A 71,035-nucleotide genomic window follows, 5' to 3' on the forward strand; every position below is an offset into this window, starting at 1 on the left:
CTATACATTCTGATCAACAAGAAGTGAAAAATGCTGATTGAAAAGAGAAAGAAGATAGTAACAAAAAGCCAGATTTCAAAACATTTTATAGAGTGACGAGTGAATAAATCAAGTGCATACATGGAATGGTGTTGAGCTCATCAAGTTTGTTCAAAGCCTGAAGTTAAGGAAATGCTTTGCTTTCGGAGCCCAAAAATGAAACGAATGAGAGCGAGAGCATGTGGCTCTGGATTTGACTTCAATGATTTTTTTGCATTTGCAACAAGTTGAGATTTTGATACTTACTTGCAACTAGCTTCCAATGTAGTTAAAAGGGTCAGACATGTTTAATATGAGATCTTTTAATTAGACTATTTAATATGAGATAAATCGTATTGAGATTCACCTCTTAACTAGTTTTGACCATTTAATCGTAATGAAATATGCCTTGTGTTCTAAAATAATTTTTTTTTTAATTTTTAATTTTTTTTTTTTTATACTGGTTTTGAGAGAGAGAGAGAGAGAGAGAGAGAGAGAGAGAGAGAGAGAGAGAGCATGTGGCTCTAATTTGACTTATCTGATATTTAGCATTTGCAAGCAAGTTGAGATTTTGATAGTTACTTCCAATTTAATTAAAGGCTCAGGGCATGCAAGTGATATAAGTCTCACGGAGAGGTGTAATACTACCAATGAAACATAGTCGATATTTAATGTTATTTTAAGTTAATCATATTAGTATTAAATTAATTTTAATAACATTATGTATTAAAATTGTGTAAAAATATAAAATTAAGTCATGTTGAATTAAAGAGTGGTTTTATGTACAAGATCTATAAGTCAAATTAAGACGATGTTTGAAACTAACTCTGAGCTGATACGCATCCTGCAACACTTTTGCATGAATTATGCTTTGAGTTGTTCTTTTAGAGCATTTGCACTAGCCCCTCTGAATTTTAACCTCTTCAAAAATGTCACTTTGCCTTTGCAAAAGTCACGTAAACAATTTCAAGAGCCACGTCAGCAACTTTCGCTCTCTAAAAAAACAGGCAATTCATCAGACTCTTTGAATTTTCGCTCTCCAACAAAATAATAATAATAAATTAATTTTTTTTTGGACAAACAGTGCCTTAACGGCAAAATACACTATTTGTGGCAGACATTTAAAATTTAAAGCATTTTTTTTAAAAAAAAAAGGTTTTTTAATTTATTTTTGACCCAAAATTTTTTTTTTGAACAAACAATGCCTAAAAAATATATTTTTATTTAATGAATTTTTATTTATTTATTTTTTAAAAAAAAAAAATGAGCTCAAAATAACCTATTTTTTGGTTTTTCCAAAAAAAAAAAAACCATTCTGCATAAGGCACCGTTCGGCACTATTCCTGACCGTTTAAAAAAAAAAAGCTTTACCAAAACGTCACCGTTTTGGTCAAGGAAAAAAATATATATATATATTACCACAATCGGGCTAGGGCTCGCGGTATCCTGCGAGCTGCTGTGGGCCTCGTCCAGTTCCACAAGGTTGATGGAGTGACTTTGGCCCATTTGGCTCAGGGAAAAAGGCATCCCCGAGCCTGCTGCAGATGGCCTAATTCTCTGTTGTATATTTAAATTGATAATGCAATAATATTATTTTGACACTACAAAGAGCAGGGTTTGAAATCTTTATTTGAGGCATTCATAATATGTAAATTTTTTTTTTTTTTTTTAAATGTACTAAAGTAATAATATAAAATTAAACTTGTTATATAAAAAAAGTGTACAAATTTTGGGATCGGAGCATAACTTTATGAGATGAGAAAAAAAAAATTTGAGAGAAGATTATTATAATTGTCGAGCGTTCATTTTTATATTTTATTATTATTATTGGTCATTTTGAAAGGAGATAAAAATAAAAATAAAATAATAATAATAATAATAATCAGAATTTGAGAGACGATTAACTAATTGTCGAGTGTTCATTTATATATATTATTATTATTATTGGTCATTTTGAAAGGAGATGAAATACCACTAGACAACCAATCTTAAATCATAACAAAATATATATATATATATATATATATATATATATACCAAAATGTTGTAGCAATGATTATAACACTTCTTTTTTTTTTTTTTTTATTAGAAGGGAATTTTTAAAAGCAATACTAAAGATTTTGAGGGGGTCATGTGTAATTTCCTTTGCAAACCACCTTTAATTACCATACATAGGTAAACTATAAATGAAATTTTTTTAAACACTTGGAAGGCCAACTTTAATTTTCTTATACACAAAATCACCATTCGTAAATATAAATAATTACGATTAATAGAGTTTTGAAAAAAAAAAAATTAGAGTTCAAACATTAATTTTTCTGTACAAAATTTTCATTAAGAACTATAAATTATTACCATTAATAAAGTTTTGAGAATAATTTGGAAGAGGCATCAGCCTCTCTCCCAAAAAAAAAAAAAAATGTACTCTCTTCATTTCAAGTTATATTGTGAGTCACAGTTTTCAAAATGGAATTTTAATTTCAGATGGAGGGAGTAGCACATTTGTAAGGATATCAATTTAACCCATTTCACCCCATTGGAACAAATTTGAGATTATCTTAACAAGTTATGGGTGAATTTAAAAGAGAATTTAAAACCCGCAAAGATAGGTTACAAGTAAAGGGGGTTAATTGCAGTTTACTCTTAGGCTATTTTTGGTGTGAGTGAATAAAATCAAATGAAGTGGGAATGGAATGCTTCTGTTTTCATTATTTAGTTTGGTAAGTAACTTTCTTGTCTATTTTTCGAGAATGGTAATTCCCACTATTTCATTTCACTTTCCAATTAAAGGAATGACCATTCCGGCATTTCATTCCCACTTTTTTAAAAAATTAAATAAATAAATGACTAAAAAAACAATTAATGAAATGTCGGCTACACACACACATACATATATATATATATATATGTTTTACAAAAATATGATTTTTTCTATGCAACCAAACATAGGAATTCTCATTTCATTATTTGACTCGTTCTATTCTTACTTTATTTTATTCAACCACGTCAAATTAGTCCTTAGAATAATGTCAAAATTAGGCCTTAAGAGCTTCCCTTCCCTTCTCAACATTCCGCATAGGGTGAGAGCTGTACTGATGAAGCTCCAATCTTGACCGGCCTGTGTAACCTGCTAGGAACACAAATTGGTCCATTTTGAATCAGAAACGGACCCATCCATCAACCCCAATCATGTCAAACAAATAAACACCTTTGGGATCCTCAGGGTAGCCCCTTCTCTTTTCTCACTAGGCACTTACAGTACTCAAATATCAAAGGTATTTACTTTTTTGCCCTCTGAGATAATAAATAAGTTATTAGTTAATTTGCTGGTTCATAGTGATTTCAATTGGTTTGTTTTAGGTAATGGGAAGTACCATTTATTTTGAGTCTTAGTAGTTATTGCAAGTTCTACACACACACACACACACACGTGGTGTAATTGAGAATTAGAGAAGAGCATTTATTGAATCTTTCTGCATTCTGCATGCTCAAATGTCAACATTTTCTTTAAAAATACATTAATTTATAAGTATAACCATTTCCTTTAAATGTTTGATTTAATAAGTGAATTTTAATGACACTCAATTTTTCTTTGTCAGACATATCCACTTCATGCACCAAACATTTTTTCAAAAATAAAAATAAAAAATAAGAATAGGAAAGAACATATTTTTCATATATTTTATGCTTGGCCTTGACAATTTTTAGTCAGGACTTGTTATCTTTCACATCCACTTGAATTAATTTAATAATTGATCTCCAGGTAGATAAAGCAGAAATCATGCTATCTTACAGCCCTGTTAGCATTGAAGTTTTCGTCCTAAACTTGTCTAGATCCCTATGGTTGTGGAGTGTCAGCTCTGTCAATATCAATTTACTTAATATTTGCAGACTTGGTCTTTGATTTACAAAATATATAGTATTTTTTTAACCTTCCATTTCAAACTTCATAAATATATTGTGATAAGCTCAAGTCACCTCCAAATATTTTAATGCAAACCAAAAGGGATTGAATTAGTCAAATCTTTAAAACTTCCCAAGACGATGACCAGTCCTTTCACATATTCCTTTTGGGTAGTCCAATTGCTCAACAAGGGCATTGAACTCATCCAAACACATGCCATCCTTTTTCAAATACGCGTTGAATTAATTTATCAAATACAGCTTCTTCTTTTTTTAATTTTAATTTATATTTTTCTATATGTATCGATATTCGCTTGGAAACAATTGAAATTTTCATTATAACCTTTTTCTTCGATACATAATTTGAATTTAAGACTCAGACCAAATCAATGAAATGATTATGGGAAAAAGTAAAAGAAAATGTAAGCCAAAGAGGTTGGTCAATGTGAAGACAAAAATAAGTATTTTAGTCAAAAATTAAATATGCCCATGAATGTGACACCCTCCCTTTCCTGGAAAAGTGAACATTAAACAACAAACGTTGGGTTTTTCTTTTGAAGATTTAAACATGGAAATCTCAGGAAGAAGAAGTAATTGACCTCTCCTATTCTTAAAAAAAGCTTAGCAATGAAGCTTTTTTGATGGAGGACAGAAAAGCAAACATAATTGGCCTTTCATTGGTCATCGCTCTCATTGTTTTGATCATCATTGCTAAAGCTTATCTCGGACATTCCAAGGCTTTCTTTCTGATTGCCGGAGCTGACGCTGCAGCAATTCTTGCTGTCTTGGCTTTTATTTTTTTCAGACAGCGTTTCAATCGCCGAAAGAAATTGCTGGAGACTCAGCTGGTTTCAGAAGGCAGAGAGCTCCGAATTGAGTATAGTTTTCTAAGGAAAGTAGCTGGAGTCCCAACAAAGTTCCGGTACAAAGAGCTTGAGGAAGCAACAGATGATTTCCAGTCATTGTTAGGCCGAGGAGCATCTGCTTCTGTATTCAAAGGAATCCTAAGTGATGGCACTTCTGTGGCCGTGAAACGAATTGAAGGAGAGGAGCGTGGGGAGAAGGAATTCAGATCAGAAGTTGCTGCAATCGCGAGCGTGCAGCACCAAAACCTTGTCCGCCTTCTTGGTTATTGTTGTGTTCCCACAGGGCCTCGTTTCCTTGTTTATGACTTCATTTCAAATGGTTCATTGGATAATTGGATTTTCCCTCCGAGGCCAAACAGGGTCCTAAATGGTGGATGCTTGTCATGGGACTTGAGATATAGAGTTGCCATTGATGTAGCCAAGGCACTTTCTTATCTGCATCATGATTGTAGGTCAAGAATCTTACATCTTGATGTCAAGCCCGAAAATATACTTCTTGATGAAAATCATCGCGGGCTTGTTTCAGATTTTGGACTGTCAAAGCTAATGAGAAAAGATGAGAGCAGAGTAGTGACAACAATTAGGGGGACTAAAGGTTACCTGGCCCCTGAGTGGCTCTTGGAACATGGAATTTCTGAGAAGTCTGATGTTTATAGTTATGGAATGGTGCTTTTGGAGATCGTTGGAGGCCGGAGAAATGTCTGCGTGATTGAAAATGGCAATCATCGATCTAAAAGAAGATTTCAGTACTTCCCAAAGATTGTGGGTGAGAAACTGAGAGAGGGTTTACTTATGGAAGTGGTGGATCACAGGCTTGTAGAAGGTGGAGGCATTGATGAGAGGGAGGTAAAGAGATTGGTTTGTGTAGCCTTGTTGTGCATACAAGAGAGAGCTAGGCTTAGGCCAAGCATGGCTCGTGTGGTTGAAATGCTGGAAGGGCGTGTAGCCATAGAAGAGCCCCCTGAAACACAAATGATCATTGTTGACCTTCTATCAAGTGATGAAGAGACAAGCTCTGTTCACGACAGGCCAAGAATCGCTACAATGGCAACACAACAAGTAGATTGTAATCTTGCTTCCTCATCCACATACTCATATTCTTTGTCGGTCCTATCAGGCCGGTAGCTCTTGGAATCACTCTTGTTTTCTTCTTTCATTTTCTTAACCCTGATTCATTGGCAAGGTATATTCTTGTTATTTTCTTAAGACCTCTTTTGGGCAATTTTGTGGATTACAAAAAACGGAAGAGTTGGTTGTCCAAATGGCTTGTTTTCATTTCTTTTCTGTTGTTCACAAGGTGCAATGGCATTGATTAGTTTCTTGCATCAATGTGTAGTTTAGGTACTGTTAAACCGAAATCAAATGAATCTTGAATCAGTAATAAGGTTTGTCTATTTTGAATCTTGAATCAGTAATAAGGTTTGTCTATTTTGAATCAAATGAATCCAGTCTTTAAGACTCAAAACTGTACCTCTTTTGCATTATTTGATACAGTATTTCTTATCAAAATGACCTTTATTTTTTATTTTTTTTATGGGTAAAGCAACTTGAGGTTTGTTAAAAGTACATAATAAATTACATAATAAAGTTTGTTAAAAGTACATAATAAAGTTTGTCTATTTTGAATTAATGACATCATATAAAGTTTGATACATCTATCAAAGACACCCCAATGGTAATAAATTGATATTTTTACCCTTTGACTTTTATATTGACTAATAAATACTGAAATAACGCTTCTAACCTCAAACCCATAACAATTTCTTTCCTTCTCTCCTTTTCTATTTTCTCTTCCTCAGCCCCCAACACCAATACACACTGTTACACATACACACAAACATAAAAATTTAAAGTGGAGTATTTAAATATTGCTACGGCTAAATCATAACAAATGTCCTAATGCATCCAACAACCAAAATCCATATTTTGTAGATATAATTTTTCTAGTCTCACTGAATTTGACAAACACTGCAAATAGGAGGGGTTGGACATAAACATTGGAAAATTTAAAACCAAAGCCAGAAAAATTACATCTATAAAAATAATAGAAATTTCAAAACAACTTACATCATCAAATCAACCCACCAAGTTATTTGGAGAATTTAATAACCATAAAATGGCCAAAAGTTAAAACTTGGTTCTGCCCAAGGAACACATCAAAGTAATTAGATTTATTAACCGAAAAAAATATCAAGTAATTGATATATTATTTATTAAATAAGTATGAATGCATCATTTGTGTGACAGTTTGTGTGTATATGTGTGACAGTGTGTGTTGGTGTTGGGGGCTGAAGAAGAGAAAATAGAGAGGAGAGAAAGAAAGAAATTGTTATGGGTATAAGATTAGAAAGGCCATTTCAGTATTTAAATTATTCAATATAAAAGTCAAAGTGTAAAAATGTTATTTTATTATCATTGGGGTGTCTTTAGTGGATGTATCAAACTTCAGGGGGTGTCATTGTCCCAAGATATGCAAACTTTCCTCTTAATGTCTTTTTGACAAACCTCATAGACTGTTGCTGTACTTTACCCATCTTTTTTTTTTTATTGAAGTATGAGTTGATGACTTTAGCTCATTTTGTTTGAATGTAAAATAATTTTCAAAAATTTTATTTTATTATTATTTTTAATATTTGATAATTCGAAAACTAAATAAAATATTTTTTCAAAACTTAACAAAAACAACTTACCCTAATTATAGACAAATAATTTTAAGTGTCCATCCAACTGAATCTCAACTTCAAACCTCAGACCTTGCGTCCAAACACAACCCCCCCTCCGTCTCCCAAGCCGTAGCTCTAAATTTATCAAAGTTTTAATTTTATTTTTTATTTAACTTTAACTAATAACAAATGGATAAATTCTTTTTAATTATAAAATAAAAAATTAAATAATATATACTTTATTATTTTTTATTTAGTAATTAAAGATATATTCACTATCTTTAATTTAATAATTAAAGACGATATGTCAATTTATTATTGATTTACATAAGGGACAAAGATCAGAGAGGACTTGAGTTTTATTCTTAAAAGGGCTTTCCTTCCTTTTTATTTTTATTTTAAAATTTCTTTTATATAATTTTCTATAATAATTTGATATTTTATTTTATAATTTAGAAAACTGCATTTGGTAGCATAATATTCAAGTTTTGAAGAAAATATATATATATATATATTATTTTAAATCTTAAACAAATTTTTTTTTTTTTTTCCAATTCTAGTTATAAAAATCAAATTTCATGAATAAAACTATATTATTTCAACCCTTGTACGATGCTCTCCGAGAGGGGTTTATATGGATTGGATTCATTTCAACCCTTGTACGATGCTCTCCGAGGGGTTTATATGGATTGGATTCATATTTGAGTTTCTCTAATAAAAGCTTTTCTTGTGTTGAACCAAAAAAAAAAAAAAAATTCAAGGAAAATGCCATATATACTTTCTTTAGTTTAGGCTGAGCACTACTATCATGATGGTGCACTCACCGTATGCTCGCGGCCTCGATCATGCACACATCATAATCTCTGGATCGAATGGTGGAAGATATATCTTTTCCTTTTAGATCTTGCTTGTATGGAATTCTAAGTCTGAGCGTTTTAGAGTCGAGATCTTCTTTTCTGGTAATGTTTCTCGTAGAGTATGAGTGTATGTGTGTTGTATATACAACTAACAAAACGCGAGGATGAGAAAAAAATAGGGGACGCCAGCGAACTTTCTACAGAGAGAACTGAGATCTCTAGAGAGAGAGAGAGAGAGCGTACTCTCCCTTTGGAGTCTCCAACTTCCTTTGTTTCTGATCCGCCCAGGTCTGTACTGATGTTTAAAACTACAATGTCTGTGTCTTTCACTCTTTTATTTTCTTCATTCTTGCAGATCTTTTTTCGATATATATATATATATATATATATATGTTTATGTTTATGTTTTTTTGGGTGTAATTGTGGTAATGGGTTTAACCAATTTTTAATGTTTTTAATCAACTTAATGGAAATCAGGTTTCCTAGTTAAAATATGCTGCTTTTAATTTTATTTTTGTGGATGTGTTCAGCATAATGTTGATATTGATACAAATTTATGGTTTTTTATAGCACCCAAAATGGGATTTTATGGATAATGTCAATTTGGGTTTGCTTTCGTTGCAGGAACTTATAGCAATCACCATCGACCCACTTTTCGCAATGAGTTTTGGTGGTTCTTCTATGGGTTCAGGTTAGTTTGTTCCTAGTCTTGTGTGTTTCTAGATTTTCTAGTTTAATGGTTGCCAAGAATTGAATAATTGAAAAGGGGATAAAAGAAGAAGTTTTGCCTTACTGGTTCCTAGAAAAATAAGATTCTTGGTTGGTTTATTTAGGTTCTATTGAATGAAAATTATTGATGTTTTGGGTCCAAAATGATGTAATTCAATATTCAAAAGTTTTAGTTTCTTTCACTTCTCCTAAATTTTCCATCAACCAAATGGAGCATTAATTTATTGAATCATCTTCAATGTACGAAAAAAAAAATTGGATTGATTATATTTCAGTGGAGTTGGTATTATCAACTTTGTGACTTGTTTTAGGAAATGCATTTCAATTCCATTTCAGGCAGTAGAACTTTTAAAAGATCATTTGAGTTTGGAAAAACCTATGTGGTCAGGCCCAAAGGCAAACACCAGGCCACTATGGTCTGGCTACATGGCCTCGGTGATAATGGTGCAAGGTAATGTTAACATTTCCGGCCACTTGTGGTCCAGATGCAATTCAATCTTTTCTTTTATACCATTTCTACATGAAAAGACATTTTTTTTTTATTTTATATTTCGTTTGAGATTTTGAATAGCTCTTTTGTGGTTTGCTTGGGCCATGTAATAATAGAAAGTATAAAATAAATGTTCTATATCTTTCATTGTGGAACCATGTCTATGATTTTTAAACATGTTAAATTTTTATTTTTTTACTTCATTTTATTCAAGTCTTTAACAAATCTGAATGTTATCTATAAACTTTTATTTTTTTTTGTGTTTTCTGTTTTAAGTTGTGTACATGCAAAACTATATGAGAGACTCTTACTTACTATTGTGAATTTGTGTGTGATAGGTTTTGTTGAAATCATTATTATGCTCATAACTAATATTTTTGTTTGTGTTGATGTCGGACACGGCCACGGGAACCCAAGAGAAGTGTTCGTGCTTCTTAGTTTGGAAGTACCAAGACATGTATCCCTGTGTATACGAAGAGTCTTGCTCTCTATCTCGCACGCACATACACACACACCAGAACACAAGTATGCGCATGTAATGAAGCTTTAAATTGGGGTTCCTAATACTGTTTGAATGGTTTAATGTGATTGTGATTCTGCCGTCTTTCAAGTTAGTAATATTGTGTTCAGTCATGACAAGAACTAGTGATATGTTTGCGTTCACTTTTTTTTTTGTTTCAGAATGCATTTTTTATTGTTTTCCCAGCTGTGTACTCTAGTGCAATACTTGGCTGTCCATAAAATATATATATATATATAATCAGTTCATAATGTTCTTTACATTTGAGTGAGTATTTTATTTTATTTTCTTTTTTAATTTATTTTTTATTTTTACTGTTGTTTTAATTATTGTTGTACTAAAATTAAGTGTGTAATCCAAATCTGTGGTTTTGATGATTTTTGTGAACTATTAAGCTTGCACTTTATGTGTTCAGTTTTTATGTAGAATAAAGTAAATTGTTTCAATTACAGTATCATACACTTTTTACATGGATATGATGCTGACCCTCAGTTTGTTCATTGGTTTTTATTGGCAGCTGGTCCCAACTCTTGGAGACTCTTCCTCTTCCAAATGTAAGGATATCTTGAGATCGTTTCATATATAGGCAATTATATGAAGCGTTTGTCTGATTTGCAATAGAAAAGGACATCCTTTTCATTTATAGAATCACAATGTATTTTGGTTAAATATATTTGATGCAGATTAAATGGATCTGCCCAACTGCTCCTTCTCAACCAATAACATTATTTGGTGGTTTTCCCTCAACTGCTTGTAAGTTTTATTGCTTTGAGAAGCTACCATTATTTTCCTTTTGATTTGTAATGGTTGTTGCAATCCTGAGTTAGAAGTTGTACAATTTGGTACTGTAATTAAAGTAGTTGGGTTCGAATTTGAATTTTAAAGAAAGAGGGGAGAAAAATAAATAAATAAATAACTATCTTCCTTTTCATGAACTTTCCTTACAAGAGGGAAAATTGTGTTATAATCCTGAAGTAAAACTTGATGTGTTACATATATTTGGAAACAAAAATCTGCTGTTTGTCCTGCTAATAAATATTTTATGAATTCTTGTATGATTTAATTTAGGGTTTGATGTAAAGGACCTTTCGGAAAATGCTCATGATGATTTGGAGGGTTTGGATGCTTCAGCAGCACATGTTGCAAGTTTGTTATCAACGGAGCCCGCTGACAGTAGGTTCTCTCACTGCTTGCTAGTATCTTTTTCCCGACGTGCAATGATGTTCCCTTCATTTGAGAAGTTCCAGTGGTCACTCCTGTGTGCTTTTTGTGTTGAAATCTCTGAGACATAATTCTCTGCTTGACTGCTAAGAAGTCACTGGAAAGAATAAGAGAAGTGAGAATCTTATAACAGCCTCTTAAATTCAGGCTTGTTATAGATTCAAAGAATTTGGTATATTTTCTGTGTTTCCTTGATAAGCGTTGATATAACTAAGAGCAAGTATTACTTAGAAAATTATGAGATGCACAACTTTCCTGATTCTCCTTTTCATTTTATCTTCATTTTCATTTAAGTTTTTTTTTTTTTTTCCTCGTCAGTCTCACTCAGTTTTTGTTGTTATGCCATCTTAACTGATAATATAAGAATACCTTCAGTATTCATGTAATTTCTGTATCACGTACTACTGCATCAGTTTTTAGGATCAATATATATTACATTGTGTTGGTCTCCAAGTTATATGAGTTGTATTTTATATGCATGTGCATGATATTGTTACTACCTATATCTATAAGGTTGTGATTGGTATATGATAAAGACAATTGGAAATGGGAATTAGTTTTTTTCCTTTGTTTTCTTCATGGAATTTAAATTGATTCCAGTTTACATAGTATTGGAAATGAGATTTTGACATTTTGTGCACAATAAGTGTCAGGACTGAATGAAATGACGTTGAACTTATCTTTTTTGCATTTATAAATTATGATTAGCACTTTATTCTTTGTAATGAGTTTAAGGATTAATCGGTATTTTCAAGTGCCATGAGAAGCACAATGGAACCATTTCAATACCATCTGGTCCCTGAGCACCTACTCTGTGGGTATCACCTAATTTATAGTTTAATTTGGTATCATATCAATTGACTTCGTATTTCTTATATTTTTCCTGAAGATTTTATTTCTCATTTCTTTCTATTACAGTTAAGCTTGGTGTTGGAGGATTCAGTATGGGTGCAGCAACCTCCCTTTACTCTGCAACTTGCTTTGCTCTAGGAAAATATGGGAATGACAATCCATACCCTGCGAAATTAAGTGCAGTTGTGGGATTAAGCGGCTGGCTTCCATGCTCAAAGTTTGACTTTAAAAAACATTACCCTCTATTTTTTCTTGCGACTTATTCTGCTGCATTGGATTTATCTATCTACTTCCATTGTTCTCCAGGAACTTGACTAAGAAGATTGCGGAGGTAGACGAGGCTGCAAGGCGTGCTGCATCCTTGCCCATTATGCTTTGTCATGGTAAAGGTATTCACGTTTATCTCTCATATCAAAACATAGGATTTACTTAATGGGTGGCTGAAACATCTATGTCTGAAATTGAAAATTTATACTTAACTTCATGATGCACATTTGGAAATTCGTAGAGATGCTCATGAACTGAGCTCCGCTGAATAGTTAGTTGGACTCACTTATTTGCTATGCAGACTGAGCTTTGAGCCTACTAAGTTCAGAGCTTTGTTGCTCGAAGAACTTGAATTTGGCAATTTGTGACTTAAGTAGTATTTTATATTTTTTGGGCCTGAATTAAAATGAAGGGGCAAACCCAGTGCACAATTTGGAGAGGGTCAGATGTACACAGCCTTACCTACGCAAGTGGTGAGACTGTTTCCATATTTCAATTGGGCCTGAATAATTCCTAGCTTTATTTTGATCTCTTCTTCTCTTATCTCTACTTGTATAATTGTTCTTTTACTCATATAAGCTGCAGTTATAAACTGTGACTTTGGTACCAACCTGTTTCAGTTGATGATGTGGTTCCTTATAAATTTGGGGAGAAATCATCACAGGCTTTGGGTTCATCAGGATTTCAAGATGTGGTGTTCAGATCCTACACTGGGTATGTAACTTATTATTCCCCATCAATTATTATTACACTTGATTTTGGTGAAAAATTAGTAGCAACTTTGAGAAATAATGTGACTCTGCAGGCTTGGCCACTTCACAAATCCTGAAGAGATGGATGAGGTATGCAGTTGGCTAACATCAAAGTTGGGGCTTGAAGGGCATTCATAATTTGGTGCAATGCAAAATTAAAATTATATTGTGAGGTGAAGAGCAAGAAAATTTGGACAGAATTATTTATGATGTGAAAGGTATCTAAAGATGGATCTGGTTGTGAGATTGAGATATATGGTACAGTGACATTAATCTCTGCGGTCAAATTAATCCTGTGTTTGTACGTTTTCCATGTTTGGTTTGATGGCATTAGATGGAATTGTTCTTATGGATCATATGAATATTAGTGGCACTCTGAATTCTTTTATTGGGAATCCAATGCAAGTGTGTCAACTGTTAGTTTGCATCTTGGTGCATAGCACGCTGCATCTGCAGGTATCTACAGTGTTTTTTTTTTTTTTTGGGGGGCTCTTCAGACCTGTGTAAGCGTCATCGCTTGTGAGGTATGGAAATGACAAGATTATGCAACTTGTGTTCCCCATCTGGCCATCGCCATGATGTTCTAAAACACTTTCTTCTACTATCTGTATGGTTGCATGCTGCAAGTTCCAAGGTTCAATGTCATCTGTATCATGGTCCCTTAGCATTATGGTCATTTCATGCTTGGATTAATGCCAGTGACAGCCTAGCCTGTCCAACGATGTCGCCCTGATGATTGGTATTACAACACTCGGGGTACTCTTGTGATTGGTTGACATCTGTGAAATAATGAGAGATACAACAATTGAAAATAAACAAAAAAAAATACAATAAGTGGTTCAACCAATCAAAAGAGAGAAGAGTCTCTCGGGTGTTGATTGGTGGGGCGACTGTCGCTAGCATTACTCTTCATGCTTGATAACAAACAAAACATACAATAGCACGTCCAGTCATTTCATTACTGATACCAATTCAATTGGGCCACAAAGCCAACAGTAGCATGTTCATCTTTCAGCGCCATTTGCATGAGTGAAAATCCTTTCTGCACAGAAGATATTTGGGCAGAATGTGGAGTTCAATTCAAATCTTACATGCCGGGGGTGGTGGATGAGTCAGAGAGTAATAATATATCCAGGAAATTCCAAACTCAAAATTATTCACAAAATATAATCGTGGAGAAGCCATTTCCAATTCCTTACAGCCCAATGCACAAAAAATCATACAAAATCATCATTTACAATCCACTTCTTTCAACTTCCAATTTCTTCAATTCCAAAATTTTTAGAAATGAAAGACACAGAAAGTATAAGAAGTGGAAAATCAAATGGAAGGAAAACTACAACAAATCGTGCAAACACGAAAAGAATGGAAGAAAAACTACAACAAATCGCACAAACACTAGTGAATATATAAGCGCTGACAAATGATGAATGGCAGCTTTGCCCATTAACAATGGGAAGTGGGTGCTTCCCTCAAGCAACCTTTTTCTCAAAAGAAATATCACATCAAAAAGGGATTCTCTTCCAACTTCCCAAGACCCCCGACAAAGTCAGTTTCAAGAAGGCAGATTAGTTTCACATCTGGACTTCTTTTATGAAGGAAACTTCCGAAGTTCCAGCTGATGGTGGCAGAAGGCGCTTATCTTGATCTGTATCATCACTCTCCAATGGCTCAAGGGGGGTGGAAATTGAGTCGGTCCCATCTTCTTCTGGATGCAATTACAGAAACAAAAATCACAAATGTCCAAAGTCGAGCAGCAGCACAAAGACTAGTACCTAAGTAGAATAAAAACGAAGGGAATATTTATGGACCAACCACGCACCTGTACATGCGTGGTATTCAGGAAGCTGTTTAACAGCAGATACTTGTAGGCTTTCAGGTAGCAAGCAACTGCACAAAGCACCTGAAATTTGGACCAAATTGTACATTGGTTCTAGTCTATGGATCATGAAAAAGATGACATCAATGAAAAGACTTGAACAAAATTCGGGTAATCCATTTTTCTCTTTTATAAAAGAGGAATGTAAAATAAAGCAAAGCCCATCATAATCAATGGAGATGGAACTCAACCTACCACGGAATTTAAAATCCTACAACCACAATTTCATAAGCTACAGTAGTTCTCATCAAGAAACTCTTTCTGCAAGAATATATGTTTCTTTGTTAAAACAATTTCCAACGTGTAACCCAGGAACAAAAGACGTTTTAAAAGTCAAACAAACAAACTAAACCTGCTTCATAAGGAGGCTTTTGAGTGTCTCATGGAGACGAAATCATTTTGGCTGCACGGAATTGGAGCCTTGGATTGGAGAAAATTTTAGTTCAATTTTCTCGGTTGCTTTTCTCCAATTCCAATTCCAAGGATTCAATTCCATGCAGCCGAACATAGCCTAACTTCAATTGCAATTGAATATTCATATCCAGCATTGCAGACAATTGAGCCATCACCAAATATGATAAGGAAAGTGGATATGATGTCATTTGTTCAAACACTTAACACTATAATCCTACAAAAAATATTATATATATTCATTATGAACGTGATTAAGGAAAAAAAAAAACAAAAACCAACAACTGACTCTATAAATTCCATGTACATTGCAGTGGAGTAATTTCTATTTCAGAGGTTTAAACAAATGCCACAAAACAAGTAAGGTTGGATTTTAGAATGCAAAAACAATTTTTTGACATGAAGAAAACCACAACCTGCAATGATATTCAGAAAAAAACCTAAAAAAAAAACATATCCAGTATATTATAGTGGAGGTAAAACATGAAAAGAAGAGAGTGAATGAAGAAGCATTAGCAAATGAGATAAAATCAACACACCTAGCCGAGCAAGCCGATTCACCCACCCAGGGATCCGCTTCCCTGTCAATCTCATTGCGAGGTCATCTGTAAAATGGTTGCAGTTCTTGGAGATGAGGTGATAAGTATCCCCGTGATACTCAGGAGCAATGCTCTCAATAAACAACCGGAATTCAGAGAGAGGCATACTTATACGTCCCAGTGGGATGGAACATCTGAAGATAAAACCCGGGCAGCTCTTTGGTTCCACTTCGAACACTCCACTAACAGGGAAGTCATGGGCTCCAAATCCATATTCCTTGCCATAGGCTGAAACATCTTGCTAGTCATCAGATAAAAAATGAAGTAATGAAATCAACATTCTAAAATTAGATGACTTTAAAATAAAAAAATAAAAAGATTGTTAATACAACTCTCTTACTCTCAAAATGAACCTAAAACCAAAAAATATGATTCCTCTTGATTGATCCAATCTTAACTCCCCATGAACAGTGTGAAGATCAAGACAGAAACATAGGACCACAGCCCCAATATTCTAACGTCAAATTCATGAGGATCAGCAGGAGAAGATATTCTTTAAGAGAATTGAAGTTATTGAACTAAATCAGAAATGGCCAACAACATTAATGTTGTGAAGGTAAAAGATGTGATATAGGTGCTAGAATCCTATGGTTCTTAAGGCACTACACACCACGCCAGGTCTTAATTTGTAAAAGGTAGTTAACAGACAAAAAATGAAATATATATATCACTCCAAAATTCAATTCCCCATAGAATTTTTAAGCTTGAATTATAAATCAAGATATATGAATTAGTAAGGGATAATTCAAACTTCCAAAATAATATAATAAGCAGTCCGTGCGCAATATCCAACCCACTCGTGGCATTATTTTGCACAGAACTTAAAAACATTTTCAGATTGAAGCCCTAAGAGTAACATAGGGCAAAAAAAACCCATTTAACACTTTCCTCTTGTTTCATAGAAATGACACTTTTTAAAGAAAAAAATGTTTTTGAATGAAGGCAACAAAGCATTAGTGCTTTAAATGGAATAATGTGTGTATATATATATATATATATATTCACCTATGGAATGAAATATCTGTGATAACTCTGTCCATATATCTACATTGCATCAATTTTGCCAATATTTTGTACCTTTCTATTTTTTGATAAGAAACAAGAATTAATATAATATTTATGGAAACGAGGAAAGAGGAGTATAAAAAGTAATAATTTGAGAAATTCTTCAAGCTGAAAATAAAAATGAAAAGAAAAAACAAAATGCACAATAACATGAAAGAGAAAATAAAGCAGTCCTTCATGGTAGACCTATTCCACCCCAACACCATCCTTAAAAAACATTGGAGAAATGGCCCCTAATGGCTCCATCACTGACGCTTTCAAGTTGGCCATTCATCTGCTTGAAAGTTGGCATCCCTTGGGAATCCCTGACCCCCACTTATGATATATCTTGATCCCATCTTCTCTCTTTCTGATCAATAAGCCATATCCTAGAGGTATTGCCTGATAAAAGGATTCATGCTTTTGTTGAACAACACCCACCAATGGTGCTTGCACTGCCTGGGCACTCCACTGGCCTTTTGAAAACCATGTTTGGTACATCTATGCTAATTAGTTACAAGTTTGTAACTCAGCTCAAGAGAGTGTTCACAACTATTTGGCGTCAGCTACATAGACCTTATTTTTTGCCATACTGTTCCAAGACCATAACCTCGGTCAATCATATGCTATTATGATTTTACTTGCCAACTTAACTCATGTCAATTTGGCCTTTCCTCCCCCTTTGCATTACTCTTGGCTAGCATCTCTCTCATATAAATAGCCATTTATGTGATTATTTTGCCCAATCATCATACAAATCGAATCAACAATAGAAAGATACCTCTTGAGATCCAATTATTCAATCAGTTATCCCAGCCTAAATCATTGCTAACAATTTCAAATGCAGATCACTCCAATATATGCATAATTATATAAACTTTCTGTCAAAGTACATGTATGAGATGTCTCACAAATTCTATCCTCTTTAATGAGGTTTTCCCTTCCAAGCTTAATCACAATAATTTCCAATTCTAATTCTGGGATAACAAGTGGATTAAACCCGAGAAAACATTAAATCAAAGCCAAGGAAATAATATGAAACAGAACAATAAACAACTCACAGTTCCGTACTCCGTAGTAAGTTCATCTTCAAGTTCTGGAACAACTTGATCCAATATATATATTTATATATGAAAGAAACCATAAATAAATCATTAAATAAAAGGAGGCTTATACTAAATCTTTTTTCTTTTCTTTTCTTTTCTTTTTTCCCGGTGAAAGACCATATCAAATCTTGAGTTATAATTTACATTATTCTATAAAAAGCCAATGAACTTTTGAAACAATAGTCAGAACCCAATTCACATTCTCATAGGAAAACCAAAAAAAAAAAAAAGGCAAAATCTATATACCCATAAAGTTGCATAGACGCGTATATGCAAATATGTATATCGAATCAAGCTTAGAAATCAGAATTTTCTCACCTTCAATACCAGAATGAAAGATTCCGAAACCAACCCAGAAGGTGTACTGGTTGAGTGGTGAGAGATCGTACACATTCAACGCAACTTGGGTCTCGTAATAGGTATTTTCGCCGCCACCGCCAACTTCAGATGTTGAGTTCGAAGCGTTTTCTGTCCCCATTTGATATTCAATACTTCTATAAATTTTCTCAAGAATTGTCGAGAAACGATCCAAGACTAGTTACTTTCTCAGTCAATTCTCAAGAAACAAATGATGAGTCTCTGAGATATATCTCCGGCCAGAGAAGGGAAGGATAGAATTATGGGAAACAAGGAGGGGTAGAAATGGAAAAAGGGAAATTGGGTCTTGATTTTTTTTTTTTTTTTTTCGGAAGATAAATTGGGTCCCCAATCAATAGTATAATGACAATCAATACACTATTACATTATTAGTAAGTGAAAAAGTAATATTAATAAAAAAAATTAATCATTGTACCAATTTTTGGCAGCACTTACTGATATATATATATACATCTTAATCTGATATATATATATATATATATATATAATATTGGTCAGATGAATTGTTACAAAAAGAAAATGTCGCAAGTGGACTTTTATTTATTTATTTTACATAAATCCTCTAAAATCTTGTAAAAATTTGAGGCTAAACTGAGAAGCGTCGGGATGAAGAACGTTTTATATTTTTAAACTAACTAACAAGAATGTTACTAGGCAGTTGGCAATACATGCATACAAGTGTTTTTTATTTTTTTTCCTTACATGCAAACAAGAGCTTTAACAAAGAGATATACTTGCAGAGGCATGACCAATAGTAAATCTCCAAGCCACTTGCTAGCATTCATCAATCATCCTAGAGGGGCCAGGTGAGATTGTATTATGAAAATAACCAGATTTTCACAAGCTTGATTCAGGATCTCAACACCATTACTTCCAATTTGAAATAAGGCATTGAAATTAAATTTAATTACGCAGAAAACTCTTGTCAACACAATTACTTCCAGCTTATCCAGACACCTCAAGCTTACCACATATCCAGTGACATTATCATAATAATAGAGACACAATCAACTGCACTCATCTAAACTAAACAGTTTCTGCGCCCATACACACCCGCCAATAGAAGAAGAGAACAGACCCACGAGAGCAGCACAAGCATATGAAACTAATAAAAGCCCTTTTGTAGAAGGATATCACAAGATTGCCAAATGACTTAAAATTGTACTCAGATTCAAATAAACCCCCAAGCATTTTGCTATAAACATTTACCAACGGTATATACTTTTTCACTGAAAATAAATTAAATTAAATTTACAATTTGTGTTCACTTTCTCTGTTTCGTAACTATTCCGCGCTCAACAGAACAGATTCCAAAGCATTAGAAAAAGAACTAGCATTTCTTCCCTTTGTCCTACCTGAAACAACAAGAAGCAATTAAGAGTTAAGACCCCATCCACTTCATTCATAAATCAGAATTAAAATCTAAAAAAAAAAAAAATCAGCTATATTAGGCATAATTGAAGCAATACTTACAATTGAAACATCCAAAGAAAAAATATGAAGCAAATTGAAAGTTTTAAAGACACGACTCATCAGCTAGTGCTGGTCGCCACCAGATTCACTCATGGAGCCTGCGGGGAACCGACCCATCATCCGAGGACTCATTATCACCCTCTCCTAAAGCAGATTCAGCACCCCTATCATAATTCTCCCCCCAATGCCTTGTTGATCTCCTTCTAACAGTCATTCTCGAGGTACCAGACCGGCTACTGCTCCTTGAACCACTCTCAGGTCGGAAAACTCGAACAAGGAAAAACACACTCAGCCAACCTCCTTCATCAAAAGGTAAAGAGCTTTCTTCACTCCTCTCCTCTCCAATAGAAGACTGTAGTGTGCTAATCAAGTCTCCAAGATCTCTCTGCCGCTCCAACCTCCTCCAGTTTTGCTGCCTCTCTGGGTCAGCCTCTGATGGCCGCACAAAGGGGTGCACCAATCTTGCATGTTTCCTCAAATCTGTATATGTGCCGCTGAAATCACACGTCTCACAAGCACAGCTTCTTGATTTTGCATTCATGAAATGACGAGCAGACTCCTCAACAGTCCACCCATTTACCTGCCCACGACAAAGAGGACATACCAGCTTTGACTTGTCTTTGTTCTCACAAGACAAGGAGGTTGACCCTTCCTCACTTCTTTCACCATGCAAATCAGTGACTGTTGCTTCTGAAATCATTGTGTGGGTTGTGCGAGTAGTCGAGGGAGGAATTTCTCCTTGTGGAGACAGTACCACTGCTGAAGAGGTTTCTACAAATGACTTGCGAAACTGGTCAAAACAGTTTGAGTGACGGTAGCTTGTGTCACACATGTAAGGACGGCAGCCTTTCTCATGGGAGGAGCATTTGAGGAGAACAGCATTATGAGGATGTTCCATGCAGACGGGGCATCGTGCGTCCTCCCATTCTTTTACGTTCTCCTCACTTTCAGAAGGGCTCTTGGGCAACTGTCGTCTTGAGCAACCACTGGAGCTGCATGGAAAAGGAGATGCCCTAGACCTATTGAAAGACACAGAACGATCTCTTTTCTCCTTTGGCATTTTGAGATGTCAATAAAACAACACAACCACTAAGATGTCGGGTGCCTCCCACAAGGCAGCAGCAGGATAATTTGAACTGTAAAGCCTGTAAGATATTAAATAAATACAGCAGCGCTTTAAATAAGAAATTATTTCTAAAACACCTAATACTCATAATATATAGATTAAGTATGTGCGAAATTATGAATAAAATAAACCCATTACACCTTAATTTAAAAATAAAAATTAAAAATTAAAAATTAAAAAAGAAGAAGAAGAACACCTACAGATCCTAATTACTAAATAAAGAGAGCCCTCAAGTGCACCTTGTAAAAACTTCGTGCTAGGTTTACTCCATAATATAACTCAAAGTCAACAGAAAATATGACATCAGTTCATACTTTATAAAATACAAGAAAACATACACTATTACAGTAAAGAAAATATTACTCAAGTTTTGGAATAGATTAATATTAATGTGACAAATATAAACCCAGCAAATATATATATATATATATATATTATGTATGCAAAAAGCAAGGTTTCAGCAAAGAACAAAGAACAACCCTACTCTCCACAAGAAGGAAAAATTTTATTTATGCAAATTTAATGCCCAATGCAAACTTGACGTGATTGTTTCGTTTCTTGAGAGAGATGACAATATATCGGAAAACCCTACTTTCCACCAGCATGTCAGACACTCTTTCAACCGATGACAGAATTACTCTTTGACAGGATAATTGGTATCATTCATATGGTAACCTCAAGACCACATTCTTTTTCCAAAGAATGTCGATTCTCTGATCTCAATATTATTGAAGTATTAGCTACAGAAAACCATTGATCACAGGATCTTTTTTCCCCTTTTTGGTACAAAGATCACAAATAAAAGACATATTATAGCATCTGATCCCAACTTCTCCCAATCACTAGGGATCTGCACCTTCATTTTTTTTTTGCCATCCACCTCTATTTATGGACTTTCCCTCCGTTAATACACAAGGCTATTATTAACATTTCATCTACCTTGCTGCTACTCTGATCTTTTAAAATCTCATATGATCGCTTTGATATGAAAACCTTCCAAAACCAATTTATTGTTTGTTTCTTACTGGTATTTCCCCCTACTTTCCCAACTTTCAAGTGCGAGTTTCATAACTAGTCAAATCAGACAAGAGTTCCCAGCCTAAATTGTTTGATCCTTATTACCAGGAAACCAAATGGAAACAAATATGAAGAATATCTTTCTATTACAAATATATATATATATACACACACAACTAGAAATAGTTAAATGAATTGCAAGTTGCCGCCATGGTTTTAAATCACGTTAATGGGCACACAACAGTAATTGTCACAGTACAACGATACTAGTATTGGCAAGACAGTTACCATAGCCATGAAATTTTTCCTAATAACTATCAAACCACTCAAAACTTCATGACCCGCATGCTTCATGTGCATAAGTTTCTAATTGATTGTTTGTCAATGTCATGAAAATTTTAAATATTTTTAAGTAAAACTAAGGACAGAGTACGATAATTTATGAAAAATACTGCATTATCTGCTACAAGTAATAGACTAGTCGGCCACTCAGCCTCCTGGGCCAATCTGCTTCTACAGAATCCAAAATATTGCCCATTCAAAATGTGTATCTCAAAAACCTTCACATTTCATAGAGAGTCACAAATCAAAAAGCATTTCACAGAGAGAGTCACAAATCCAAAAACATTAATAAGCCCATTCTCTTCTTAAAAGCTTCATATCAAATAGAGCCTAAGAAGCACAGATACGGATATGACACAATACAGGTACGACGATACAACAAATTTTTTTTAAAAAAAAAACAAGATACGGGTACGGCAAGTTACAACAATAGAAAAATAATAAATTATATTTTTATATATAAAAAAAAATTATTATTATTATTTTTTTTTTTGATAATTAAAAATATATTAGAAAGTGTTCAAAGCGGAACGCGTCCCAAGTGCTGTACAAAAGCCATTGGAAAAAGAAAAGGGGAACGACCTATGGTTCCAAAGAACCCAAAAAGTCCACAATTTCATCTATAGATGAATAATTTCTCCCCCAACCCCAACAAAAGAGAGAGAAAATAATAGAAAACTTCAATGCCCCAATGGAAGATTCCTCCCCATCAAAAGATCTTCTATTCCACTCTTTCCAAAGGCTCCACCAAACACAAAGGAGGGTCACCCTCCAAAAGTCCCTAACATGCAACCCCATCCTTTGGCCCCTCCACATATCCATTAAATCCCTTGAGGTCCAGGGCATGACGCAAAGGACACCAAAAAGTCCCAAAATAAGACTCCAACAGTCATGGGCCACAGTACAATGTAGAAGAAGGTGATCCACGAACTCTCCATAATTCTTATAAAGACAACACTGATTAACAATGATTTGTCTTCTCTTTCTCAAATTGTCCAGAGTCAAAATCTTACCCCAAGCTACAGTTCACAAAAAAAAGGCCACCCTAAGAGGCGCCTTTGACAACCAAACCATCTTCCACGGGAAATTTGTACCTTGAAACCCAGAAAGACAGAAAAAGAAGGACCGGACCTAAAAGGTCCTCCGCACAGACGACACCCAAGTTAGGGAATCCGCACCAGGTATCCTCCCAAAACCTAACATCCCTACCATCCCGAACTCTGAATCTAATATGTTTAGAGAACTCATCCTACCCCTTCCCAAGGGATCTCCACACCCTCACGCCGGCAACAAACCTGACCGATCTAGCTGACCAACCCCTTCTCTCCTCCCCAAAACGCCATGAAATTAACTTCCTCCATAATCTGTGTCTTTCACTGTCGAATCTCCATAACCATTTGCCTAGGAGAGCACTGTTGAAAGGGGCCAATCTCCTAATCCCAAGCCCTCCCATCGGACAAGATGATACTTGAACTCCTACCCCCGACCACCCCAAAGAAAATACCGTTGAAACATCTCAAGTCTTCCAACAATAGAGGGGGGGATCAGAAAAAGCAAGAGAAAATCGGTTGGAAGACTAAACAAAGCACTCTTCACTAAAGTAACTTTACCACCCTTCGAGAGATATTGCTTTTTCCATCTAGCCAACCTTCTCTCAAACCGCTCAACCACCGGGTTCCAACTACCCACCCTCCTGGCCGAGTCACCCAGCAGCAAACCCAAGTACGAAATAGGGAAACATCTCGTCCTACACCTAAAACAACAGCAAGAGTATCCACCTCCTGAACCTCCCCCACAAGGACAAGCACGCTCTTTCCCACGTTGACTTTCAAACCAGAGACGGCTTGAAAACAAACCAGGACACATCTCAAATAACAAAACTGGGACACCTCTGCCTCACAGAAAACCAGAGTGTCATCCGCAAAAAGCAAGTGAGAAATCTCCATCTGCTGGATAGAATCAGGACCAATCTTGAAACCCCTAATGAAGCCCAAATTCACAGCCTTTCTCATCAACTGACTAAGGGCATCCATAACAATAATGAAAAGGAAAGGGGAGAAAGGATCCCCTTGCCTCAGACCGCGAGAACTGTCAAAAAAACCTGGAAGAAGACCCATTCACCAACACCGAAAATCTAATAGAGGAAACACGTGACAATCCATTTCCTCCATCTCTCTCTAAAGCCCATCCTCTCTAACCGATAAAACAAGAAATTCCAGCAAACATTATCATAAGCTTTCTCGATATCCAGTTTGCACAGAACACCAGGAACACCACTACTAAGTCGAAAATCCACACATTCACTAGCAATGAGAGCGGAATCCAAGATCTGTCTACCCCCAATGAACGCATTTTGAGACTCGGAGATGACTCCATCCAAAACCTCCCTCAATCTTAACGTAAGAACTTCAGCGATAAGCTTATAAATACACCCAATTAGACTGATCGGTCTAAAGTCCTTGACGTCAATAAAAGATGCGTTCAACGATTTTTCGAGCCTCCCACTAGAATGAAACTCATGAAAAGTGCCCACAACCTCATGTCTAACCAACCACCTCCCAGCTCTCCAACAGAAATATCGTAAAGCCATTCGGGCTTGGAGCCTTGTCACCATTACAGCTCTTCAGAGCCTTTAGAACCTCCTCCGTAAAGGGGCTCTCCAACCCATTCCTCTCCATAGCTGAAATAGAATCAAAGTGAAGGCCATCAAGCCGTGGCCTCCATCGAAGAGTCTCAGAGTAAAGCCTTTGATAGAAAGAAACAATACCGCTTCGCACCTCCTCCTCCTCCTCCTCCGTAGTCAAAACTGTTCCATCCACACACATTCGCCCAATATGGTTGCCCCTCCTATGGGCATTAGCGGTTCTATGGAAACAAACACACCCACCTCTCCTGTACCCCTCCCTCCCCCCTTATCACTACCCTTCTCCTTGTCCCCCACAAGCATCCTATCATAGTTTAAATCTGAACAAAGGTTCCTCAGCTCCCTCTCCCCTCGCCAAGAAGTAAGAATCCTCTTCTTTCTGCTGCTCCTTCTAGAGAACTGAATCATCTCCCCTTCTCTCCCCTCCACTATAGCCTGAAGGATTGCTAAGGCCTGATCCCGATTGCCCTTACAAGAGACACCCAACAACTCACTTGTGGCCCCGATATTAGCCATGACCCAATCCTTGCCAGTATCATCACATTCTTGCCTTCCCATCACACTGTCCAAGCCCTCTGGACGAACAATAGTCAAATCCACCATCCCCAAACTAGCAAGACTCCTCCTCCTCCCATAATATCATGTCAAAAGACCTGCCCTGATCAACCCTGCTCCCATCAACATCTCCTCCCTCGGCCTCCTCCATCTCATCAAAACACAACATCCAATTAACGCCACTATCCAACCCACCTTCCTTTACATAACGGTCAGGATCAACAGTGGGCAGGACACCTATGCTTCTGCAACTCCTTAATCAACAAAGAGGCAGAATCATCACTGAGGGTAATTCGGATATCCTTGCCAACACAGACTGTCAACAACTCTGGTACAGAACCCTTCGAAGGTGTCGTCGGACCAACCAAAGAAGACTCAACCCGCCTACCCATCTCCTCCCCTGACGAAGCATATTTCAAAGAAGAGGAAGACAAATTCGAGCAAGACTCAGCATGCCCGACACAAAACCCATCATAACCCCTGTCAACTAGCAAACTGACCGTCCCATCCCTTTCTGACAGCCCAAAAACCCTAAACCCAGAACCATTCGTAACCGCCACCTCATCCATAGAGTCACTTCAACCACCGACGACAACATCTAAAGCCTCCCACCCGAATCCGCCCCCACCTCGCTTCCCAACACCCCAAAAGGAGTAGAGACAGAAAAAAGAGCAGAAGGAGAGCTCCGAGAATGGGAGGAGCAGAACATACCTAAATCAGAATGAGGGGCCTTGCGGGCAACCCACTTCTATTTGTCTTTTCTGGTCCATTTCTTACTGGACTGAAGTGAAAAGCTCGAATGAAAGACCATCCTCTTTCATGGATGCGTAGCCACCATTCTCATCATCACCCAAAGACCCCGACTGAATCGAGCCAAATCTGTTCCTAGGGAGCAACTTCTGACAGCATTTACCATGCCGAAAATTCTTCAAACAAACCCCAGCACCCTTCGTCTTGAGCATACTTACCTTCGCCCAGTTCTCCTTCCTCGACCAAGATCTCAGGTCCGAACTCCTCTGTGCCTTGTCCTTAGAAGAATCGAGAACACCAAGGCTGGGAAACACATCTGAGGTTGGGCTAGGCTGCACACTAAGAATGGATATTGAAAGACACTTATTTGGGCCCCAACTCACCACCCTTTCCGTAGAAAAGCTGGCCTTTGCCTGAACAACCCAAAAGAAACGGACTTGAGTCCATCATGACCAACCCGCCAATCAACCCTCGAAGAGTGTCTAGACCCAGAAGAAACTGATGGCCCAGACAAAACCCTATCATGCCCAATCCATCCAGCACCTCTCGAACCCACGTACCCAAGCCCACGCTAAATAGGCCCAAAACCATCAGGCCCAACAGTTGCAGAATTCAAATCTCCTTTATCCTCACGTGACTCGGCACATGGTGGAGCAGCTGTCATCCACTCACAACGGTAGTCATTCTTCCACCAACCACATGTCCTAGCAGCTTCCCTCCCACTCCCACTCGCCTAGGGCGCGTTCCACGTCACGCATCCCTGACGATGAGACCGGCGGTCCTGCAAAGCCACCTTCTGAACCTCCGGCACAAATCCATCCCCAAATTCAGACCTGCGCGACGGACGTGACCCTCTATCCGACGCCACCGGTGGTCTCACATCCTCCCTTCCGGCACAGGTCCTGGACAACGGCACAATGGACGGGGTAATTTCTTCAATTAACGAAACTCTAAAGGCCCACCGCCCATCTTCCACAACGATGGACTCCGGAATCACGCCGCCATCAACCACGGTGACCACAATCCTCTCCGTGTCACTCAGTTCATAGGCCTCAACATCCCAAAACCCTCCACAAGCATCCCCAATGGCAACAAAAAGCTTCTGGCACCAAAGATGCAAGGGAAGGCCGTACAAGATGATTCTCCAAGCCTTCGATCTCAACCCAAAACATCTAACCCTATATTACCAAAGATCGATGAAAAGTTGCGCATCTCCCTATGATTTTTTTCCCCAATAAAGGACCTTCTGTTCAACAATAACCGACGGGAATCGAAAAAGCAAGAGCCCATCGCGCAGAGAAGAAACCCTAACCCCACCCGAGATCAGCCAAGTCTTCGTAGCCCATTCTTCGATTTTCTCCAAAGTCCCCACCTCTCTATCAAATCTCCCAACAAGACAAGCCCTAAGCATACATTCGCGAGAAGAGGTGTTGTGAGAGTCCACCCGAAACACATGATCATTGGAAGATGAAACACGCTCCACCTTGCCTTTCAAATCCAAACGAAGGAGACTGGCAACCTCCAAGTAAGACAACCTCTGGCCATCGAGGGCTCTCATGAAAGCAGCCAAAGAAAGACACCCACTGAAACCACAAAAACCAAACCCAACAGAAAAAAGAAACGCGAAGCAGAAAAGTAACAAAGGATTTAACCGGAGTAAATGACTCCGGTGACTGGTCGGAGTAGAAGACTCAGGCCGCATCTCTACTCATGATCATTTCAAGAGATTTATCATTCTGCAAATCTAAAGGAGTTGGTCATCGCTAATAAAATTTGAACTTTTTTCATCAATTATACTATGTTATTTTTGTTGGAAAAGTTACAGATTAATGTTCAAACTTGTTAAAAATGTGTTATGAAATATTTGAGAAGTATCGGATACGCAATTGAAGTATCTAAAAAGCATCGGATAGTATCTCAAAAGTATCATACGTGTTAGAAATTAGAAAATATATTTTAAAAGTATGGATACGTTAAGAAGTATCAGACGCGTATCCGCAAGTATCCGAGGATTCATCGCTCTCGTTGAAGTATCTGCGCTTCTTAGAATAGAGGATGATGATGTCTGAAATGCTCTCTCTATTTCTTAACTCATTAAAAATGTTCAAAGAACCTTGAAGAACACCGGAACGATATGTTCAAAAGAGGGTATAAATCAACTTCATAATAAATCAATGGGCCTTGTGATTTTTTTTCCAAACTTACGTATCACGTAATATTCAAATTGATAGCTTGGTTTTTCCTTTACGAGACAAACAGATTTTGAAAAATCACCCAGATACAACACCTCAACATGCTACTGTCCACACACTGACCACTTTAAAACAAGTCCTATAGTCAATAAGTATCAAGAGTGTTCCTTTTTCTAATGGAATCTGTTAAAAAAAAAAAAAAAAGTTCTGTTTCCAATCTATAGCACCCCACAATTTTCAATAATTGAAAATAATAATAAAAATTTAAAGTGATCGTAACAAATAGAAAAACAATAAGAATTTCATTTTAAACTGGAAATTCTGAACTTACGAACCAAAATACAACAAATCCAAACACAACTATAATTTCGCAGCCAACTAGCTCAACACCCAAAAGAAACCCTCAAAAAGATCAATTTGTTCCCATAAATTCCATACAATCGTCATCAGTCATCAACAAAAAACAAAAAATAAATGGAATTACACACAAACCCCAACAAAAATTGATCTAATTTTATAACGAATAAAATCATTTAAAAAAAAAAAAAAAAAAAAAAAAAACAGATCGGAGTGAAATTGGATCTATTTCCAAATAGATCGAAATTACGATTTACCTGAACTTCAAGAAGCCGATCTGTGAGAACTATGGTTGGATTTGGCTTCTCCGAATGAGCTACTTTCCACTGGATTGATTTGGACTTCGATGGGAAGAGAAGATAAGGGGCAGCTTTAGGGCTCCGCTTTTGGAGAGAGGAAAAAAAAAAATTGTACAGAGAGAAAAGAGAAACGTAATTTCTTTTATGGGCCACTATTTATATATAGAGAAGCTATGTGACATCTATGAGTATAATGTTCTCTCTCAAGGTCTCTATTTGAAATTTAAACTATTTAAGTCGGCGCCGTCTTGTGGAGTATCGTTCTGACGTCATCACCACGCGCTAAGGCGCGTATTGTTCCTTTTTTCCTTGATCAAATTATTGGTGCAATAAAATACATCTTCTGTTCCCCAAAATAATAATAATAATAATAAAATAATTCCCTTCTGGAAACCGAATTTTTAATAAGTCAAATTTTTAATATATATTTTTTTAATTATAGTTGTAGGTAATGAAATTACAAATATAACTTTAAGGCAATGAGAATAAATTATGAATATTGAAAAAAGGGAACTGATAGGTTTTCCGAGCTTAATTATTTACTCTTCTTTCGAATATAACGTGGTTGGAAATGAGTGTAAGAGAAAGAGATATTTACGACAATTTTTTTTAAGAGTCAATTACCGACTCCTCTTCCAAATACAGCGTGGTTGGGAATGAGTCCAAGAGAAAGAGATATTTACGGGAATTTTTTTTAAGAGTTTTAACGTGATCCAACACATTATATTCGGAGGAAGAGTCGGCAATTGAAGTCGGAAGACCTATCATTTCTGTTGAAAAAATAGTGCATTGGAAGGAGAAAGAGTATGAGTAACAAAGTTTGACACGACTCGTTAATACGACAAGAGTTAAACGGGTTTGAGTCGTAAACAGGTCGATACGATTAACTTGTTTAGTTAATCGTGTCGTATTTGGGTTAAGGTGATTAAACATGTGTAACTCGTTTATACCTATTTAACCATGCTTGTCATATATATATTTATATTTAAGTTTTAAAATAATTATCTAAACTTGTGTTTTATAATTTATTCTTTTGTAAACTAGAGACTATTTAGTAATTTGGTTGAATTGAAACTTATATATTTTTAGTATTTATTATTTGATAGAGTATTATTAACAATTAAAATAATATAATGTTTTATTTTAGAAAATAAGTCATTAAACAGGTTAGACGTGTAACCCGTTTAATAAACATGTCGGGTTGGTACTGAAGGTTCCTGATAGGAATATTAAATAGAATCGTGTTCGGGTTGAATTATTTAGTAAAATATCCTTAGGTTGACACGAAATGATTATGACTCGCAAACACGAATTGCCACCCTTGATAATGAGACAATTATTTTGGAATAATGAAAAGGTGGACATATTTTCTGGGACGAATGGAGCATATAATGAGATATTATTATATGGTCCTGGACTATTTGACATTTTTAATAGAAACTAATGTTAAAATTACATTTTCAATAGAAACTAATGTTAAAATTTCTTTGTAAAGTGAATAGATATATATGGATCGGGTGTTAGCCCTACCTAATAGTTTAAACTTTTGAATCGGATCGTGAAGCATATGTGCGTTACACTAAAAAAAATGTTTATTATATGATATGATATAATAAAATGTTTATTTTGTTTATCAGTCAACCAAAATGTTGAATAAAAATATATGATAGGTTATATTGTCACAATTGGGGGAAAAAAAATAAAATGTTGTCACAAGATTAATACATCAACCTACAAATTGAAAGTTTTACAAAAATTATTATTTTTGGATATCTCAACTTTTTCTCAATCTAAGAGGCCTTCCCCAAAATAGAGATCACTCTGGATTTTGGCTTTTTGCTTTGTGAAATTTCAAAATAAAATACTAATACCTTTGTAGAGCTAGCCAAAGTGAAATTGTCAATATTTTTAGTCCAAAATAAAAAATAATTAAATATCAAGAATTCAAAATTTAAGAAATTTGTTTTTCAAGATCTTTTCCACATGTTTAATATCAGACATAAATATGTAACATACACTGTTACCTTGGTTGATTTGCAAAACTTCTTAGTTTTGTTTTTATTTTTTAAAGTTTTGATCTTAATACTGTTATTAAAGCTAAGACAAAACTGAATTATCAAATAAATATACTAGAAGTCTAAGTTGAGGTGGAAATAGATACTCGTTTTAGATATGGTTTCTAATCCTGGTTCCAATTGAACTTCGAAACCTCAATTTATCTTTTAACTGTTCCCTTGTACAATTAATACGAAACAATCGATATCTTTATAATAAGGCTTGTCTTAAAAAAAAAGTTGCATATAAAACATTAATATAATTTTTTCAGTAAATATTATCCTAATAACATTATACAGTTTTTAGGATCGTGCTCCCAAGATCCAAATATTAGTTACCTAAACACTGTAGTGTTGGTAAGCCAAAGTAAGAATTGATCCACCAAACCTCTCAAAACTAGGAGTCCATTGTTTTCCACTTGTAGTAGATAAGAAATGAAATCAAGTTTCTACATTCTTATGGTTACACACCATCATCACGCATGTACCTGAATTATTGAAATTATTAGTAAAGTACTATTATATATCTGGTGCAACATATGAAAAAAATGTATGAATTAATTTTTTTCTTTCTATTAATGGATCTCATTAATCAAATGAAAAGCATATCGAATATTTGAGAGATAAATGGTCTTTTTGGAACATATAAACCCGTGTGTCTATATATACATATAGAGAGAGAGACAGAGAGAGAGAAGTTGAGAGACTGCAGAAATCATCAACAAATATCGATTAGCAATATTGTCTATGTACAACAGTGCTTGACCATTTGTAGCCCTGACAAAAGGACCCAAAAAAAAAAATCATTCATTGCCTTCCATCTTCCTTGAGAAATTTAGAATCAACTGATACAAAAGTTGATTCTGCTCTCACATAAACTCTCCATTTCAACCAAAAATTGCAAAAGTAAGTGTCACCAACAAGGTTAATGTTCAGATCGGCAAACAAAAATCAAGTCTCAGTGTGCCTTCTAGTATTCACACAAAAGAAGAATACTCCATGGGGATCAACCACACTGTGGTCACTTGATGTTCATGGCTGCTGACATGGCACGCAACTCCTTTGCAATTTCTGAGAAGGATGGCCTAGAGTCTGGATCTGATGACCAACACCTCTCCATCAATGACTTCCATGCTGGGTCACACCAGGTTGGGATTTCAGGTCGAAGATCACCTTTTAGTATACCAGCTGAAAACATCATAATATGGAATATCAAACAAACTTGCATGACATATTGAATAAATAAAATAATAATTTGGAAAAAATCATGCATTCAAACTGTAGTAAGAACCTGAGATGAACAAATTTCTAGTACCAGATAAACTGTAGGTCCGTAGCGGAAAAAATAGAAGCCATGTGAGAACTCATAGTATGCACCTAAACAGTAAATGCCCATATGACTTCCCTATTCAGGTAAAGTCCTCAACCCATATAATTCACAAACATGTAATTACAATACGGATACAATGGACAAGTTGTTTGAAGATGAAACCATGGATAAGTAATGGTTTCACTCTGCTTTTTCAATGAGAAGGCCACAATCCAAATCGAATGTGTGACCAATGATATTGCCAAACTAAAATATAAAAGGATGTCACCCGATGGTTTTTCCTATTCATGCAGGAAGACCGAAAAAGATCTAGCTTTTGACATTATTTTGCACAAAATGACTTCTCATACTTGAACCCGCATCCTTATTCTTGTCAGTCCTTGCTTTTGCTATTGCATCAAACAATAACGTCATCACTCCATTACAATGGAAACTTAAACACATCCACTTGCTTACGGACTTGTATAATTGTAATATTACCTATTATTTTCTCTGACCGCATATTCCCATAAGGTTCCTCACCAGTCAAGAGTTCCCACATGACTATTCCAAATGAGTACACATCAACCTGTATATAAGCATCAGAAGATAAGCATCAGAGGAAAATTTAAAAGCATAAAAAAAATATTTAAAAAAAGGATCATCCTACCTTCTCAGTTACCATATTGTTCTTACTGTTTAAAAGTTCAGGAGCCATCCAAGGTATGGTTCCTCGTACCCCACCAGAGACGAGTGTCCTTTTTTTAATTTTTGATAAACCTAAATCACCAATCTGAAAACAGGAACCAAGTAAATTTCTTAAGGGAGTTATTTAAACCAGTGAAACAATTAAAAATGTAGATGCAAAGGCTAATGATTATTTAAAAACACTAAGATACAGGCCAAACATCGGACCCAACCACAAACGATAATTCTCAGGTTCATTACCTTGCAAATCGGTCGCTGAGGGTCCCTCATATTTACTAGGAAGTTGTGAGATTTCAAGTCAAAATGGACAATCTTCTTCTCGTGAAGATATTCCATACCAAAGGCTGCATCCATCGCTATTATTAACCTTTTTCGACGATCAATAGTTCTGCAAATATAAAAGAACAGTGTCTTAGTGGAAACCAATGGTAATCTTATTGAGTATAGGATCTATAAGACTCATAAAAACAGAAAATGACAAAGCTTTCCTGCTTTACAATATGCATTTTGCTGAGATACATTTAGAATGTACAATTGCAATTGCATAAAAGAGGACCTAGCACAGTTTTTAGGGTAGTAAAGCTTAGTTTAGATTGGCTACAAAAAAAAAAATGTATCATTTATGTTTAAAATCTAACAGAAAAAGGCTCATGCTGTCACCAAAGAAGGATCTGGGATGAAAATGCAGATTATTTGAGGGGAAGAAATTAAAAAAAGGAGAATATGGCACTTCATACATTTTGAATAACAAAGCCTGGTACCTCTAAATGCAACTGAGGCAGAAATCCAGTCTCCATGCAATATAGACGCCGCTATTTTCAGTGACAACTGATACCTCCTAGTCCTACCTTTATGCAGCTAGCTACTGAATTGTGTTCCATGCTATCCTAAGATTGTTTTCCCAGGTTATGTCATGGAAATTAAAACCATGCAACTCTGTTAGGAAATAGAAGCCAATGGTTTCAGGGCGAAAATAAATATCTCATGAAGTATACTCCTTTTTCCCAAGACAACATTTCTTAGAGTGCTTTCATAAACTTGGGAAATCCAGATAGGAATGGTTCTTCTAATTAATTGAAATGCTCAGTAGTTATTACATCAGTTTTCACTATCCTCTGGACCATTCTCCTCCTTTTTCAAATTTCTGTAAAAGAACTCTGAATATCTGACATGCAGTATAGGACTTCATTATTATCAATAAAAAAATGCTATCTGGAAATTCAAAATTTTTTATGCAAGTTGTGATGAAACATGTTATCAATGTATGTATTTCACGATTACATGCAGAGAAGTACTAGCAAAGGTAAATCTCATTAATAAAATATAGAAGCAAATATCCAGAAAGAAAGAATGTGGGATTAACTAAATTCACGTCCTTCTTACATACCCACTCTTCCAAACCCCCAACAAAAGAGAGAAAAAATAAGAAAGAAACAGTGATACCTATCTTTTCTCAGCAAAACCTGCTTAAGGGATCCATTAAACATGAACTCTGTCACTGCTGCCAAATTTGTCACAGGGCTGTCTGTAACTACACCATAGAATGCCACAATGTTCGGATGGTGAAGCCGCCCTAGTATGTGAGCTTCCTTCCAGAAGTCCTCAACCTGCACAAAAGTAAAGAGATGATAAACTTACTCACACAATCACAGAGGCACAGATTTTTTAATTGTGAGACTGGTGGGTATTAATCCAAGTGTCCGAGTAAGTGGGATGGAACAAATGAACAGAAAAGTGGTATCTGATCCCAAGATGTGTCCTAACGACAGAGATTTTTTGTCAGACATGACAAAAGGAAAAAATAAGAGTGCTTGTTGACAAAATAAAACTCAACAACTCTCTGAACTACCAATATTCACACAAGTTTTGAATGCCAAATTAATTATAAGCTCACCAAATGTCTAAACAATAAAAGGTTCTTTCAATAAAAGTTGATCAGTTAATAGACAAATTGTTAACTTTGGAACTGGCAATGAAAATTTAGTACTTACCAACCGATCCTCCTGCAGTGCACCTTCATCGAAGCAACTTGGCTTTATCTTTTTAATGGCAACATCAGATCCCTTCCATTTTCCGTGGAAAACAGTTCCATATGTACCCGAGCCAAGTTCTTTAATATATTCAAGGTCAGAATTGTTTATAGTCTGCAGGCAACATAAAAGGATTACTTTGTGTAGAAAAGCAGGCACTTCGCATTGTTTCCCATGATACCTTAAAATAATAAAAGACAAATAGGATCTGCATCTGTTTGAGAGTTACCTGCAGCTTTGGAGTAGCTAGATGAGTATAAAATGCAGCAAGGTTTGTGGGTATTTCACCATTTACTTTAGTGCATTTATGAGATCCTTCAATGTCAGCCTGCCAAAAATAACCATTAAAATAGTCAAATCCATGGAACTATAATCTATCTGCTAATGATGCTTCACTTCTGTGTTTTGTCTTAAGTAATAGAGTTCACAACTTCACATAGAAGATGCATTTAGGCTATACCTTTCCAACAATGATTGAACTGGATGGAGGGTCCTGCTGAATCTCTTGCTTTTGTTCTCTCTCTTTTTCCAACTTGACAGCATTCTGAGAAAAATAATTAGATGCAACTCCATTTGATTTTTCAAGTTGAGTTGAACTGAGGTATTCTTCATCCATGAGATCCAAAAGCTCCGGTTGAGGTTTTAGTAAGGGTTCAGAAACATCATTGTTAGCAGCAGAAGAATGGACTGAGGATTCCACTTCTTTGGATGACGACAAGGAGAGGTTACACAAAGAAAGATGCACAATGTGTGCAATCCCACGTTGTATAGCATGAGAACTATTTTGATGGTTGCCGAACGACTTTATACCTGCTTCTCTATTAGACAACTTACCATTGCATCCCAATCCTGTTCCAAAGCTAGAACCTAAATCATTTGAAAAACCAGAGATGCTGACAGCTTCCTGTAACCCTTCCAGATATGTTTCATGTTTAATATCATAAGAAATTGGTAGGGTATTCATGGGCCGTTCACGAAAATTTTTGCAGGCCGCTTGATATTGAACTTCATCCTTCTCAGCATTGGAACCAGTTAAGAGATCTTCCTGACCTTCCATAACCCTTGCACATGTTGTCAGGTTCTCGGTAAAGCTAAAAGGCAAGAGAGATTGGTCATCCAAGCTACTGCATGCACCATGATAACCTGACGGATATTCCTTATGATTTCGTGTTCCATGTTGTGGAACTCCAAGGTGACCCTTGTCCTTCAAATTTTCTTTACTGCCATGGGGATGGTCTAATGTGTCAGTTCGGTTATTTAGGCCAGAATTCATAATTCCCTTAATTCCTTCCAGGGTATGATCATGATAACTAGACCAAGGCTTGCAAAAAGTGGCACGGTATGATCTCATAGCCTGCCCCTGCTTTGAGATGCTTGAACTCGGCCTAAGCCCAGGATAGAATTTTCCTACCCAAGGCCTTCCATCTATTCTAACACTACGATGTTTCCCCATCTCAGTGAGATTACTCCGATGATTCCGAATGTAATATGGGAAATTTCTCTGATTTTTTGCATTGCCATTACAAAATCGGTTATTTTTGGTGCCACCACAAAGATTGCCCCTCACCTTGTCACCGCCATATGAAGATTCAATTGGATAGACATTTGGATTCAACTGATTGCTGCAGGAGAGTGACACAAAATTATTCTGTACTGAATCGCAATTGGCAGCCTGTGGCCTAATGTTCTCCCTATTCAAATTACTCATCGGTACCGGACCTGGCTCCATCCTTCTCAACTCATACTTAGCATCACAGTTGATAGGCATCAGATTCATGTTGAAGTTACATGATTGTTTTGGGAACTGCACTCCAGCAATAAACTTACTAGAACTTACAGAACTAGCTCCAGCTCCATTGCCCAAAACCAAACCAGCTAAACATTGCATAGAATGATTCCCTTCCACAGGAAGATTTCCATGTCTTGGATTTAGGGGATGAGAATGAAACACCGGCAGCTGATTCAAATTGCCAAAATTTTCACTTTTGGGAAAATGAATATTTGTGTTTATGTAATCTAACATGTCAACACTAAACCGGTCACCACCAAGATTTGGGTTTGTCCTTTCTTGGCTCATATGGCTTTCTGGTTCAAAATTTAAGTCCATGAGTGGTTGATCAGATTTTTTGTTTTCGCTCATCAATTCCATATTGGCTTGTTCAACAGGAAGCCCCAAACCACCGTGAAAACTCTGAACCTGAGCCAATGGATTTCCTAACAGCGGTTGTTTCACAACCATTTTTCTTAAAGAATTATCACAATTTCGAACTCCGGTGATATTGGTGGCCAAATTCTTAACTTCATCACTACCAAAACCACCTCCATACAAATGGGTTATTAAATTTTGACTCTCAAGCACATTATCACACAAAGAATCAATCAAACTATTCACACAAGTTCCTTTTGTATCATCATCGAAACCCTTGTATTTATACAAAACTCCAGACCCGTTATTCAAATTCTCAGTTTCAAGATAATTGACAGATATATCATGGTTCACAGGGTATCCATTATCACTACATACAAAAATCCAAAGCCTAGTGTACTTACCGTACGATTCGAACTTTGCATAGTCATCAATCATGCACCGAACGTCGTCGTCTGACGTGATTAGAACCAGAGGAGCGTCTTCGTCGATAGTTTCAGGGTCCGGGAGTTGGTACTTGAGAGAGAATGAGAAAGTGTTTTTAGGGCAAAAAAGCTCCGAAACCTTTGATTTGAGTCTTGAAAACCCGATGTTTCGGTCGACGGAGATGATACGAGACTCGCCGCCTGTATACCGGAGCTTTCCGTACGGTGGTCGGGGTTGAAATGAGCCGTTAAAGCTGCACACGAGATTGAGTTTTTGGGATTTGTTGGGTCTGCTACGACGCGAGAAAGATGGTTCTTTCATGTCGACATATAGAGAGAGAAAGTAGAGCTAGAGAGAGGGAGAGAAGTGTGTTTATTCTGATCTCCTTCGTGTAGCAGCGTGCTTCGTTAAATAGCTGTGATGACCGCATTTCGAATTTTTGGGCTTGACGTTGTTGTTATTTACGGAAATAGCCCCTGGACCAGATGATTTCTGTTGTTTTCTTGCTGACGTGGAGAATCTGAGATCTTGTGGGACATTATGACTCATTTCTAATTAGTATTTTATTAATTCCAATACATAAATGTGTAATCATACTTTGTAAGCAAGAAGTATGAATAGTGTCTCATTTCTCATGTCACTCTCTGTTGGAATGAGAGGTCGACTTTTTTGTGGTTCCAAATACCAAGGAAAATTCAAATTAATTTTAAGAACACCTTATTTAGCTTATGATTTATTTATTTATTTTTGGTAGTAAGTTTATTTATTTTTGGTAGTAAGTAAAAACCTAAAAATAAATATGAGAAATCTTTGTATAAAATTTATCATTTATGTTAAAATAATCCCAAACTTTTTCTCTCACGTGGGAGAGAAATCTATGATTTATTTATTTATTATTATTATTATTTTTTTTTTAGAGAGTCGAGAGAGAAGTAAGTTGTGGCCATAAATTGGAAGATAAGAACTACATGTGAGTCTTATGGTTTAGTCAATAATTGAAATTCCGAGTACAATAGAATTTCATTTTTGTATTTTTATATATCCCACTTTCTTAAAAATTGTCATTTTGTGCCTCAAAAACTTATGAAAATTTTCAATTGACCTTCCAAATTATTTTTCAAAAAACTTATTTGTCTGGCTTTAATTATAGTTCGGAAATAAGTACAACTTATATTTTTCAAATTTTGTATAATTTTAATTAAACTTTTTTAGCTAAGTCCAAATCTTCTTTTTTTTTTTTTTGGGTAGTCCCTGCTTGCTATATAACATATCATTACTACATAGTTTATTATTTTTGCCGTCCTTATTATATAACATATCATTACTACATTTATATTTCTATACATATACATATTTTATAATATCAATCATATGATATTTAATAAAGATACATGAATCTTTTTTGGAGACAATTTTTTTAGATAGTATGTGTTAACAAGAAAAAATGTTTAAAATTATATGCCCTTCAGATAATCCAAGAAAAGGAGAAGTTGAAGTGTAATTATACTAAGATAACAAAAATATCAATAACAACAATGATATCATAAATGCTATATTTTTTAGTTGTCCCTTATTAAATGACAAATTTTATATTTATTTTATAGTACCTCTCTATTTAGTTGCTAATAATCATGTTTTATTAAAGTTTGTGATATATTGTTTAGTTAACATGTTTTTTTTTTAAAAAAAATTATTAATCTTTCATCTGAGTAATAATGATATATATATATTTAAAGTAGAACCAAAGTACTTAAAAAAAAAAAATTGATGAAGAAAATTTAATTTAATTTCCTTAAGGAGACCCTGATCTCGATCCCCCACTTTCCCCCGGTTTAGAGGGGTTGGTTGTTCTCCACTTTAGGGGATATAAAAATATCCAAAACTTTATCATCAAGTTTGGTATATATTCTTAATTTTATTAATTTATTACCACCAAGAAGATTGCATGTATACGTGGACCACTCAATACTCACCTCAATCAAACAAATGCTACTTTTCTTTCGGTTACTCATACGATGTGTCAACCGGCGCTAGGGCTTCTTTTACAGGTGTCCACTGGGCCCTCATCAAAGGTCTCAATATTTCTGAGTGGGCTGTGGGCCCATTTCACTCCTATTTGCTCCAGTCTTCTGAGCCCAAGTAGCTCTTTCTTTTTAACTCTTATTGGTCTTCATCCACGTGGCACAAATTCACCCAGTGTTATTTTACTTTTATACGTGGCAGCGAGAGAGTCGCTTAAAATACGATAATTATTCTCTGTTGGGGATCCATCCGAGACTGCATGGACGCCACGTTAAAGGAGAAGCCTGCATGAGGGACAACAGATCATCAGCAGGGCCGGGCCCACTAATCGACAGTGGGCCCATCATGAGGCTTAAGAGTTGTGGGCCTCGTCGACAGATAAGAGCACAGACTTTAACCGGCCATCTAAAGCTCGATAGAAAATTACACTAACTATGTAAAATATTAAAACTTCAATTTGATCCAAAGCTAATTTTAGCTTGGACTTCTTATTGGGCCCAAGGCACTGGGTCTCATTTGTGAACCCACTATAGGCCATTCAATTGTTTGACCTACATTAGGTCACTTTTTTTTTTTTGGTTAAAGTAAACTAGGTCACTTGCTTTAAGGGATCCCATTGTTTACAAACTGGTGCCGTATATGGCCAAGAGGCCCGAATCAAAATAATTACTATTTCATAATAAAAAAGAGAAAAGTGCAAAAAAGACTCTGAATTATGTGGGTTTTGCAACTTACTCCTTAAACTACAAAAAAAAAAAAAACCCTTGAATTTAATTTGTTACAATTTGCCAACTCAGACCACCGGAAAAGGCAAAAGACAGTTTTACCCTTATAAAAAAACCCCTTTACTTGTATTTTCATACTACCTTACGTGTATTCCCCTCCTCCTTCCTCCTTCCTCATCCTCGCCTTCTGCACCAACGTTGAGAATGGCATACGCTACGTCACCGCCTTCATCGATCGCGACCCTTCTCTCAACATCTATGAGAGGTCATCATCTTCTTCTATGTTTTCATGTGTCAATGGATTGAAATTTTTGGGATTTGCTAATATTAGGGTTCTAAAAAATTAGGGATTTGGCCTTCCCTTCTTTCCTCTGTCTATTCTGCAACTCTAAAGAATTAGGGATTTAACTCCAATTCATCCATCCATTAACAGCTAGCTCATCAACTTTGTCTATTAGTAATTGGAGATCATCCTCTTATTCTCCAAACTCACTTTAATCATTGGCAGGAGTAATGGTGACTTCGGAAGATATAAATGTAAAGTGGAAATAGAAAGTTCATCAATATGTTTAATTTCAAGAATAGAACAAGTGATGGAGAACCTTTGATTATTTCTGACTCGATCACAATAAAACATTTGTTTGACAATAAATCATTTTATAAGTTGTTTAAATTTCAAAATGTTGTGTCTGAAGTGCTCTCTCCCTCACACCTCAAAAGGAAAATCAATGATCGTTTAAGAAGGTTAGAAGGATGTCAAGTTCAAAAGGTTGTTCAAACACAACCACAATGTTAAAGACAAAAAGCTCCTCATTAATCTCAAAATTATGAGGTCACCCTGCACATCCAATGAGCTTTATAATATTCAAAATGTAAAGTCTCGCCAATTGCTCCAAAGCGAATGGACAAGAAATGAACTGATTTCGTCAATCTGTTCACGATAACCCAATGAAATTATGCATCCAATTTAAGATTTAGAAATCAGATTCTAGTCCTTTAAATTGACAAAGTAAGAGTACGCATTTAACTCTTCCAAACAGTCCATATTTAATTTTATCTTGTGTGCTTATAATCACTGGACTGATTTCCAAAATCCATCACGTTTATGCCCACTCATAAGTCTCATATGCAATCTTCAACAAATAGTGGCCCAGCCATATTAACATCACTCATAACTTGCTTGACAAAAACGACGACTTCATTCTCTGCAACTACAAGAGGCGAAACAACATATTTTTTCTTTGGATCAATCCCTCGAGAATTACTGTCTGGTGTTGTAATCTTGTTCACAGTGTATATACAACACACTCTCTGCCGCAAGTCTGTACCATCACCGCCGATTCACCAAGGGACAATTTTTTAATAATTCTACTCAATCCAATACAGAAGAACACCCATCTTCTCTCTCTACATATATGTACACGAATGAATATACAAATAAACTATGTAATGTTCTGGGTTTGATTGGGTTGTATTAATTGGGATGTATATACATATAAATCAAAAGGGTATTTTGTGTATTCTGGGTTTGAATCACACCTTCTCGCTCGCCATTATCGTCGCCGCCGTCCTCGTGTTCGCCAGTAAGAACATTTTCGCTTGGAATGTTGGGAGAAGATGAATCAGACGATGTCGTAGAACCTGCAGTCATCGTCGCTTGATGACGACGACGATGAGCCTGGTCATCCCTGATATCGACGACGTCGCTCTTGGGTATCGCCGACGAAGCCCCACAATCACCACCGGAAGAAGCAGGAACGGAGGAGGGAGGTGGGAATTATCCGATGCGGACACCTCCTCGAGGAATTTTTGGATCACAAGCTCCTCTCGCCGAGTCCACACATCACTACTATCCTCTGTCATCAAGCTCCGCTCGCTGCCGCCCGCTGCCGTCTTCTTGTCTCCGCCGGATCCGCCGCCGCCAAATCTGTTCTCACAGGAACCGAATCGGTAGCCGCAGAGCTATACATGTCTTCGTTGTTGTTCCTGACAGCGGTTCGCTGTTGTTCGTTTTAGAGAGAGAAAGTGAGCCTCGTGAGATCGATTCGAAGTCCAAAATTTTTGACTTTGGCCTCATGAGATCGATTATTTGGGGTTTTGATTCGAATTCAAAGAAATCATTTTCAATAAATATCTCTGTATGTGTATATATATAGATATATATGTGTCTGTAGCGACCCAGCAAGCTATGGAGGACAGCGGCCGTTTCTTGGTTTGTTGGCGCCGTTTCTGGATTCGTCCTCGCCGGATACCTCGTCGGTTCGTCCTCTGTCCTCTGTCCTCGCCGGATACCTCGTCGGCGCCGTTTCTGGGTTTGTCGGCAGCAAAAAACCCTACCTTAGCGTTTGTTTGGTTGATTTGGGGTTTTTTTAGGTCGAATATGATTTTTTGGTGAAATTTGGTAAAGCCATGTTTGGCTATTTTTTTTGGGAAAGCCATGTTTGGCTTTGTTGCTTAGGACTGGGATGTTGGAGTCTAGCGGTTGGAAATTGAAGGCACATATGTCCTTTCATGCTTATAAGGGTAATATGATCTTTTAAAAAAATTTAACAAATTTTAACGGCTAATTCTCACCGGACATTGGCCGAATGGAGTCATTTGTAATTTTTTTGCATAATTTACGGGATTTATTGCATTTTTGATAGTTCAGAGGGTTAGTTGCAGATTTCTTCACAATTCAGGGAGGTTTTTTTACACTTTTCTCTAATAAAAATTTCAAACGTTTATGGTCTCTAGTAATTAACCAACTCTATCCATCTTCTGTTTTCCTTTGATATTAATTATTGAAACTACAACCCTCAATTTTACAATAAAGTCACGACAATTCCTACAAATATCAGTTTCAATTAGTCCAATTATGATAGGTGTTGTTATCTAACTGCCCCCTCTCATCCTTTTTGAAAGACCGGAGATTATATCAGCGGGGTAATGGACCCATTCAAAGATGTTACCCTAAACAATTAGTAATTAGATGGACAAATTAAACAGACACTCTTTCTGTTGGAACAGATATTGGATGCCTCAGGCATACCACTTTATAAATATTTTCATTCAATTAAATATAATATATTATCTCACTTTTTTTTATTTTTGAAATGATACGTTATCATCGGACGGACATTGGTATGTCCTGACGCACTTAATGTTTACTTGATCACCTAACCTGTGGGTGGTGGGTGTAATTTGGCCTAATTAGATTTATCCACAGTCAACCAAATGTTTTGGGAAAGGGTGTGAAACAAGCAATTGAAAAGTGAGTAAACTCAACAAGTGGGTTTTGACAAAACTGAGGACAGAAAAACCCATTGTTTTGGCAAAAGTAGAAGTACTGAACACCCAGTCAAAGGAGAAAAGCATGAAAAAAAGGTCAAATGAAACCCATCAAACAAACATCCCATACACGTGTCCCAATCTCATGAGCTTCGCACTAGTGTGCCAATTGCTGCACAAAATCTGAAAATGGGAGTAGTCACGTGAAGATGATGGTGATGGAACGTTTGTGTTTACCCACGGTTTTAAGGGCTGCGTTTTTTACTTAAACCAGTGGCCTTCTCTTTACTACTAAAAGTTACACTCACTTACCCCATATAATATTTGTGTAATTATTGGGGTTACCTAAAATAAATCCCATTTTGGTGAAAAAGTTAGTTGATTCATATTACTGATTACTCCCTTCTGTATATTAATACTCCATCATGGGTCATATAGTAACTTCGCCACTGACAATCCACTGAGTGCTGCTTATATGACCCCAGGTCAGCAATTTCAAAACCAAGTGCCTCGGACGTTACAATCAACTGAAAACGTCTCTCTCTCTCTCTCTCTCTCTCTCTCTCACACACACACACACACACACACACACACACTGACACACACACACACACTCTCTCTCTCTCTCTCTCTCTCACACACACACACACACACACACTGACACACACACACACACACTCTCTCTCTCTCTCTCTCTCTCTCTCTCTCACACACACACACACACACACACATACACACACAGCTACCCGGCCTAAAATGCTTATAAATGCCCAAACCAAGCTCAGTGTCTCTTCATGCAAAGCTTCAAAAATCTTCTCAAGTACTTACTTTGATCCGTAACAATTCCCATTTTGAGAAACTAGTTGTGTCTCTAAAATGGCCAAAAATGTGGCTCAGTCTCCTCTTGAAAGGAATAGCTTGGCTTCTTCACTCGATCAAAAACTAGCCATGGCCAAGCGTTGTTCTCATGGTACATTTTTGCAATCATGTGTTGAAGATTGGTATTTTTTAATTTTTCCTAATACTAGTTATAGCTAGCATTAATACTTTTTCTGATTGTATTAAGGAGAGCCCTTTTAGCAAAAGATCTCATTTTTTTTTTTTTTTTAGAAAGAAAATGCATTCGTGCTTTAAAATACTCAGTATATATTAAAACTAACCTTCAATATATATATACAATTACATAGCTAATTCTGGAAAAGTTTTTCAGATCTCAAAGAATAATTTTAAAAGCTGTAACACCTTAAATTCACTTTTTAAAATGTGTTATTTATTTGCTTCCCATCAAGCTTGACTTAATTCATTGTATTTTCCATTCTAGATTGTCTTTTCCATTTGACAAACATCGATTAATTCCATCTGACTTATTTTTTTGGTGTATTGAATCTACAGAGGGGGTTCTGGCTGGTGCCAAAGCAGCTGCTGTTGCTACTGTCGCTACCGCTATACCAACTGCAAGTCTCCTTCCTTACTAAATTACAATCTGCCTTAATTTTTCAATACTACTTCTTATACACGCACATTAATAACCCAAGAATTGCTTTATCAAAAGACTATATATATATATATGACCATTGTACAGAACATTCATATTGTAAAGTACTGACGGAACATATATATTGTACATATGCAGTTGGCTAGTGTGAGGATGCTGCCTTGGGCTAGAGCCCATCTCAATCACACTGCTCAAGCTCTCATTATTTCAACAGGTTTAACTATCTAATCATAATCACATGCAGTCACTAATATACAGAGTATCATCATATATATATATATATATATATATATATATATATATATGTTATGTAACTATGATACAGTTAATATTATTCTCAATTTTTAAATTTGTTTTTGGTAATATATGAAGAATACTAATTAATTCAATGGGATGCAGTGGCAGGGGCAGCATATTTCATTGTGGCGGACAAGACTGTTTTGGCATCTGCAAGGCGAAACTCCTTCAAGCAGCCATGATTCCAACATCATTTCCATAAAAAAACCTAGCTAGTTGTAATTCAGTCAACTCCAGTGCAATTTCATATATATATATATATAAATAAAATTCAGTATCTAACATATATGAATAAAGATCATGGGGTTTTTTAGTCCGTTCGTATGGCCTTTGTCCACAACAGAACAGAAGATTAAAGTAAATAATACTGCAACAACTTTGAATCCACAAAGTTCAGATAAATAAAAATTAGAACAATTTGAATTTATTTTGACTTCTAACAAATATTTGACAGGTGAGGCACTAAACAATAAAATTTGGCTGGCATGAGCAAAATTAATGATATTAATTATCGAAGATTTCAATTAAATTGAAAAATGAATTTTTGCCCAGTCAAAAGAGCTCATCGAAATTCACTGAAAAATTGAAAATCAGCCTTCCCCAGTGAGTTGTGAATGCATGTCTAATTATGATATTTTATCGTTGAGAATATGTAGCTAGTTATGGAGTTGATATATGTGTTATCTTGATATATATGTGAGCTTGGTTAATTTGAGATTGATATATATGTTAGCTTGGTTAATTTGAGTTGATATATGTGTTAGCTTGATATATATGTTAGCTTGGTTAATTTGAGTTGATATATGTGTTAGCTTGATATATATGTTAGCTTGGTTAATTTGAGATTGATATATATGTTAGCTTTTAATTTGAGACTGATGTTCCAAGGTCTATAGGAAGTGAATGTGTTTTTTTTGCCAAGATTAAAGAAGAAAAGAATTAAAAAAAAAAAAAAAGAGACTAATTGAGGCCCCACAATTGAACATAGCCTAAAAATATTCTACTGTGACAACATCAATTTTCTTCTCGTCTTTTGGATTATGAGGAGTCTAATATAAAGTTGCTCACTATTGGTCACACAAAATAGATTTTCTGACTTTATATATAATGGTGCTTCTTTGCCCATGATTATAATGTGCAGGTTGCATCAGTTTTGTTCTTCTTTTATCTGCTGCTTTTTCTTTAGCTTTTCACTTTTCCATTCTTTTTTGGTATTTCCCAACCAAAAATAAAATAAAATAATAATATCAATAAGAAAAATGAGGAAACAGGCAAGAAAATGATATTATGCATGCACATTACATTTTTATTTTATTTTATTTTTTGTTTCATTTTTTAAAGAAAATAGGTCATGAGAAACTAAAACAATTACTCCCATTTAATATGCCGAGCTAAATCTGATTCAAACATACATCTTCATGCTTATCAATCTTAAATATTATTACCCTCCCAAGTCGTTTTATATATTGAAAAATAAAAAATGAGCAATAAGAGAAGGGCAACTCATTCAAACGCCAAATAGTTTCATGGGCCCAAGTCGGGTGGAGCATTTACCAAAGTAATCAAAAACCCCAACCATAAAGCAACATTTTGTCTCAAATAAAAAGCATTTACAAGTCATTTTCTCACTTTTATGATAAGAATAGCATCAATAAAGGGATTTTTTTAATAATTTTTTTCTATCTAGGGAAATAAAATTTATCCAAGAAAACTTCCTTTTGAATGATGCAAAATTCAGTGAAGTCAGGCATTAAAATCGCTGTTTGTTTCACCATGTGTATCACGATTCAATGTCAATTCATATAGCAAGGGGAAATATTCAAAATCCAAAAGCAACGGCTATTTTTTCAGTGGCCGTTCGGATGTGGATTCCTGGAGTATTATTGAGCCTCTTTTGACAAGTGTCACACATATAGAATAAAAGAGTGGGTCTTTGTCGGAGGGTTTTACAATAATGTGGAATATCATTTTGTCTGGTAAAAAAAAAAAAAAAAAAAAATTGTGATTAGGATTCCTCCTTATCAAATCCTAGGTCAACACACAAGCAACTGCATGTGCTTGCGTGGAACCGAATATATTTGCCATGTCAGCACATGTAGGTCCAACTAGTAATGTCAAAGCACCTTCTGATGATGGCTCATGCATAGTGTCGACCTTCAATATATGGAGTATATTCTTGGTGAGGCTTGTCATTTTGGAGGATCCTCCTCCTGCTCTGCTCAGAGGGGAGATAGGGCTATAACTTGTCAGTTGCTAGGTCAACTCAAATAATTAAGTTAACCATTGATGCTAATTTGAAGTACAAATTAATTAATTTTTTTTTATTATTTATTTTCTAGTGAAATTGCAAGATTAATGACTACCTCTACGCTGATCATAAAATGTGCTAATTTCTGCCAATTATGCATTGCTTAGTTCCATAAAGACAATATCAGTGAACATATACATCTGGCAGCCTCTAATCAAAGGGCTTTGCAAACACAACTTCGTAAACATATTGCAATTTCTTTTTCTACCAACCACCTTACATAACCTTCATAAAGATGTATTCTTTGTATGAGTCTTAAACTGTTGTCTAAGTTATCTTGATTAATTATCAGTGAAACATTGACATTGAAAAGAACACAGAGTCTCACACATTTGCGCAAAAGCGAACAAGGTAATATACCATTATGCCGTGAAAGGCAAATTGAAGACTGACTTTCGGCATTGTATTTAACCTTTGATGCTAAATGATTAGGAGACACAAACAAAAGGCAATCGGATGTGAGTCTTCGAATGGATATTTGAATTATTACCGTAAAGGAATCAACACAAGGAAGAATATACTTTGGCAATGGATGTGAATGAAAAGGAATTGATTCTTCTTTAGTTTCTCTTCCTTCTGATCTCACCTGGACTATATAAACCTACTCAAGAAGGTGTAATGTATGGGCAAGTAAAATGGAACCCCACCCGTGCACTTGACGCTCGTGTGGGCACCGATTTCATCCTCAAAGATGGGACCATCCATGTGAATGAGAGATGGGAGATGAAAATTTTCCACTGCAAGTAGCATCTTCCTCTGGTCATACCACCTTATTGGAGAAATGGATATACAAAAGAGCATAGAATAGTTTTTGAAAGGCCCTCTTTCCTTTCCAAATAATGCATAGGGAATAAGTATAAATGAGGGCAATCTAAGATTTTTGTTTGGAAAAATTGTGCTTCTATGCATGCACTGACCAGTTTATGCCTTTAGAAGCAAGCCCTCCACCATATGACACCCCAAAAAGGAGCAGAAGAGTGAGAGGAAGCTTATCTAAATCTTTGAGAAGCTTCTACTTTTGGATTAATCCCATCTTAAAGAAACCATCTGAAGCTCATGTAACTGAAAAGATGCATTTAGGGTCCCACTCATGAGACCTTAACAAGTATATAAACCATCCCAACCCATTCATCAAATTCACCAGCTCCATTAACAATCTCTTCTTCTTCTTCTTCTACTATTACTACTACTACTACTACTACTACAGGTGCTACTGTTTTTCCTTTGGATCCTTCATCTTCTTTAATTAGGTGAGTGGTAACTCCCTTCTGCTCGTGCTCTTCATTCTTTCTGCATTTTAGATCATTTCCTAGGTATGGAGCTCAAATACTCCTATACCCTTTCCACCAAAGTTATTAAAAATTGTTGTCTAGGCTGAACCCCATTGTTTGGGAAAATTTTCCTTGTGTTCCAATAGTGGCCTTGTTATTGAAGAAACTTGGGGTTCAAGAACAAAGGGCTATGGATTAGTATATATATAAATGCTCATTTCCATATATAATGCAAGGAGTTGTTATGGACCAATCGTTGTGTTTTAGCAATTTGCCACTGTTTTCTTGTGCATTTACTAATTAACATATCTACCAGTAGGAAGAGAAATCTAGGCTCGGTCTTATTTCTTGATGGTGTGTTTGTGCATGTGTATATATAAACATAATAGGTTCATGATATGCACTTATATTTTTGTTCATTTATGCCCAATTAATCAACTGAGTATGAAAGAAGTTCAAATGTGACGGTATTTTTTCTTATTGTTTCTTGTGGTAATGTTGGCAGGGAGACAGAAAATGAGCAGGGAAGGAGACTGGATGTGCCCTTCTTGCCAACATCTGAATTTCAAAAAAAGGGATTCATGCCAACTATGCCAGTGCCCTAAATATGGTGGGGATATTTCATCATACGGCATAAACAGGACTGAAGTCTTGGCAGGGGACTGGTACTGCAATGCAATGAACTGTGGAGCACACAACTACGCCAGCAGACCTAGCTGCTATAGGTGTGGTGCATCAAAAGATTATTTCGGGTATGGAGGTGATACAGTGGGTGCAGGAGCTTATTTATATGCCGATGGCAGTGCTCCTCCTGGATGGAAAACCGGTGATTGGATTTGCTCTAGGTGAGTTCACAAACAATTTTATATCAAACAGATGACTATAGACTAATAATACCATAATGTGTAAAAGAAAATATTCTGATAATGGTGTTTTGTTTTGAATTTGGCCAGACTAGGATGTGGAGTACACAATTATGCCAGTAGGACGGAATGCTTTAAATGCAAAACACCAAGAGATTTTGGTAAGCAATCTTCATAGTCAGTGGTGTTTTGTGAAAGCATTTTAGCTAAATATTGTTTTCCAAACACTATTTCAATGCATTTTCCTAAGACAATCAATTTTTTATTTTATTTTATTTCAGGTGGTGCATTCTAGGGAAAATGAACTGAGAGAGATTAACGTGTAGCAGCATTCCATGTTCTGTGAAATTCCAACTTCCATTAACACCTTTCGTTTTGTTGCTTTTTTCTTCTCCTTTTCCGTTGAATGTTGCAAGCTTCACATTCATGTTTGATGAACCATATTCACAAGCATAGCCATGTATTTTGCCAAGAAGAGTTCTAACATTCTTACATGAAGCTAATAATAAATCCCTTCACTATTCCGAAAATAGTCCTGTGTGTAAACGTGTGTGTATTTGTAGTTTGTACAAAGCTGCTTAATTGTAGCCAAAGCTGCCTAATTCCATAGATAAGCAATTTGAAGATGATAATGGACCACCCCTAATGCAGCAATCTTCCACCAATGCAACAGAGAATGTGTACGAGTCATTCACTTCCCTAGCTAAGACGAGCCAGTTTAATTTGGAGCAACAAATTTGGTTACTTTCAGCATCAACTCTCCAAGAAGTATATAATTAGGCATATAAGAACCAGATACTAATCCTTTATGAGCACATAGGCAATGACAAGAAAACGTTCCTTGCTGCAACTTTACACAAAATGGACTTTTACTGGCCACCATAACCATCACTATAGGCACCTTTTTTTTTTTTGCCCTTTTGGAATTTTTAATACCACCCTTACGCTTTGAAAGACTTTGATATAATGCCATTTTAATTATACAAATTAAGGGATGGAGGCGTCTTCATTCCCAATAACTTTTTTTTATTGATTGAATGAATTACTTTGAATTAAAAAAGCAAGAGTAGGAGATTGACAACAATTATGCTAATTATGGATGGTGAAAGGTGACTATATTTTTTTCCCTTTCACTTTATGTATTTATTTTTGAACATAGAATATTTTAGATTTTCACCACATCAATTACTACCCTATTCATTTATATTTCATACCATAGTACCTTTCATGTATGAACACTGGGCTTCAGAGATACATGATTCGAACTTAACACTGAACACTGGGCTTCAGAGAAGTTTGACGGACCAACATCTACTAAAGCTCAGATCAAGTTGGGCCAATACCTTAAGCTTGGCCCAAATTGTTTCCACCGTCCAATCTTGGTTAGGTTGGTCTATTTGTGGCCAATTATATGACAGCAAGAAGTGGGCCTTTTTGTGAAAACATCTGTCCACTTGTCATTACTCCATGGCCCAACTAACTGACTCATCATCAGTCGTCATCACCTACCTTCTCCTTCTCTCTTCAAACCAGCCAATGGGTAGAACAGAGACATGCTCTTCTTCCTCTCCTCCTCGTCAGCCACCTCATCCCTCCTTTCTCTGTCTAAAATTATCTCTCTCCAAACCCTAACCCTAGCAAGACCCCATTCCCACCTCCTCCTCTCCACCATGTCCATAAATCTCAATTCTCATGCCTTTGCAGGCAACCCAATAAAATCCAAAACCCCAAAACCAAGTGACCCATTTTCATCCAACTCTGCCTTCCAAACCCTCAAAACCGTCTTTCTAGGGCACACCCACGAACCATCTTCCCCTAATTTTAAGGTATTGCCCTTCAGAAAGGGCAGACCCTTAGCCGGGTCGATAGCTGATTCGGCACCAAATTGGCATCTGGGTTGGTTGAATTTGGGTGATTGTAGGCTTTTCTTGGAGAATTCTGAGGTTCGTTTGAATGAAGATTCGTTGGTTTATTTGGGTTCCAAGTCAGAGGATGACGTTGTTTATTGGGCAATTGATGTGTCTGATGCTAATAACTTAGTGAATGAATTGGGTTCTAGGCAGCTTTGCTTTGTTGAGTTGAGGACTTTGATGGTTGCGACGGATTGGGCCGATGCTAGAGCTATGGGCGAATTGGCTGTTGCTGGGCATGTAAGTATATGTACATATGTGGATGAGTGGGTAATATTGTATATATCAATCTGGACGCATATGTTTATATTAAGCCTTTAAGGTGTTTATGAATATGTGTGGAACTCAGCTTTAGCACAGAGAACATTACATTTCATGATGTGGTGTTGCATTCGTCAAATCTTTTGCACCAAAAACACAAAATCAATTATCATCCTAAACTAACAGAGTTAATTTTGAACGTTTCCACCATATTGCTAAAGTTTGATCAAATGCCTCCTTTCTGTGTCAAATAATTTTGATTATTTGCTTCAATACTAAAAGAAATTTGAATCACTCCATTGGCGAATTTAAAGTTTATCACGCAAAATGGGATCATTGAGATAGTAGGTAATTGGTCATATCCAATTGCAAGTGATATATTTTAGGTTCCTTGAATTTTCAAAATTTTCAAACATCAGATTGCTGCGAATTTCTTAGATGGATCCATCCAAGATGACATTTTTCTTCATTGAAATCTATGTGAAATGTTCATTCAGATTCAATGATACAATCCAAGTTCCCTATATGTATTGATAGGGCCCATAGGGGAAATAACTGGAATTTAACACCTTAGGAGTGTGCTCGGATGTCCCCCTAAAGTTGAATGCCTCATTTACACTTTCGTTAGACATAAAAGTTCATCTATAAATGGGTGAGTAGGGGATTGATTGCATCTCATGGCATGTGATACCTGTTAGGTCCCCTAATTGAATTATTTATAAGATGGCTTCCGATTTCTTAAATGGATCTGTCTATATTGAAATTTTATGTTAAATGTTAATGAGACCTAATTGAATTATTTATAAGATGGCTTCCGATTTCTTAAGTGGATATGTCTATATTGAAATTTTATGTTAAATGTTGATGGGACCATTCAAATTCAAGGATGCACCCGGAACCTCCCTAAGGTTAATGTACCAAGGAAGACAATAATAAGATGACGGTGTAATATTAAGTGAATAAAATTGTGTTCAATTTACAAAGTCACACCAATATGTTGCTTCACAGTTTAAATCCCTAGAGGTGATTCTATTTTTATTCTTAGAGAAGGCATATCGTCTTCCGTGGGATGGGGAAAAAAAAATCTTCCGTGGGATGGCAATTATTGCTTTCATTTTGTCTGTTTATATCCTTAAATTGTTAGACATAAATGGCCTTAAAAGGGGGAAAAATTGCACATATTAGTCATATCAAGCCCTCTTTCCTTGAACTAATGCTCTCTGGTTTTCCTTTATCCAAACTCCGTACTTTGATTTTCTCATTTTGTTTGGCTTCAGTGTACTATTAAATTGTTTATTAATTATTTTGTTGGAGCTTGCGGGAGAAATATTTGAAGGTTCTACAGTAACTGTTAGCTATTGTTCATAATCCTAGTTCTCTCTTCCAAACTTGGGATATGCTTAACTTTGAATATCAATCCTTGAGCCCTTGTCTTTTGGCTTGTAAAATTTTTATATCACCAAGGTTCAAAGGAAAGGACATGGCACTAAGCACATCATATGTGAAGTTGGGAAATTGAATGTATATTCTTATTTGTATATGTTGCTACTTTTAATCATACAACTATCTTTTGGAAATATGAATTATAATTTAATATCTTTCAAAACTGTATGATAATATTGTTCATTGCCCCCTGTCCCACCAAAATTACATGAAGCTGTTGTTTAAGGATTTGTGCGAAGTTATTTTTGTAGACTTTCCTCAAAGGGCCATGCTTCAATGCCTGAGGTTTGGTGGGTGCTTCCCTCATGCCTTATGGCTACTTTTTTCATTAGCATGAACTATAAATTAGATTCTGCTTATCAGCTTTCACATGTAAAATGGCATTTCTGTTTTTGGTACTGAGAGTTATACGTTCTCTGATTTGGCATTTGATCAGGCCAGGGCACTTCTAGAATGGCACAACATATCACGTTTTTGTGGATTTTGTGGAGAAAGAACAGTCCCAAAGGAAGCTGGGAGAAGGAAGCAATGCTCAAATGAGTCGTGCAAAAAGAGGATCTATCCACGTGTTGATCCGGTATGGTGATTCTTAGCCTTATCATTTTTAAGCAATGTTTCCAATTCTTATGCACTGGATGCATCAAATGCTACATTTCTTATGTGGCTCATGTGACCTTAGAACAGGTTGTCATCATGTTAGTCATTGATAGAGAAAATGATCGTGCACTTTTAAGTAGACAGTCAAGATTTGTGCCCCGGATGTGGAGTTGCCTAGCTGGTTTTATAGAGGTATGCACCTTGGCTAAGTTTAATACTGGTTTACGTTACATACACTTTTGTGAAATTGTAAACCTTCCGTCATTTGGTTATCTATTAAAAAAAGGTCATTAATGAGTAGCTTCTTTTTCTTTGTGACTATTCTTTACCGAGCAACCATCTTTTCCATTTTCTTTTATTCGGTTAACTATTAGTCATGTGATGCAATTTTATTTTATTTTCATTTATTTATTTATTTTGATAAGGATACACTTTATTTCATTTCTTTTACTCTTTGATGGTAAGTTACTGGAAGATTTTTATTGCTTATTGGAAAAATTCAGGGTTTTCTCGTTTTTTACTGGATTCGCAAGATTCTTTAGCGCTTTTTTCGGTCTTTTCTTCTCTCCTCCTAAATAATTTTGGCATTTTTTTTCTTTCTTTCTTTTCGTTGATCACTAGCCAGGAGAAAGCTTGGAAGAGGCAGTGAGGAGAGAAACATGGGAGGAGACTGGTATTGAGGTGGGAGAAGTTGTCTATCATAGTTCTCAGCCATGGCCTGGTATGACTTTAGCTACATGCTTCATTTGTTCCAGTGTATTTTGGATATATCAATCCTTACTATTATAATTGTCGGAATGGTGGATACCTCAATCTTTAATAGTATAATTGTCGGAATGGCAAAGTTGATATCTAAACTAGGTAATCTTGTGTGAAAACAGTAACGAGGAAAGCTTAATAGATGCACGAGAAAGATCATCGCGAAAAGATTTGTTTATAAGAAATATTTTATTAATTTCCATAAGTAGAGGCTCCTCATTCTTATAAAGTTTTTCTACACAACACAAAATAAAGAAGGCAAACTGAGGCCACCTTCAAAATAATAATCAATCAAATAATTTATTTTGGTTTTTTGATTTGGCAGAGCCATATGCTGTTTGTATAAACAGCAGTATTTTTGCCGTTCTAGAATTTTATTGCTTTGACAGTCCTTTAAATTTTAATGGCACTAGATGAAATCAGTGGTGCTTATACACAGGTAGACAGTTTAAGAAAATATTTATGTCAAATATGTATATTTGTATTTATTATCCTTGTAAATTTATTTGTTCTCAGTTGGACCAAGTAGCATGCCATGCCAGTTGATGGTGGGCTTCTTTGCATATGCAAAATCACTTGAGATAAATGTGGACAAGGAAGAGTTGGAAGGTACATTGACCACTTGGAAAGCAGTTGAGCTTAACTAATCATTTTTTAAATTATGCCCTTTCTTACAAACAATTGCTTTCGTTTGAAAAATTAGTTTTCTTCAATTTTTTCTCGTCAATTGGAAGAATGGTCACATAGGTAGGCAAGTGACAAGGAGGTTGAATTTTTCTGTTGTCAGATGCTCAATGGCACAGTAGAGAAGATGTAAGAAAAGCCTTGACAGTTGCTGAATACAAGAAGGCGCAAGGATCAGCAATGACCAAGGTAGACCAGATGTGCAAGGGAGTAGAGAAGGGACAAAGCTTATCTGCAGATTTCAATGTGGAAAGTGGGGAGCTTACTCCCATGTTCATCCCGGGACCCTTTGCGATTGCGCATCATCTCATCTCTTCCTGGGTCTTTCAAGATTCTCCCGTCACACAACCTGCTGGTTCTCAGTCGAATTTGTAGTAGTATTTTTTCCTTGACCAACTTGTAAGTGCACCAATTCATTTGTTTTGATTATAAACAGGCACTGTGCTTTTTCATTTTCCATAATATGTTACGTGGGAAAAACAAGAAATAAAATGTTGTTGTAATAATATTTAATGTTACTCATCCATGTGTGTTATTCAGCTTCTTGTTGCCCCCTAATTGTAATTTACACCATTTTGTTGAAATAGTCCTCTTGGTAATTATAGCTTTCAATGCTGCTTAATTTTTCAATATTGAGATTTCAAGTAGGATTCTTGTTAGGTAAAAAAAGAAGATGATGGATTTTACTAAAAACAGATATAAGAATTTATAACCATATATCATGACGAACCAAAATACATGGGTCCCAACAATCAAGACCCCAGAAACAGTCTCAAAATAAGAAACAGCATAAGATGACACCCTAACCAGATAAAACCCAAGAAAAAACCCATGGTTTATTTTTTTCCTTTCCGGAAGATGAACTAAAAAAAGAAAAGAAAAGAAAAAAAGCCATTACATATATATACATAGATAGAGAGAGCCGGGGGGGGGGGGGGGGGGGGGTAATCACCCTCTCACCCACCCAAATCGGGGGGGGGGGGGCGGGGGGGGGGGGGGAATCACCCTCTCACCCAAATCAAATTCACCTCTAAATCAAATTCACCTCTAACTTCAATTCCTCAGAAGCTTCCAAACTCCTGTCTTTTTCTATCTCTCTACACACACACACACACACACATATCTATAACATTAATGGCAGAAGCAGGCAACCATAATAATGTTGTTTTCGCCTGAAAGAAGCGACCGGTCTCCCTCTCACCCAAATCAAATTCACCTCTAACTTCAATTCCACAGAAGCTTCCAAACTCCTCTGTCTTTTTCTATCTCTCTACACACACACACATATATCTATAACATTAATGGCAGAAGCAGGCAACCATAATAATGTTGTTTTCGCCTGAAAGAAGCGACCGGTCTCCGATGATGGCGAGATTTTTGCCAAAAAATCAGTGTCGGCTGTAGTAGGGGCATGGGTAGATCCAGCGGCGGCGTTGGCCAGTGCTCGCCTCTACAAGCACGGCGACGTCTACTGTACCATTTATCTCCAAAAAACATCCTGCCCATGGTCTCCGGCAATATCTCTTATATATCTCTACTGTAGGCGATTGTGTAATTGTATAGGTATATATATGAAAATAAGAAAACTAATATGATCCGGGATAAAAATTAACCCATTTAATCCCAGATCGCCTACCGTACCATTTATTCAATAGAGATTAATAATTTCTTCAATAAAAATTAACCCATCCCTGCACTACCGTGACGTATGCATTCTCGCCGGAAAATATGATCCGGTTATTAAGATTTTATCAGTCTCTTGAGATTTTATCAGAATAATAACATAACAAAACCAAGATGATTTCGATTCCGAAAAGGATGACACCAATCTCAACCAGAGAATGGATGAACGAAAAAACCCAGAAGTTGAAAGTATTGATTGGAAGAAAAAAATTGAAAACTCAGACCAATCCAGTGACATTAATACTACACAACCTAAGAATTGAACCAATAGTTGGAGAATTTCACAAAGAAAAGTCCCAATCTTTCATGGGCGAGAGCTAACACAGAACAATTCTTTCTCACAATGCTTTAATGGAATGATAACAAACTCAAATAACAAATCGATCAAGACTTGCTTGATCTGAGACAAATTTTTTGAAAAATGAACAGGGAAATAAAATATGCATAACAAGACTACCATGGATTCACAGAACTTGATCTGTTGAGATTCAACTGGAAAGATCTGCAATCTGGTCGCCGGTTGAATAATTTAGAGAGAGAAAGTGAGGAATTCTGATCTTATATATATATATATATATATATATATATATATATATATATAGGGTAATTTACACAGGACTCCCCTATGATTTGCCATAATTACAGGCAGCACCTTTCCTGTTTTGAAAATTACGGAGACCTCTCCTATTTTTTAAAATATTCTACACGGACCTCCTTCTGTTATAGTCAACGGCAATCAACGACGGAAAATGATGACATTAGCTACTATTTTTTATGAAATGTAGAAAATAACCTTGCCTATATAATTAGATATTATAACCTTGCCTATTTTTTATTCAACGGTGATGGCGGCGAGGATCGGTGATGGCGGCGAGGATCTGCTCGGAATACTATCATACCTATTTAATGAAAAACAAAAGATCCCAAAAGATCCCATGCCCTCTCTTTTCAGTTTTTCGGATTCAATTTCCCGCCAAAAATGAAAATCTCAGAGCTATCGTCGCCGGATTTCCGTCCGAGCATCCACGAACCCCAATCTCACGTACTCTCACAAATCGAGTCCTTTATCAGAGAACTCGAAAGCTATTTGCCGGGAGCTCCTTTGTCGGAGGCTCTCTTATCCAACCTTCGACTCAGACTGACTCAGCTGAGTTCACTCTTTCTATTCCCGAACTTGGTCAAGCTCCAAATATGGAAACTCAGCTACCGCCTCTGGAACTCCTGCGTCGACCTCAACAACGCCGCTGGCATCCAATCCTCCGGTCAAAAGGTTAACGAAGAGCACGCCACTCTCCGGCAAGTATCCGCCGATTTGCTCTTCCTTGTGATATCCCTCGATTATAGAGTCACGGGTAATCAAGTCCGAGCACAGATCCGAGAGATACCAGACAATTAATATGTAAATAAGTACAGAATACTAAAATAAAATAAGAATAAAATAATAAACTGAAAAGAATTCTAATTATAAAATCCTCAAAATTTATAAGTTAATATAAATTCCAAACTTTCCAATATCTGTACAACTCGGGAATCCATCTAGTGGACCCCTATCCAAATCCTACGCTGAAAAGGAAACAATTGTAATAAAATCTAAAGCGAAACATAGAAAGCAGTCCTATGTAGTCGGAGGAGTATTTGCTCTGCACAATCAAGCTTTAACCCTGGAAGTAACGAACACATGAAAAATAAGGGAGTGGGTCAGGCCCACATGCAAGTCCTATCCTACTACAATCCATACAAAAACCCGATACGCAGATACATCCTAGATAGCTCAATAATAATTAAAGTAGTCCATATAGTAGGGGTGGCAATTCGTGTTGGCGTGTCGTGTTTGTGTCGACACGATTACGACACGGACACGATTAGGGTTGACACGAACACGACACGATTATTAATCGTATCTAAGACTATTGACACGAACACAACACAATTATTATATGTGTAACACGACACGACACGCATAACCTGTTTAATAAATGGGTCAAGATTTGACACGACTCGAAAAAAAACACATTTAAGTCATTTTCGACACGAATACGACATATTTTGTTAAATGGGTCATTTTTTACACGAACACGACACGTTTATCTGACACGTTTAGTTAATCGGGTTAATCGTGTCATAATCGTATTTATAGGGTCAAATACGAACACGATACGTTTAATTAACGGGTCAATTCGTGTCGACACGATTATGACACGAACACGATTAACCCAAACCCTAACCCGCTTATCTCGTGTCGTGTTAGCGTGTCGTGTCAAATATTGCCACCCCTATCATATAGATATAAATACACATTATAGAACGCTCACTAGGCTATAGTGCAGTCTCAGTCTGAATAGAAGGTAACATGCAAATTGCATGTAACGTGGTCATGTATACCTAGACCTACCAAGGAATAACAACTATGTCCAATTATCCATCCTAGGCGATATACGCTACCTAACCATGATTCTGAGACTCAAGCTCATATCACAGTACCATAACGATATATATATATATATATAATCCATTCAAGGTATAACATTCAAATGTTTATTGACCTGTTATATATATAAGTAGGACTTAACTTTTATAGTTAATCCACCTTACATCAGAATAGGTAGGACTTAGTGTTTTGAACTAATCCATCCCCAGAATAGGTAGGTCTTAGTGTTTTGAACTAAACCATCCCTAATATGTCACCGTTCCATACCGGTGCATATATATACATATAAGTAGGACTTAACTTTTATAGTTAATCTAACTTATTTCAGAATAGGTAGGACTCAGTATTTTGAACTAATCCGTCCCTAATATGCCACCGTCCCATATCGATGCATACATACACAATCAATCCAGCAATTGACAAAACAGTACAAGTAGTTCATCAATTATAATTCAGAACAATATAATAATAATTATAATCGTTACTGAACACATTATAGTGAAATTCTTAAAAGTAAATTTCATAACAATCCATAAATCCAACAGTTGATGCAATTTAAACCGTTAAAACATCAATTAACTCCATATAAGCATACTACAGTTTCAGTTAATCAATTATGCTTATTTCAGTGCTTAAACATGATTAATACTGTTTAATCATACATACACAAAATGCTAGCATTATAGTAAGTAATTAAATCCTCCAAACAGTCCAGAAATTGATACCGTTTTTAATAAATTAAATATCAATTTAATCCAAACCAAGCCTAGTTAATTGCCAGTATTCCATCACCCTTATAACATTGTTGAAATATGATTAAATATTATTAAATCATATGCGAAAGATTTGATAAGTTTCAGTAAGCAAACAACTTAACAAAATAGTGCTCAACATGTAAGCTTTTCTTTATCTTCATGTTACTTCATTCTTTAATACACTAATGTGATAATGCTTCCTAATATTTTCAAAGGTCCATCACAATTAATTACATCATTCAGTGCAATTTAAACGGATTAAAAATACTCCGGACACCCCTAACAGCCCCTAAAAAGACCAAAACTGTGCGTTTCGGGCGAGAGCAGGCTCTCATAAATTGAGAGCCTGCACCATTTACATTGGAGCCTGCTCTTAAATGTTAGGAGTAGGCTTCACACCCCTTGGAGCTGGCTCCATCAATGAGGGAGCTGGCTCCCTCCTTTTGGGAGCCTGCTCTCTCACTCTCTTAGGCCGTTTCTCGGTTCTGTTTTGTCTTCCTCGCCTCGGGCGATTCCCAATCCTCTGTAATTCTTTTAATACTTGTTCCAGTGTTTAATCTATATCCCATAACATTTATAAGGCATCGACATGCATCAACAATATCAATTAAACCAAACTTAAACGCAAAAACAGCAGGAACCAATTAACAGAACTTTAAGAATTTGCAAACCAGTTTAATTCAACGAGATTAAATAAAGTTTAAAGATGCATAAAAGATTTGTTTTAACATTAATTAAACCCCTAGAGTCTACCTAGGCTTGCACAGAATATAGGTTTAGGGGAAAGAGTTAGAATAGAGACTTGCCTTTAGGTTTCCGTTCAAAACCTTAAACCGTCGTCTTTAATAATTCCGGCGACCTTACTGCTTTCACCGACCACTGTTGCTCCTCGTTCAACCCATGAACAAGCCAATTTCCCCTCCTTGGTTCAGTCTTAGTCTAAGCCAAACCCTAATCATCCTCTCTCTATTTCTCTCTGTTTCTCTGTATGCGTGAACAGGGTTTACAAACCCTTAATAGACGTATAAAGGTATATATATAGGCTTATACAAATACCAACCATAATTCTAATTATATTAAGAGAAGGAAAAGAAAACTAACCTAATTACATAACCAAGTCGGCTAAATCCGTGAAGAAAATAAAACCCTAAAACTATTAAAACATTTAATTCACTAATCTACATAAGCATATAACGAGGAAAACAAATAATTAAAACAAACAATTAAACAAAATATGTAAATAAAATAAAGAATACAATTAATTCAATTCAAAAGAACAATAAGTACAATTAAATAAACACTTAAATAAAACAATTCATTTAAATAACATAATTTCTAGTTAATTCAAATAAACAAGCAAATAAACTACTAAATAATTAAAAAAAATGCAATTAAACAATACTTAAAATGTAATACCCCAACATTTTAAAGGATTTATTAATTGAAATTAATTACTTTTATTTATTTTTACATGATTATTTTGATTTAATTGTGATTAATTATTTTTATTTTATTTTTTTTAAATGAGTTGTTTTATTTAATTAAGTGTATAACTTAATTGTCTTGTTTTGATTAAATTATATTTTGTAATTATATTTATTGAATTGATATGTTGTTTGATTTGTGGATTGCTATGAGTGAATTATTTATTTGATTTGTGTGCATTTAAGTTTGTGTGTATTATTTATTTAATTCTTTTATTTATTTAAATTAATTGGATTGAGTTTAAGGAAAGTTGGACTAAAGGATATGGTCTTGGGCTTGAATGATGCCTTGTTGGGTTAATTATTAAAGGCCCATGGTTATGAAGATATTTAATAATTATCTTTGCATAATTATACATATATAATTATAGGTATATAAATTTAATTAATTAATAATCATTTGGAGGGGTATATAAGTCAATATATATATTGATATATATAAGTATATATAATTTATTTAACTAATGGTTATATATGGAAGATAATATACATATTTATATTAAAATATATGTGTTTATATATTATTTAAAAGATAAATATTATTTCTTTTATATGGTAATCATAAAGGAAAAAAGGATTTAGATTTTTAATGTGTATAAATAGACACATACGACTTTAGGTGTAAGACCCCGATATTTTAAAGGATTTATTAATTAGAATTAATTACTGTTATTTTATTTTTAAATGATATATTTGATTTAATTTGAATTAATTGCGTATATTTTAATTTTTAATTGATTTGTTTTATTGAGTGCTTAGATTAATTGTTTTATTTTATTTATATTTCGTGAATTATTGATATAATGATTGTTGTGTGTGTGCTTAATTATTGATTGAATTGTTGGCGTGTTAATTTTATTGGTATGGTGTAACTTGGTTGTAATTTATTGTTTTGTTTATGTGCTTAGTGTAATTAGTTTTTAGTTTTTATTATTTAAGTGTCTATTTAATTATTTGATTTATTTAAATTAATTGGATTTGGGATTAAGGGAAGTGGGACCAAAAGATGTGGTATTGGGCTTGTAAGAAGCCTTATTGGGTTAATTAATAAAGGCCCATGATTATTTAATTATTTAACTGATCATTTCTGTATTAATTATAAATATATATAAATATAATTAATTAATAATTGTTATGAAAAGATATATATAAAGATATATATTTATGGATATATATAGGTCTATATGATTTAATTAACCCATGAATTAATTATGGAAGGTATATATATATATTTGTAATATAATATGTGTTTATAGATATATATTATTTAAGAATTATTATTTTATTTGAAAATCCTAGTAGGAATAGGATTTGGATTTTAATGTGTATAAATATACGCATAAGACTTTAGGGTTAAAAGTTTACACGTTAAAAAAAATAAGAGAGAGAGAAAAGGAGAAAGCCGACAAAGAGGAGGCCGGATTATAGAAAGAGGACATCGGATTTGGAAGAGGCAATCAAGGCTTGAAGCTTCGGTTTTGTTTTGAAACCTTCAGGCGAGTTTTCTCTATCTTTCCTCTTAGAACCCATAAGAATTTCACCTTGAGTATCAAGGCTTTAATTTAATTAAATTGTTAATTTAAATCATGGTTAGAAGGGAGTTAATAACAAAAATATTAAGTTAATTTTATTTGGTTAAATCATGATTAAATTGAAGTATTAAAAGCATGATTGATTATTATTTTTATTTTTTTGGAATTGTAGGATTTTAATTATGTATATAGGTTGTATATATTTAATATCAACTATTTATGCTTGATCTTTGACCAAAGAGAATTATTTAGGGTTTATAGAATTTTTTGAGAATTTTCTGTAAATTTTTTAAAAAAATTTAGAGTTGTTTTATATTTTTCTGGAATTATTTAGAATTATTTATATATTCTGGGCAAATATATATACACAAATATGAGGTTCTGTAGCGACGGCATAAAAAGAATAGGTTAGTAATCCGGTGTGATGCGGCGCATGCTATCACGGTGCACATGAAATCTGGGCCTCTGATGGGTCTTGATTAATGGGTAGTTGATCTGGTGTGGATGGGTACATATGAGCTCATGTGAGATAATCTGGTGTGGGTGTATACATGTGAGCTTCGGTGAGATAATTAGGTGTGGATGCATACATGTGAGTTCAAGTGAGCTAATCTGGTGTGGTGTATTTGTGTGAGCTCAATGATATAATCCGGTGTGGGCGCGCTCACAGTGACCATTGAGCTCAACCTATTATTATTCTTATTTTGTTACTCAAAATTTAAAAGGTCATAACTTAATTATTTTAAATCGAAATTGGGTCATTCTTGAGCTCAAATTCAAGGATTTTTCGTCCTCTTTCCAATGGTATCAATTTCATTATCAGATTCTCATCATAGTAGGAGATATTTATGTTTTAGTGAGACGATGTAAGAAAATTATTTACCGAGATGGAGTATTTATAGGAAACTTTATCTGACGATATTTCGTGGCATTTAAATTGCATAAATATAATTCAATTAATATATTGTTATGGAAGGAAGTATATGTATATACATATATATATATATATATATATATATATATATATATAAAATAATCAAGGATTATTATGGATGGTATTATACATATTTATATATTATATAATATATGTGTATGTATATATATATATCAATTAAGATGATTATTATTATTATTCTTATTTGATATATCTGGATTTGATGGTTAGTATTTGTGATATACTTATAATCTACATGAGATGTTTATGTATGAATTAGCTATTATTGAGTCTAAAGTTGGTATATGGTTGAATTGTAGGCATGAATGAGCTGCCATAGGTGTAAATATAATGCCTAAATATTTGTATGAATAAAATACATACATAAGAAATATAGATGAGTTGCTAATTTAAAAATATAAATATATATGTTTGTGGAGGCATGGTTGAATTGCTAATCTATAAATATACATATATGGAGGCATGGTTGAATTGCCAATATATAAATAAATATACTTATGGAGGCATGGTTGAATTGCTAAAGTATAAATAAATATACTTAAGAAGGCATGGTTGAGTTGCCAATATGTGAATGAAAGTATTTATAATGGCATGGTTGATTTGCCAACGCATAATTAAATTGTTATGTGTTAGATGATCAAAATATCATTTATGGTTATTGTATGTATAGATTGGATTAAGATTAAATAGTCTTAAATTAGAATAGTCTATTGCTTACAAGTTAGTGTATTATTTTATACATACTAATAAAATAATACTGGTGAAGACATGGATGATTTGTCAAAGTTTAGATTTTGGAAATATGATTTAAATGATTTAAATTCACTATTGACTTTTGGAATAAATATAGTTTTCTTTGAATTATATTTTATTATTTAAATAATTATTTAAAATGGAGTGTAGGTTAAAGGGGTTTCTCTTTAATAAAGGAAGAGTTTTGAATTGGTTTAGGTGTGATTATGTTTAACCATGATTTAATGTTTCGAAAATTAATAAAACTATTAATGGAAAGGATGGTTATATTGTATTTAATTATTTATATATATGTATATCATGCTATATTAAAGTTAAAACTTTATTAGATTTGGTTTTGATCATAGCTGATCTGCTTGTTGGATTTCAGAGGTCTGGTAGAGTGAACTTGCTCGTAGGGTTTAACCCACGATTTATTTTTCAAGTTATTAGAAGTTCAAGTCTCAAGGTTGAGGATCCGCAACTGGAGGACTTATCTATTCTTTCTATTTTATTTCAAAATAGGATATTATCACTTCCGTAAGTATTAATGGATTAATAGATAATGGATTTTGGTTTAGGGGTCCTTGAGTTACAGGATTCCCGAGTTGTAAATTTTGGAAAATTATTAATGAAACTTTTATTTAATAGATTCCCTTCAGCGAGTTATTTATTTATTTATTTTATTTTTTTGTACTCTGTGCTTGTTAAATACTTAAATTATTTTTTTGATATTCCTTGATTTTGTGCGCGGACTTGATCAACCCGTGTTCCGAAATTAGGGGGTATCACTGTTGGTATCAGAGCACTCCAGGTTCAAGTGTCCCTAGGGTGTCTTTTGTTGTGTGACTTCTGTGTTGTACACTCTTTTACTTAGAGCTTTTGTTTAGGATTCATTGTATTCTATATTCGGTCCGTTAGTGTGTCATAAAGTTAAATCGTTTAGTCTTATCAACAAATGGTAGAATACCGATTTGGAAGGTATTGGAGGAAGCAAGAGCATAGGTGCTAGGATCGTAAGCTAAATCAGTATGTTGGGAGACAATATTTATTGTGGAAACTAATTAAATGACATAGACTACGAAGGTCGATAGTTTACGTTTACACAGTAAATGCAAGTGCAAGATAGAGTAGAAATTTGAATTGTGGAAAGTTATTACTTCTACACTCAGTATTGTTCAGGGAGGATGAATGTAGTTGCAGAATTGGTTTTTAAGTTTTGTTTTGAGGATTGTGGTGATTCAAGGTTGTTTAGATCAAATTAGGTGATTTAAATGGTTAAAATAAACTGGTTAAAATCTTAGAATACGTAATATACATTAATATGCTAAGGACTTGAACCATATGGAATTTTAATTAACTTACATGTTGTGAATGAATGATTTATTTACTTAATATTATTCTAGCAATTTCAATGTATATTTATGTGATTTTAATCATGTATTGGCATATAATATAATCATGTATTTGTCGATTTTTTTTTTATTATGGTTGCTTCTGGATTATTTGATGTATAATTATATATGTTGCATCAATTATGGGTTTTATGGATTTATACACCATTAAAATAATATGGAGGTATTTTAGGGACGGATTAACGGAATAGTTAAGTCCTACCTATTTATTTATGGATTGTATGGTTTAATGCACCGGTATGGGACGGTGGCATTTCAGGGATGGATTAACCAAAAAAGTTAAGTCCTACCTATATATTTATAAGGGAACGGATTAACCATAGAGTTAAGTCCTACTTATTCGTGTCAGGTCAACGGAATAGTTGGATGCATGCCATTGAAATAATATGGTTGGATAGTTTACTTTTATGTTTGGATATAATGGATTATATATATATGTGCCACGATATGAGCTTGAGTCTCAGGATCAGTGATTAGGATGGAGACGTATATTGTCGATTGAGATGGGTAGCTGGATTTAAAAATGTGTGGACCCTGGTAGAAGGAGGACTCGTGACCACCTTTGTGTGCGTTTTACATGAGATGCCCACTATCCGGTTGAGACTGCTTTAGTCCAGTGAGAGTCTCTAGTGTGTACTTATATTTATCAATTATATAAATATGGAATTAGCTAATTACGAGATGTGTTTGCTAATTATGAATATGTGTGGATGGGTTAATTTTCACACGGATAAAATGTATAATGAAATTTGAAATTAAATAATCAAAGTTTTCATTTCATGGATTCGTGAATTCCGAGGACGGAATTCCTTTTGTTAGGGGGGAATAATGTAATACCCCGATATTTTAAAGGATTTATTAATTAGAATTAATTACTTTTATTTTATTTTTAAATGATATATTTGATTTAATTTGAATTAATTGCGTTTATTTTAATTTTTAATTGATTTGTTTTATTGAGTGCTTAGATTAATTATTTTATTTTATTTATATTTCGTGAATTATTGATATAATGATTGTTGTGTGTGTGCTTAATTATTGATTGAATTGTTGGCGTGTTAATTTTATTGGTATGGTGTAACTTGGTTGTAATTTATTGTTTTGTTTATGTGCTTAGTGTAATTAGTTTTTAGTTTTTATTATTTAAGTGTCTATTTAATTATTTGATTTATTTAAATTAATTGGATTTGGGATTAAGGGAAGTTGGACCAAAAGATGTGGTATTGGGCTTGTAAGAAACCTTATTGGGTTAATTAATAAAGGCCCATGATTATTTAATTATTTAACTGATCATTTTTGTATTAATTATAAATATATATAAATATAATTAATTAATAATTGTTATGAAAAGATATATATAAAGATACATATTTATGGATATATATAGGTTTATATGATTTAATTAACCCATGAATTAATTATGGAAGGTATATATATATATTTGTAATATAATATGTGTTTATAGATATATATTATTTAAGAATTATTATTTTATTTGAAAGTCCTAGTAAGAATAGGATTTGAATTCTAATGTGTATAAATATACGCATAAGACTTTAGGGTTAAAAGTTTACACGTTAAAAAAAATAAGAGAGAGAGAGAAAAGGAGAAGGCCGACAAAGAGGAGGCCGGATTATAGAAAGAGGACATCGGATTTGGAAGAGGCAATCAAGGCTTGAAGCTTCGGTTTTGTTTTGAAACCTTCAGGCGAGTTTCTCTATCTTTCCTCTTAGAACCCATAAGGATTTCACCTTGAGTATCAAGGCTTTAATTTAATTAAATTGTTAATTTAAATCATGGTTAGAAGGGAGTTAATAACAAAAATATTAAGTTAATTTTATTTGGTTAAATCATGATTAAATTGAAGTATTAAAAGTATGATTGATTATTATTTTTATTTTTTTGGAATTGTAGGATTTTAATTATGTATATAGGTTATATATATTTAATATCAACTGTTTATGCTTGATCTTTGACCAAAGAGAATAATTTAGGGTTTATAGAATTTTTTGAGGAATTTCTGTAAATTTTTAAAAAAATTTAGAGTTATTTTATATTTTTCTGGAATTATTTAGAATTATTTATATATTCTGGGCAAATATATATATATATATATATATATATATTTATACAAATATGAGGTTCTGTAGCTGCGGCATAAAAAGAATAGGTTAGTAATCCAGTGTGATGCGGCGCATGCTATCACGGTGCACATGGAATCTGGGCCTCTGATGGGTCTTGATTAATGGGTAGTTGATCTGGTGTGGATGGGTACATATGAGCTCATGTGAGATAATCTGGTGTGGGTGTATACATGTGAGCTTCGGTGAGATAATCTGGTGTGGATGCATACATGTGAGCTCAAGTGAGCTAATCTGGTGTGGTGCATTTGTGTGAGCTCAATGATATAATCCGGTGTGGGCGCGCTCACAGTAACCATTGAGCTCAACCTATTATTATTCTTGTTTTGTTACTCAAAATTTAAAAGGTCATAACTTAATTATTTTAAATCGAAATTGGGTCATTCTTGAGCTCAAATTCAAGGATTTTTCGTCCTCTTTCCAATGGTATCAATATCATTATCAGATTCTCATCATAGTAGGAGATATTTATGTTTTAGTGAGACGATGTAAGAAAATTATTTACCGAGATAGAGTATTTATGGGAAACTTTATCTGACGATATTTCGTGGCATTTAAATTGCATAAATATAATTCAATTAATATATTGTTATGGAAGGAAGTATATGTATATATATATATATATATATATATATATATATATATATATATATATATAAAATAATCAAGGATTATTATGGATGGTATTATACATATTTATATATTATATAATATATGTGTATGTATATATATATCAATTAAGATGATTATTATTATTCTTCTTATTTGATATATCTGGATTTGATGGTTAGTATTTGTGATATACTTATAATCTGCATGAGATGTTTATGTATGAATTAGCTATTATTGAGTCTAAAGTTGGTACATAGTTGAATTGTAGGCATGAATGAGCTGCCATAGGTGTAAATATAATGCCTAAATATTCGTATGAATGAAATACATACATAGGAAATATGGATGAGTTGCTAATTTAAAAATATAAATATATATGTTTGTGGAGGCATTGTTGAATTGCTAATCTATAAATATACATATATGGAGGAATAGTTGAATTGCCAATATATAAATAAATATACTTATGGAGGCATGGTTGAATTGGTAAAGTATAAATAAATATACTTAAGGAGGCATGGTTGAGTTGCCAATATATGAATGAAAGTATTTATAATGGCATGGTTGATTTGCCAACGCATAATTAAATTGTTATGTGTTAGATGATCAAAATATCATCTATGGTTATTGTATGTATAGATTGGATTAAGATTAAATAGTCTTAAATTAGAATATTCTACTGCTTACAAGTTAGTGTATTATTTTATACATACTAATAAAATAATACTGGTGAAGACATGGATGATTTGTCAAAGTTTAGATTTTGGAAATATGATTTAAATGATTTAAATTCACTATTGACTTTTGGAATAAATATAGTTTTCTTTGAATTATATTTTATTATTTAAATAATTATTTAAAATGGAGTGTAGGTTAAAGGGGTTTCTCTTTAATAAAGGAAGAGTTTTGAATTGGTTTAGGTGTGATTATGTTTAACCATGATTTAATGTTTCGAAAATTAATAAAACTATTAATGGAAAGGATGGTTATATTGTATATAATTATTTATATATATGTATATCATGCTATATTAAAGTTAAAACTTTATTAGGTTTGGTTTTGATCATAGATGATCTGCTTATTGGTTTTCAGAGGTCTGGTAGAGTGAACTTGCTCGTAGGGTTTAACCCACGATTTATTTTTCAGGTTATTAGAAGTTCAAGTCTCAAGGTTGAGGATCCGCAACTGGAGGACTTATCTATTCTTTCTATTTTATTTCAAAATAGGATATTATCACTTCCGTAAGTATTAATGGATTAATAGATAGTGGATTTTGGTTTAGGAGTCCTTGAGTTACAGGATTCCCGAGTTGTAAATTTTGAAAAATTATTAATGAAACTTTTATTTAATAGATTCCCTTCAGCGAGTTATTTATTTATTTATTTATTATTATTATTATTTTTTTGTACT

At 34.9% G+C, this 71,035-nt stretch overlaps 8 protein-coding genes across 12 annotated transcripts; 5 read left to right on the forward strand and 3 right to left on the reverse strand.

Moving 5' to 3' along the window:
• Positions 1-4,508: 4,508 nt before the first annotated feature.
• Positions 4,509-6,134, forward strand: LOC132279939 (probable receptor-like protein kinase At5g20050). Its single transcript, XM_059782012.1, has one exon. It carries the CDS (start codon positions 4,563-4,565, stop codon positions 5,910-5,912), a length of 1,350 nt encoding a protein of 449 aa, XP_059637995.1. The 5' UTR covers positions 4,509-4,562; the 3' UTR covers positions 5,913-6,134.
• A 2,306-nt stretch (positions 6,135-8,440) lies between these two features.
• On the forward strand, positions 8,441-13,565 carry LOC132277265 (uncharacterized). The gene is made up of 10 exons (XM_059779074.1): positions 8,441-8,595; positions 8,932-8,998; positions 9,373-9,487; positions 10,564-10,600; positions 10,730-10,799; positions 11,115-11,219; positions 12,186-12,336; positions 12,426-12,508; positions 13,007-13,100; positions 13,192-13,565. Exons 2-10 carry the CDS (start codon positions 8,968-8,970, stop codon positions 13,274-13,276), a joined length of 771 nt encoding a protein of 256 aa, XP_059635057.1. The 5' UTR covers positions 8,441-8,595; positions 8,932-8,967; the 3' UTR covers positions 13,277-13,565.
• Positions 13,566-14,266: 701 nt separating this feature from the next.
• Positions 14,267-18,955, reverse strand: LOC132277267 (deSI-like protein At4g17486). Of its 4 annotated transcripts, none has more exons than XM_059779077.1 (4): positions 18,496-18,955; positions 15,968-16,264; positions 14,961-15,041; positions 14,267-14,843 (listed from the first exon to the last, which is right to left on the reverse strand). In XM_059779077.1, exons 1-4 carry the CDS (start codon positions 18,653-18,655, stop codon positions 14,713-14,715), a joined length of 669 nt encoding a protein of 222 aa, XP_059635060.1. In that variant the 5' UTR covers positions 18,656-18,955; the 3' UTR covers positions 14,267-14,712. The 4 variants fall into 4 exon arrangements, with proteins under 4 accessions (XP_059635060.1, XP_059635059.1, XP_059635062.1 ...); XM_059779076.1 differs by having other exon boundaries at positions 14,267-14,846; positions 18,496-18,940; XM_059779079.1 differs by having other exon boundaries at positions 14,267-14,846; positions 15,968-16,268; positions 18,496-18,938.
• Positions 18,956-19,655: 700 nt separating this feature from the next.
• Positions 19,656-29,475, reverse strand: LOC132277266 (uncharacterized). The gene is made up of 3 exons (XM_059779075.1): positions 29,269-29,475; positions 20,029-21,173; positions 19,656-19,910 (listed from the first exon to the last, which is right to left on the reverse strand). Exon 2 carries the CDS (start codon positions 21,086-21,088, stop codon positions 20,114-20,116), a length of 975 nt encoding a protein of 324 aa, XP_059635058.1. The 5' UTR covers positions 21,089-21,173; positions 29,269-29,475; the 3' UTR covers positions 19,656-19,910; positions 20,029-20,113.
• A 2,591-nt stretch (positions 29,476-32,066) lies between these two features.
• Positions 32,067-38,346, reverse strand: LOC132277268 (uncharacterized). Of its 2 annotated transcripts, XM_059779080.1 has the most exons (8): positions 35,872-38,346; positions 35,641-35,739; positions 35,373-35,525; positions 34,825-34,988; positions 33,622-33,769; positions 33,344-33,466; positions 33,175-33,262; positions 32,067-32,552 (listed from the first exon to the last, which is right to left on the reverse strand). In XM_059779080.1, the coding sequence occupies exons 1-8, from the start codon at positions 38,302-38,304 to the stop codon at positions 32,386-32,388; spliced, it is 3,375 nt and encodes a 1,124-aa protein (XP_059635063.1). In that variant the 5' UTR covers positions 38,305-38,346; the 3' UTR covers positions 32,067-32,385. The 2 variants fall into 2 exon arrangements, with proteins under 2 accessions (XP_059635063.1, XP_059635064.1); XM_059779081.1 differs by lacking the exon at positions 32,067-32,552 and having other exon boundaries at positions 33,198-33,262; positions 33,370-33,466.
• Positions 38,347-44,811: 6,465 nt separating this feature from the next.
• On the forward strand, positions 44,812-46,090 carry LOC132279940 (early nodulin-93-like). The gene is made up of 4 exons (XM_059782013.1): positions 44,812-44,970; positions 45,393-45,454; positions 45,634-45,709; positions 45,895-46,090. Exons 1-4 carry the CDS (start codon positions 44,877-44,879, stop codon positions 45,972-45,974), a joined length of 312 nt encoding a protein of 103 aa, XP_059637996.1. The 5' UTR covers positions 44,812-44,876; the 3' UTR covers positions 45,975-46,090.
• A 2,926-nt stretch (positions 46,091-49,016) lies between these two features.
• On the forward strand, positions 49,017-51,755 carry LOC132277272 (uncharacterized). Its single transcript, XM_059779087.1, has 4 exons — positions 49,017-49,350; positions 49,877-50,216; positions 50,325-50,395; positions 50,516-51,755. The coding sequence occupies exons 2-4, from the start codon at positions 49,888-49,890 to the stop codon at positions 50,527-50,529; spliced, it is 414 nt and encodes a 137-aa protein (XP_059635070.1). The 5' UTR covers positions 49,017-49,350; positions 49,877-49,887; the 3' UTR covers positions 50,530-51,755.
• On the forward strand, positions 51,737-56,410 carry LOC132277271 (nudix hydrolase 19, chloroplastic). The gene is made up of 6 exons (XM_059779085.1): positions 51,737-52,384; positions 54,285-54,425; positions 54,533-54,637; positions 55,067-55,166; positions 55,721-55,813; positions 55,992-56,410. The coding sequence occupies exons 1-6, from the start codon at positions 51,788-51,790 to the stop codon at positions 56,261-56,263; spliced, it is 1,308 nt and encodes a 435-aa protein (XP_059635068.1). The 5' UTR covers positions 51,737-51,787; the 3' UTR covers positions 56,264-56,410.
• Positions 56,411-71,035: the final 14,625 nt, after the last annotated feature.

Source organism: Cornus florida, unplaced genomic scaffold (assembly GCF_030987335.1).
Source record: "Cornus florida cultivar Cherokee Brave unplaced genomic scaffold, ASM3098733v1 CherokeeBrave_3.0.0_Hap2_Chr10, whole genome shotgun sequence".
NCBI lineage: Eukaryota > Viridiplantae > Streptophyta > Magnoliopsida > Cornales > Cornaceae > Cornus > Cornus florida.

Excerpts from the sequence above, each read along its gene's own strand:
- LOC132279940 (XM_059782013.1), top strand. The coding sequence starts at position 44,877 with ATGGCCAAAAATGTGGCTCAGTCTCCTCTTGAAAGGAATAGCTTGGCT. Across the intron at positions 45,455-45,633 it reads TCGCTACCGCTATACCAACT|TTGGCTAGTGTGAGGATGCT; the intron begins GCAAGTCTCCTT and ends GTACATATGCAG. Across the intron at positions 45,710-45,894 it reads AGCTCTCATTATTTCAACAG|TGGCAGGGGCAGCATATTTC; the intron begins GTTTAACTATCT and ends AATGGGATGCAG.
- LOC132277266 (XM_059779075.1), bottom strand. The coding sequence starts at position 21,088 with ATGCCAAAGGAGAAAAGAGATCGTTCTGTGTCTTTCAATAGGTCTAGG.
- LOC132279939 (XM_059782012.1), top strand. The coding sequence starts at position 4,563 with ATGGAGGACAGAAAAGCAAACATAATTGGCCTTTCATTGGTCATCGCT.
- LOC132277268 (XM_059779080.1), bottom strand. The coding sequence starts at position 38,304 with ATGAAAGAACCATCTTTCTCGCGTCGTAGCAGACCCAACAAATCCCAA. Across the intron at positions 35,526-35,640 it reads TAGCTACTCCAAAGCTGCAG|ACTATAAACAATTCTGACCT; the intron begins GTAACTCTCAAA and ends TGTTGCCTGCAG. Across the intron at positions 34,989-35,372 it reads CACTGCAGGAGGATCGGTTG|GTTGAGGACTTCTGGAAGGA; the intron begins GTAAGTACTAAA and ends ACTTTTGTGCAG.
- LOC132277265 (XM_059779074.1), top strand. The coding sequence starts at position 8,968 with ATGAGTTTTGGTGGTTCTTCTATGGGTTCAG. Across the intron at positions 10,800-11,114 it reads TGGTTTTCCCTCAACTGCTT|GGTTTGATGTAAAGGACCTT; the intron begins GTAAGTTTTATT and ends GATTTAATTTAG. Across the intron at positions 12,337-12,425 it reads GGCTGGCTTCCATGCTCAAA|GAACTTGACTAAGAAGATTG; the intron begins GTTTGACTTTAA and ends ATTGTTCTCCAG.
- LOC132277271 (XM_059779085.1), top strand. The coding sequence starts at position 51,788 with ATGCTCTTCTTCCTCTCCTCCTCGTCAGCCACCTCATCCCTCCTTTCT. Across the intron at positions 52,385-54,284 it reads AATTGGCTGTTGCTGGGCAT|GCCAGGGCACTTCTAGAATG; the intron begins GTAAGTATATGT and ends GCATTTGATCAG. Across the intron at positions 54,638-55,066 it reads GCCTAGCTGGTTTTATAGAG|CCAGGAGAAAGCTTGGAAGA; the intron begins GTATGCACCTTG and ends GTTGATCACTAG.
- LOC132277267 (XM_059779076.1), bottom strand. The coding sequence starts at position 18,655 with ATGGGGACAGAAAACGCTTCGAACTCAACATCTGAAGTTGGCGGTGGC. Across the intron at positions 15,042-15,967 it reads GAATCGGCTTGCTCGGCTAG|GTGCTTTGTGCAGTTGCTTG; the intron begins GTGTGTTGATTT and ends TCCAAATTTCAG. Across the intron at positions 14,847-14,960 it reads TGAATACCACGCATGTACAG|AAGAAGATGGGACCGACTCA; the intron begins GTGCGTGGTTGG and ends AATTGCATCCAG.
- LOC132277272 (XM_059779087.1), top strand. The coding sequence starts at position 49,888 with ATGAGCAGGGAAGGAGACTGGATGTGCCCTTCTTGCCAACATCTGAAT. Across the intron at positions 50,217-50,324 it reads GGTGATTGGATTTGCTCTAG|ACTAGGATGTGGAGTACACA; the intron begins GTGAGTTCACAA and ends GAATTTGGCCAG.